This window comes from Triticum aestivum, chromosome 2B (genome assembly GCF_018294505.1).
Source record: "Triticum aestivum cultivar Chinese Spring chromosome 2B, IWGSC CS RefSeq v2.1, whole genome shotgun sequence".
Classification (NCBI taxonomy): domain Eukaryota; kingdom Viridiplantae; phylum Streptophyta; class Magnoliopsida; order Poales; family Poaceae; genus Triticum; species Triticum aestivum.
In genome coordinates, this window is record NC_057798.1 from 21,937,495 (window position 1) to 22,009,583 (window position 72,089).

The 72,089-nt window shown below is 48.0% G+C and overlaps 3 protein-coding genes and 1 pseudogene across 5 annotated transcripts; 2 read left to right on the plus strand and 2 right to left on the minus strand.

The window, feature by feature from the left end:
• The first annotated feature begins 10,171 nt into the window (after nt 1–10,171).
• On the plus strand, nt 10,172–12,236 carry LOC123043193 (disease resistance protein RGA2). The gene is made up of 2 exons (XM_044465569.1): nt 10,172–10,426; nt 10,570–12,236. The coding sequence occupies exon 2, from the start codon at nt 10,621–10,623 to the stop codon at nt 12,217–12,219; it is 1,599 nt and encodes a 532-aa protein (XP_044321504.1). The 5' UTR covers nt 10,172–10,426; nt 10,570–10,620; the 3' UTR covers nt 12,220–12,236.
• Nucleotides 12,237–37,871: 25,635 nt separating this feature from the next.
• Nucleotides 37,872–42,722, plus strand: LOC123043194 (putative disease resistance protein RGA1; annotated as a pseudogene). The gene is made up of 2 exons (XR_006419079.1): nt 37,872–41,405; nt 42,214–42,722. The product of XR_006419079.1 is annotated as a putative disease resistance protein RGA1 (transcript).
• Nucleotides 42,723–43,590: 868 nt separating this feature from the next.
• Nucleotides 43,591–47,618, minus strand: LOC123040069 (putative disease resistance RPP13-like protein 1). The gene is made up of 2 exons (XM_044463008.1): nt 45,393–47,618; nt 43,591–44,194 (listed from the first exon to the last, which is right to left on the minus strand). The coding sequence occupies exon 1, from the start codon at nt 47,616–47,618 to the stop codon at nt 45,402–45,404; it is 2,217 nt and encodes a 738-aa protein (XP_044318943.1). The 3' UTR covers nt 43,591–44,194; nt 45,393–45,401.
• A 5,238-nt stretch (nt 47,619–52,856) lies between these two features.
• On the minus strand, nt 52,857–54,246 carry LOC123040070 (disease resistance protein RGA2). Of its 2 annotated transcripts, none has more exons than XM_044463010.1 (2): nt 53,990–54,246; nt 52,857–53,889 (listed from the first exon to the last, which is right to left on the minus strand). In XM_044463010.1, exon 2 carries the CDS (start codon nt 53,873–53,875, stop codon nt 52,976–52,978), a length of 900 nt encoding a protein of 299 aa, XP_044318945.1. In that variant the 5' UTR covers nt 53,876–53,889; nt 53,990–54,246; the 3' UTR covers nt 52,857–52,975. The 2 variants fall into 2 exon arrangements, with proteins under 2 accessions (XP_044318945.1, XP_044318946.1); XM_044463011.1 differs by having other exon boundaries at nt 52,857–53,915.
• Nucleotides 54,247–72,089: the final 17,843 nt, after the last annotated feature.

The following is a 72,089-nucleotide window of genomic DNA, read 5'->3' on the forward strand; positions in this document are numbered from 1 at the left end:
AGCTCCTTCAAATAATCTGCACCAGTTCTTCTGGAGAATAATGTGTATGCATGGTCTACAATGGAGTTTACAAGTTCACTTACTCAAAGATTCAACCTAACATTTTCCATAAGGATTATGTATGTTATACAAACTCTCAATAATCTCTACTACTAATGTCTTAGTTGGTAGTCTCGCCTCACTCCACCTCATCCCACCACTCCTATCTTTCGCCCACCTTTGACATCATCACATCACAGCATTGGGCTGGCCCATTAACGTGTATGTGAACGCAATCCTCCCATCGCCTGCCCTCCTCGTGATAATCCCGACGTCCTCGCGCTGCCCTCCTCTTCTCCCTGGTCTCCTCTACCAGCGTGCCTTCCTTGCGATCCTCCCAACGTGTCCTCACGTCGCCGTCCTCTTCTCCCCAAACTCCTCTACCAGGGGGACTCCTCTATGACCCAGGCGGAGCGAACATTGTACGCAGTTTTTTTGGCTTTCACCGGTTCGTTCTCTACCCCTCCTCCATGACTCCCTCACCATCAATTTTTTTCGATGTCTAAATGCAATCCCTCCATGGGGAAGTATGATGTGAAGGAGAGAGGCCGTGATGGCAAAGGTGAGGTGGGCGTCATCCCGTTTTAAAGGAGAGGGCTCCAGCAAGAAATGTCTCACTACGGCGAAAACCGAGCGGAAGGGGAGGGTCCGACAGGAAAACATAAGAGTGTGTCATGGGGTGGAGTTTTTATGTTGCTACACTAGATCGCGGGAACCTGCCGTCGACCTTGAGGTTGGTGTATGAGAGAGAAATAAGCTTCAATATCAATAATTTGTCTGATTCATTTATATACATTATAGCCCGTAGCAACGCACGGGCGTTTTACTAGTAGAGGTGGTAACATAGACTAGTAACATATGCATGTTACTAGTCTAAGTTACTCCCCACTATGACCAGCCTGACTGTATGCATGCAAGTATTAAACAAGTTTGGTAGTACGAGAAAACATTATTAATTTTTGCCTCGATTACTGTTAGTGCCTTTTTATAGATGCAAAATGCATTTTTCATAGTGGCCTTGTATAAGGAAATGGAGGGAGTACAAATATTGCACTTATTCCCTTTTCAAATAAGTAAAAAATATATATTCTGAAAATTGTGGCACACACGATACAACACATAACTTTCTCCATCCCACTCACTCATGGACTCCTACGTCGGGTGAGCGTCCCCGGCGCCGCCGCCCGATCTCCTTCCCCTGGCCTCCCTTGATGTCGCCGGGACCAGATCTGCAATCAGCATGGCATCCTCTCTCTTCCGCCCCTCGAAGGTCTGCCCCCCGCGTCAGCTGCGTCGCTGGCTGCTCCCGTGTCTGTGACACCCCAATGCTTGTGACGGCTGCGCCATCTCCGGCTCCGGCCATTGCGCTCGCTGCGGCCTCCCTCGCCGCCCACAAGGCGGATCCGTCCGTTCAAGGACGCATTGCCTCACGCAAGCTCCCCTGCACGTCCACAGTGCCGGCAAGTCAACCCCCGCCGCCAACCATCCCCGTCCACGTTGTCGGCGGCACTTCCGGCTGGACGACGACACCTTCCGGCCTCCTATGCTCGTCGCCAAGCACCCAACTGCCTCGTGCACCTCCTGTGCTCGCCTGCATGGCGGACCCAGCAGGACATTTCTCCCCGCCGCCTCAGCCAAGCTTGGGCCCTGAGGACGTCGCTGTTGAGGTGCCGGAGACAACTCCGGGCTGCCGACAGCGTTGCCCTGCCACGACGGCGGCCGCTCACCTGCTGCTGTTACGTATTGAGCTTGCCTTGTTTTCCTCGAAGAGGAGAGGGTGATGCAGCAAAGTGTAGCATAAGTATTTCCCTCAGTTTTGAGAACCAACGTATCAATTCAGTAGGAGGCTCCTCAAAAGTCTCATGCACCTACACAAATAAACTGAGAACTTGCAACCAACACAATAAAGGGGTTGTCAATCCCTTCACGGCCACTTGCGAAAGTGAGATCTAATAAAGATAGTATGATAAGATAAATATACTTTTGGTATTTTATAATATAAATGCAAAAAGTAAAGATGCAAATAAAGGTAGATTCAAAGCAAATATGATAAGAGATAGACCCGGGGGGCATAGGTTTCACTAGAGGCTTCTCTCAAAATAGCATAAGTATTATGGTGGGTGAACAAATTACTGTCGAGCAATTGATAGAAAAGCGCATAGTTATGAGATTATCTAGGCATGATCATGTATATAGGCATCACGTCCATAACAAGTAGACCGACTCCTGCCTGCATCTACTACTATTACTCCACACATCGACCGACTCCTGCCTGCATCTAGAGTATTAAGTTCATAAGAACAGAGTAACGCATTAAGCAAGATGACATGATGTAGAGGGATAAACACATGCAATATGATATAAATCCCATCTTTTTATCCTCGATGGCAACAATACAATACGTGTCTTGCAACCCTTTCTGTCACTCGGTAAGAACATCGCAAGACTGAACCCAAAGCTAAGCACTTCTCCCATGGCAAGAAAGACCAATCTAGTAGGCCAAACCAAACTGATAATTCGAAGAGACTTGCAAAGATAACTCAATCATACATAAAAGAATTTAGAGAAGATTCAAATATTATTCATAGATAAACATGATCATAAACCCACAATTCGTCGGATCTCGACAAACACACCGCAAAAAGAGTTGACATCGAATAGATCTCCACAAGAGAGGGGGAGAACATTGTATTGAGATCCAAAAAGAGAGAAGAAGCCATCTAGCTAATAACTATGGACCCGTAGGTCTATGGTAAACTACTCACAACTCATCGGAGGGGCAAGGATGTTGATGTAGAGGCCCTCCGTGGTTGATTCCCCCTCCGGCAGAGTGCCGGCGAAGGCTCCAAGATGGGATCTCGCGGATACAGAAGGTTACGGCGGTGGAAATTGTGTTTCGTGGTGCTCCTGAATGTTTTCGGGGTACGTAGGTATATATAGGAGGAAGAAATACGTCGGTGGCCGCCCGAGGGGCCTACGAGACAGGGGGGGGCGCGCCCTATAGGGGGGGGGGCGGCCCCCTATCTCGTGGGGCCCTCGGAAGCTTCTTGACTTGCACTCCAAGCCCTCCGGATCACGTTTGTTCCAAAAATCACGCTCCCGAAGGTTTCATTCCGTTTGGACTCCGTTTGATATTCATTTTTTTTTTTGAAATACTGAAATAGGAAAAAAACAGCAATATGGGCTGGGCCTCCGGTTAGTAGGTTAGTCCCAAAAATGATATAAATGTGTAAAATAAAGCCCAATAACATCCAAAAGGGGTAATATAATAGCATGGAACAATAAAAAATTATAGATACATTGGAGACGTATCAAGCATCCCCAAGCTTAATTCCTGCTCGTCCTCGAGTAGGTAAATGATAAAAAAGAAATTATTGATGTGGAATGCTACCTAGCATATTTCTCAATGTAATTTTCTTTATTGTGGCATGAATGTTCAGATCCAAATGAATACAAAATAAAAGTTCATATTGACATAAGAAATAGTAATACTTCAAGCATACTAATCAAAGTAATCATGTCTTCTCAAAATAACATGGCTAAAGAAAGTTATCCCTACAAAATCATATAGTCTGGCTATGCTCTATCTTCATCACACAAAGTATTTAATCATGCACAACCCCGATGACAAGCCAAGCAATTTTTTCATACTTCAATAATCTCAAACATTTTCAACTTTCATGCAATACATGAGCATGAGCCAATGACATAGCACCATATGTGGAATAGAATGATGGTTGCGGAGAAGGCAAAATGAGAAGATAGTCTCACATCAACTAGGCGTATCAACGGGCTATGGAGATCAGGTCGACCACAGCTGGGACCTCAACTTCAGTCGGATCCGTGACACTTTTTGGCTGTGGGGCTTCTTCGGTGAAAGGATCCTCTTGAACTGATGGTGTGTGGATGTGTTCCAAAAACACATTGCTGGGAATGGCTTCTCTCTTGGAACCTATTTTTGCTAAATCATCAGCCGCTTGATTTTTCAGTCGGGGTATATGATGTAGCTCTAACCCCTCGAATTTCTTCTCTACCTTTCTCACTGCATTGCAGTAATCAGTCATAGCCGGACTTCTGACGTCCCACTCCTTCATCACTTGATTAACCACCAAATCTGAGTCGTCATAGACCATGAGGCGACGGACGCCGAGTGAAATGGCCATATGCAACCCATACAAAAGTGCTTCGTATTTTGCTTCATTATTGGAGGAATCAAAGTGGATCTGGAGCACATATCTGAGCTTATCTCCTCGGGGGGAAACCAACACTACCCCAGCACCGGAACCATTCAGCATCTTAGATCCATCAAAGAACATGGTCCAGTGCTCCGAGTGAACTTGAGTCGGCAGTGGCTGTTCCATCCACTCGGCGATGAAATCTGCTATTGCTTGGGACTTGATGGCTTTCTTTGCCTCAAACTTGATATCTAGGGGAAGGAGTTCAATCGCCCATTTTGCCACTCGACCAGTTGCATCTCTGTTGTGCAGAATCTCTAACAATGGGGCGTCGCTGACGACTGTAATGGAATGGTCAGAGAAGTAATGAGCAACCTTCTTCGTGGTCATATAAATCCCATATACAAGCTTCTGATAATGAGGGTATCTTTGCTTTGATGGGGTCAAAACTTCAGAAAGATAATATACTGGGTGCTGAACTTTAAAGGTTTTTCCTTCTTCTTCCCGCTCGACCGTAAGTACTGTACTGACGACTTATCCCGTGGCTGCAATGTAAAGAAGCAAAGGCTCTTTGCTGATCGGGGCAGCAAGCACCGGCTGGGTGGAAAGCAGGGCTTTTAGCTCTGCAAACGCTGCATCAGCTTCAGGAGTCCACTCGAACTTGTCTGACTTCTTCATCAGTCGGTAAAGAGGCAATGCCTTTTCACCGAGACGAGAGATGAATCGACTTAAAGCGGCCGAGCAACCAGTAAGCTTCTGGACATCGTGCACACGTACAGGACGTTTCATTCGGAGTATAGTACCAACTTTTTCTGGGTTGGCGTCGATTCCTCGTTCGGAAACGAGAAAACCAAGTAACTTTCCACCAGAAACTCCGAATGTGCACTTTGATGGGTTAAGCTTGATATCATACCTCCTGAGGTTGACAAATGTTTCAGCAAGGTCAGTCAGCAGGTCGGAACCTTTCCATGACTTGACCACAATATCATCTATGTATGCTTCCACATTCCGACTGATTTGAGTGAGCAAACACTTCTGAATCATCCTCATGAACGTGGCTCTGGCATTTTTGAGGCCGAATGGCATGGTGACATAACAGAAGCACCCAAATGGAGTGATGAAAGCTGTTTTGATCTCGTCGGGTCCATACAGACGGATCTGATGGTAACCGGAATAGGCACCTAAAAAAGACAGCCGCTCACATCCCGCAGTCGAGTCAACTATTTGGTCGATGCGGGGGAGAGGAAAATGATCTTTCGGGCAGGCTCGATTGATATGTTTGAAGTCAATGCACATGCGAAGTGACTTGTCCTTCTTGGGGACCATGACAACATTGGTGAGCCACTCGGAGTGGTAAATCTCTCGGATAAACTCTGCTGCTAAGAGCCGAGACACTTCCTCGCCAATGGCCTTTCTCTTCTGGACGGCGGACCGTTGAAGATGTTCCTTGACAGGTTTCACTTTTGAGTCGACTCGTAGACGGTGCTCAGCCAGCCCCCTGGGAACAGCCGGCATGTCAGAAGGCTTTCATGCGAAGATGTCCCAGTTCTCACGGAGGAACTGGATGAGCACTTCTTCCTATTTGGAGTCGAGTGTTGTAGAGATATGAGTCGGAGCAGCACTGGGGTCGGTCGGGTGAATGTGAATCGGCTTTGTCTCACCGGACGACTGAAATGTTGATTCCGTAGCAGGCTTCTTGGCTCGCAACAAATCACTTGGATCTGCAGTTTTTTGGTATTCCTGTAGCTCTACCACTGCCATCTGAGCATCGGCGATCTTTGAGCCTTTCTGAAAGCACTCTTCCGCCTTCTTCTGATCGCCAGTAAAAGTGATCACACCTTTGGGACCAGGCATCTTCAATTTGAGGTACACATAGCATGGTCGAGCCATGAAGCGGGCATAAGCTGGCCTGCCCAAAATAGCGTGATAAGCACTCTGGAAATCCACAACTTCAAATGTTAACTTTTCTTTGCGGTAATTCTTGGAATCACCGAAAACCACATCAAGAGCAATTTGGCCGAGTGAATCAGCCTTCTTTCCAGGAATGACTCCATGGAAACTCATGTTGCTGGTACTGAGTTTGGACATCGGAATGCCCATCCCTTTCAATGTCTCTGCATACAGAGTATTCAGGCCACTGCCACCATCCATCAAAACTTTAGTCAGTCGAGTGCCTTCAACGACTGGGTCGACCACCAAAGCTTGCCTCCCAGGGGTGTCTATGTGTGTCAGATGATCAACTGGTCGAATGTGATGGCAGTTTGAGACCATTTCAGATAACTGGGTGTCACCGGAGCAACCATATTCACCTCTCGGTTGATAACTTTCAATCGAATTTTGCTTTCAACATCAGCAAAAATCATCAGGGTGGAATTGACCTGGGGATATCCATCATCACTATCTTCTTTGCCTTCAACTTTGTCCGACTCATTTTCCTTATCTTTGGGCTGTTTCCCCTGGAATTGCTGGATCAAGAGCCGACACTGTCGAGTGGTATGTTTCGGATAAATGAATTTACCCTCCTCATCTTTCTTCGTGTGGACGTGGCACGGCAAATCCATCACGTCATTACCTTCCTCGTCCTTCACCTTCTTAGGGTTCCAAGACCCTTTGGGCTTTCCTTTAAACTTTCCTTGAGTCACGGCCAAGGCTTCTCCAGGAGCAGCTGGCTCAGCTTTCCGCTTTTGCTTCCGACTGGAGTTCCCTCCTCCGGTTTCGTGGGCGACTGACTTATGCTTGCCACTCCGGAGCCGATCCTCTTCTTCACCATTTGCATACTTGGTGGCAATCTCCATCATTCGACTCAGAGACATGTCTCCGGTTTGACCGAATTTTAGGTTTAGCTCTCTGTATTTAACGCCTTCCTTGAAGGCACAGACTGCCTGGTGATCAGATACATTCTCTACCGTGTGATGCAACGTGATCCATCTCTGGATGTAATCCCTCAGAGTTTCATTCGACTTCTGCACACAAGATTGCAGCTCTGTCAACCCTGTTGGTCGCTTGCAAGTTCCTTCAAATGTTCTGACGAACACTCGGGCAAGATCTTCCCAAGTGTAAATGCTGCTGGGTGCTAACTGATTCAACCATGCTCTGGCCGAGCCGTCCAACATAAGAGGCAGGTGTTTCATGGCCACCTCGTCGTTGCCGCCGCCAATCTGAACAGCCACTCGGTAGTCCTCAAGCCAAGTATCAGGCTTGGACTCACCAATGAACTTGCTGACTCCAGTCGCCAACCTGAAGTTGGGAGGAATCACCGCGGCCATGATGGCTCTGCTGAAACACTCTAGTCCTGAAACGTGTACTCTACTGCTGGTGGGTACATCTCTATCATGACCTTCTTGGTGAGCTCTGTTCCTGTCGACCAAACCTTGAACGATAATGGATCTCGCATCAAAGCCTGGTTCCCTGGGGTCGACTGGAATCCTTCGCCCAACACTATGATGGCGTCTGTCATCCTGCTGCCGAGGCGCGTACGATCCACCCCTTGGGGGAGGGGTGGGCACTCGACGTCGATCATCACGATCTGAGTCGGTCATCATACTGCTCACGGTTCTTGTACTGATCACGCCGGTCTCCACGTCCCTCATGCCTCGGGGGCGATCTTGGGCTATGGGCCGACTGGACTGTATTTGCAGCGACGGATCTGCTGTGAATCCTATTCCGCGACTACGATACAACTGAATTTTGATTTCCTGCTGCCTGGAGTAATGCTCTGATCTGAAACAAGCCTCTGCCAGCCTCTGACTGGGAAGGCTGAATCGACTCTGCTATACGGGCTGCAGCTGCTAGATTTTGAATCGGAGTTTGATATACCTGAGTCGGTGGTGGAAAGAGTTGACGTCGACTGGATTCTGGAACCCGTTGCCGCGCACGCTCATCGAGTGCTCGCTGGAGGTTCTCCAGTCGAGTGCGCTCAGCCAAGTTGGCCAAGCGTGCGTCCTCTAAGGCACGAGCCTCGGGGGTTTCTCCAATGATAGGAGTGTGCAGCGCATCCATGTTCCGGCGGCGAAGTTCTTCCTTCTGCAGCGAAGTGAGAGGTTCGGGGTGATACTCTTCGTGGGCATGTGCCGGATCGCCTCCGCCGTCGCCTCCGTCGGTGCGGGGAAAGCCGGGAGGACTGCATGGTCCATTGACCATCAGAACCTCCACCGCTGGATCACTGCTGTCGCTTTCGGATTTAGTCTCTACGGAGCCAGTCGAACAGGCCGTAGAGAGATTCGCCGGGCTCGATCGCCGTGACTTGGGAGGTGGCCGACTTACGAGCCACCGCGTGCCTCACCCACCGCTGAAGCCTCGACCGACCGGAGCACTTGCGCCGGCAGGAGACAGGGAGGGAGGACGACACAGGAGTCGACCGATGGGTCGACGGTTGCCGCAGGAGGACGCCGCGGATGCACGCGCGAAAGTGCGTCGCCCCGCGGACGGGGAACGCGTCGATGTCGAGCGGAGCCTCCTGAAGCCAAGCGGAGTCGTCGGCGATGAACGTGAGCGCGCCGAGACGGATCTCGCGGCCCTCAACCAAAACTCTGCCTGAAACCATGATGAAGGAGATCGGAACAATCGCAACTTCTCCAATAAGTTGCTAAGACACCTGCCCCAAGGTGGGCGCCAACTGTCGCGGTTCTAAGTCTGACAGTAATGTAGGGGGGTAGGAATGGAGAGGCAAGATCCTAGCTATGGAGTAGTTGTTACGCAAGAGATTTACGAGTTCAGGCCCTTCTCAGAGGAAGTAACAGCCCTACGTCTCGGAGCCCGGAGGCGGTCGACTGGATTATGCGTATATGGGTTACAGGGGTGCGAACCCTTTACACTGAGGAGGGGGTGGCTTATATAGAGTTCGTCAAACCCCTCTGGCCCTCAGTTATGTAGGGTTTAAAGTACATTAAGATCGGGAGTTACTGGTAACGTCCCACATAAAGTGCTATGATGACCATAAAGGCTACTTAATGACCGACCGTTTGTGTGCAGAGTGACTTTAGATCTCCTAGCAGTCGAGTGGTTGGCTTCATGGTCGAGTGTCTTCGAGTCCGTCGAGTGGAATACTTCTGAGTCGATTGACAGGTGGTTTCTTCTGGAGATGTCCTTGGGGAGGGTAGTTTGGACAGGTCCATGACCCTACCCTAGGTACATAGCTTCATCAGACATCACATCCAGCTCAAGCCCCTTGTAATCTGGATCTTCAAGGCTGAAAGGGACCTGCAGAAGCTCGCACAAAGACAATGGCGAAATCAAAACTTACCGAAATCAACCAAATCAAGAAATCCCAAATCTGAAACCCTAACCCTAAACTCATTGTACTGACCTGGTTGAGCCCGTCAGTGGAGGAGGAAGAGGAAGACTGCATGTACGGGAGGCTAGACTGCTCGTCGCTGCTTTCGTCCTCCAAAACCATGGCGGCGGCAGGGCAGGGCGGCGGCCGGCAGTCGGGACGCGGGCGGCGGCGACGGAGGGAACAAGTCGAGGAGGAGGGGAGGAGAATGGTGCAGTGGGGGACGAACCGGTGCGACCGGACCGGATTGGAGAGCGGCTCGTCCTAGTCAGCGCGCGGGCACGCGCCGATTGGCCAGCGTGGCACCTGACGGGTGGGGCCGAGCTGTCGGAGATACCGTCAATACGTATAAATCAGCCTTTTAGCCTTTTTTGCAAAAACCTGAACCAATGTTGGTACTGACACGCAAAAATTAGCAATCGTGATACCAATGTGCATGTGATGTCCCAGTTGTGATAATTATGTGCAATTAACTCACTCTTCCTGATAGTACGAAGTAGTACTAGTATTTATACTTGGCTAGTCGCCGACAGGCACCGGTGCCAGCCTGCTCCTTGAGTTTTGTCTCTTCTGGACCCACCAACCGCAGGCGCGTCTCCTACAGCCACTAATCATTTCTTTTCTACAAATATAAACCTTAAAACGAGCTGTCCAACGGTTGACTCGACGACTTTGATTAGTCCTTGTGCATGCATGGATCGCCTCCTCATTCCATCCGTTCTCACTCTTCTCTCTCTCTCTCCATTAGGTTGAACAGGATGAGATCTCGATTGCACATCACCTTCCATTGAACGTGTAGCATGCAGTATTTGAGCTTGCTGGGTTGTGGTGATCGGTCGCCGGGGGGATATGGCTGGCTTCGTCAGATCGTCATCCATTGATACGTGTTAGGAGTGGCTAGCATCGTTTCAGATCTGCATCATGTTCTTCTGAACCTCAGGTACCACTACTAGTAACTTGTATCGTTCATTCATCCTCTTCTTAGCGCTGCACAGGCAGCAGCTCCATGGCTCGGCTCCTAGATGTTGTCGTTTCCCCAATCCCCATCATTAATTAATTTTATAATTACGCAATAATTGGCAGAGGTGAGGTGCCAACTGCTAGGCTGCGGGCCGGCGTTCGTCGATCGTCGCCATGGGGCCGGAAGTGGCTGTTGCACTTGCGGTGGTGGGATGGTTCGTCTCGCCGCACATAACCAAGCTCATGGAGGTCGCACGATCCTGCGCTTCCAGCAAGTACAAGCTGCCAAGGGGCATGAGGAAGAAGCTGCTGAAACTGGCGCAAGATCTGGGGGACATCAAGGACTTCCTGGATCCAGCTACTATGGGGGGCTCCGTCAGCGACAGGACCTGGGTCAACCGTCTGTGGAGTCTCAAGGATGCCATCCATGACGCGGAGGAGATCCTGGACTTGTTCGAGTGGCATATCCTTGAGGCCGAGGCAGCTAAAAACCTTAAGAAGCGCTCCGGCGGTGGTGGTGGCAGTGCTAGCAGCAGTGGCAGGAAATCCGCATATTCTTGGTGGATTTTCACCACCAACACCAGTGGTCCGTCACTGAATCAGCTCAAGGAAGTGCTCAAGAACCTAGGGGAGCTTCGTGAGAGGATGCGAGAGCTCTGCGAGAATCCTGCCACTCGGCGTGCTGTACTTTCTCCACTCTGCAGAGCACCCTTGGGCCCGGAGCCAGTAAGGGAGAAGAAGCTCTTCTTCGGGTACGGCGTGGAGTATGAGCAGCTAGTCTCCATGCTCGGGGACGGCAACTGCAAGGACAAGAAAGTTATCTCCCTCATAGGCCATGGCGGGATGGGGAAGACCGAGCTTGCTCGCCAGGCGTACCGCCATGTCCGAGGCAAGTTTGATCGGCCCATATGGGTGCCTGCCTACGGCAAGAATGCTCAGTTTGACCTTCTGGCAGAGATTTGGAAGTCGGCCGTCGGCGAAAAATCAGTCCAGGAGATGAACATTTCTAGCCTTCAGGACAAGCTCAAGGCACAACTGGCATCCCAGAGGTGCCTGCTTGTGCTGGATGATGTATGGAGCGACGAAAAGGACATGAACGAGAGCGAGAGAAGGACTGCGCTGCGCTGCTTCACTGATTTCGTGGGCGTCGGGAGTCGCATCGTAATGACGACGCGATCCAGGATTTGTTCGACGAAACTGGGCGCAGAAGAAACCATCTTCCTGAATGGGATCAAACCTGAAGAGATGATGCTTCTGCTCAACGACACCGCAAATCCCAGCGCCGATGGTACCAGCGGCATCCAGGGGATGCTCAAAAGCGACGTGCTCAAGCTCAAGGGGTCCCCTTCGGCGGCCATAGAGATCGGCGAGAAGTTGAAGGCACGAAACGCAAGCTGCGGGCGCGAGCGACGCGGCGGCATCCTGGCAAACATGGAATGCCACATCGCCGGCGTGTTAGTAAGCCATCTCGCCAGCTATGACCATCTGCCACCGCACCTCCAGCGTTGCTTCGCGTTCTGCAGCATATTCCCAAACGGTTGGAGGTTTGAGCCTGAGAAGCTGACCAAGATGTGGATGGCTCTTGGTTTCGTCGAGGAGAAGGCCCATCATCCTCAGGTTGGAAATGGGATGAGCAGCATGGAAGACGTTGCCAGAGGCTATTTCCAAGAGCTGGTGGACCGCTCCTTGTTTGAGTTAGAACAGAGCAAGGGTGGAGGAGACAAACATAATCGGTACGTGATTCACGAGCACATTCATCGGATGGATACGTGATGCCTCTTCCAAGAATTGCATAAGCATCTCTCGTGCGAGCACCGGAGACAAGACTAGCATCCCTCCAAGGGTTCGCCACTTGTCAGTTACCAGCGGCTGCCTTGATCAGCTGAATGAGTACTCCATAGGACTCGGCAATCTGCGGACCTTGATAGTCCTAAAGGATGATGGTGTCGTTGCCATTGACAAAGATATACTCCAACAATTCAAGGGTGTGAGAGTACTGGATCTGACAGAGACAGGCATAACTCAACTTCCAGCGAGTATTGGCAAGCTGAAACATGTGAGGTACCTAGGCCTTCCTAGCACCGTCAGCAGTGATCTCGGTGATCAAGTCACCAAGCTATTGTTTCTTCAGACACTGAGTGTGGGCCAGGAGGAGGACAAAGGGGAAAAGAGAGAGTGCATCACCAACATAAGTGGCATAGGAAGGCTGGTTAAACTTCGAGAGTCGATCGAGTTCCAGGTGATGAGGGCATCGGAGAAGGAAGGGCACAGCCTGTGGGAGCTGGCCGGGATGAAGTCTCTTGGGAAGACGCTGAGCATAAAGGGCCTGGACGCCGTCGCGAGCAAAGAGGAAGCCAAGCAGGCTCGGCTTGACAACAAGTGTTCCGTCAAGGTCCTGAAGCTTCAATGGGGAGCCCCGGATGCGCGCCACGGAGAACCTGTCGCCCGAAGCTCTGCTGCTGCTGACCCCGCGCCCGCGGTGGCCGTCCTCCAAGGTCTCCAGCCCCACCACTACCTCCATGAACTTCGTATCGAGAGGTATTCCGGGGAGACGTCGCCTACCTGGCTCAGCGGACTGGAGAAGCTGACGCGCCTGTACCTCAAGAACTGCAGGAAGCTCAAGGCCCTTCCGGCCCTGGGCCAGCTCCCGTGCCTTGAGCTTCTCGAAATCAAGGAGCTTTGTGTTGTTGCGAGGATCGACGGCGGCTTCTGCGGTGGCGGCGCGTTCCCCAAGCTTAAGAAGATCGTGCTGGACGACATGAAGGAACTGGTGGCGTGGAATGACAATGACATGCCGAAAGTTGCGTTCCCTCTGCTCAGGGACGTGAGCATCGCCGACTGCCCGCTGCTGTCGTCCTTGTCGGCCCTCGGGCGCTGCACAGGTCCCATTGATCTGCGCGTCAAGGGTGAGTGCCCTCACATTACACCAGACACCCTGCCCGCAGCTTTCAGGAACGGTGTCTCAACCTGCAAATTCCACTAGAGCTGTGCGTCCCTCCCTACGTGCACGCTTCGTGGTGCAGTTTCTCTTTGTCAGTTTTCGTCACTGGGCCTGTAATAATAAGATTAAAAAAAACGTTTATTTGATCTGGATGTTGCCTTGCTGCTTACTGGCTACCTACCTTGGCTTTGCCTCGGCGTTGTGATCTCTGTTTTGGTTTCAAAAAATTGCATGGAACGGGGGAAACCCTTTGGCTCAAAAATAAATAAATTGTTTTCCTTTTTTTCGTTTTTATTTGAAATAAAAACCTTTTCGTAGACGTAGCACCACTCTATTATCTAGGACACTGATAAGTGCCATATGTATGACACGAAGCAATTTCATCCTGACGATTTTTTATGGCAAGTTTAGTTATCCGAGTATGGCAATTCTAGTTGTGAAGCATGACAACTTTCTGTTTGGATGGCAAGTTTCAGTTTATTTTATTTTTTATGGCAATTTTAGTGTAAAAAATGCCAGGTGGTGTTATTTCATGCCACATGCGTGACAGTTATTGTTTGAGATTATCTATTAGGACATCTACAATGCCAACCCTCAAACCCTCCGCATACGTCCATACCACGTAGTCTAAATATGTTGTGTCATCCAATATGGGTCTGTATCGATCCATCGGGTGGTCCGGATGTGTTTTTCCCTGCAAACCGAAGACAAACTAGGAGGCTTTGCGGGCGCTCGAACTGCTGCCATGCCCGTTCCTGACTGCCCGGCCCACGAAAAAACCCCTCCCTCATGGCGACAGCTGCCTGCATTTATGCCATTGTAGAGTGGTTGTTTCGGATTCACGCCGGTCCAGAACGGACGCGACCTCTTGCTGGTGCTGCCATTGAAGCGGCGCGCCGGCCGAGAAAGTGCCGCCCATTGCACGTTCGGTTGAACACACCTAATCATCGCATTCAACCGACTTCAGACTGCCTTGCCTACCTTCATTGAACCTGCGCGTGTGCCGAGAAACCTACTCCGACCACACATCCGCCCGTGAACTAGCTGGCATTAAACACAACACCTCTTGGCTCATCACGCCCACCTACTATTTATACAAGGCCAGACATCGTGCAAGAACCGCTCCACACCTCCGCTCTTCATCTCCTCCTTGCACCATTTTCTCCACAATCTCGATGGCGTCCGTCGAGTAGGAAGACGGGTTCTCCAGCATAAAAGTTGGTTGGGTGGCTCTACGAGCCTTCCGGATACAAGCCAGGCAACTCGCTGCTCCACCTTCCTTCCACCCCAGGCCATTAGTACCATGGGTGAGGTTGTCGCCGCTCAAAGGTCGCCCCGGGTGCAACAACTCGCCGCTCCATGCCGGCTTGCAGAGGAGTGACCAGTTGCTCGACGTTGGCACGCAGGGGAGCACGATATCTAGGCATCGTTGTTAGACGCACCATCCATCACAAACGTTGGCAGAACCGTGCCCTTCCGGCGGAGGCGGCCAGGATGTCCGTGGCCACCGACAACACCGAGAAGAAGTAGACCATGGGAGGTCATTGCCGCTTGGATCCCATGAAGGCCACCGTCGCTGTGTCGCCAGCATACACAACCGAGGAAAATGCTTAAGTTTTTTCCTCTGAAAAATTTGCAACTAACATTTTTGGCACGTATGAGCATGTGCTCCCTAGAGCCAAATTTTCATATATTTCCTCAGTACATATGATGTACAACATGAAATTCGGGGGTGCTTATGTAAGGATCAAGTTGTAGAATGATTATAGGGTTTTAGATTATTCATGTTTGTTGCTCAATGATACATATACCATCTCTGCTTTATTTGAATACCGTTGTTCTTCTGCCAGCAACAGTACCACCAAAATCAGGAAAAAATGTCCGTTGATTTTTGAGTTTAAAGACGCTACCTTAGAATTGATTCTGGAAAGTTGAGCTTATAGGATTGTCATAATATTTATATAACCAGCCAGATATTTAGATTTTTTTTGTTTTCCATTGTGAATAAATATTCACAAAATAACGGAAAAGATAAATCTTTGTTATATTCATGTTTATTTTCTTTTTTCATGGATGTTCTTACCATATGTCCAAAAATCGAAAGCAAAAGGCACCCAATAAAACAAAAACCAAACAAAAGGAAGCTCACATAGGTTAGATGGATCCGAGGTCTACAATATTTGAGCAGTAAATGTATCACCCCCATTCCTGTCTCTGTATCCATATCTACATTATATGTAAATTTCATAAATAAATAAGCCCAAAATCTAAAAAGTGGCCGCATGCTATTTGGTGTTCCCGAGCGGCCGCTCTGCCATACACATGCATCTGTATTATTTTGTCTCGTAGCGCATGTGGTTGTTGGCATTAAATGTGTTCATACTAGTCTCATCAGTTAGAGAAAACAGATCCACGTACTTTTATTTCGGGATTTCAAAATTTTTTAAAGCCATATCTTTTAAACCACGCGTCGGAATTCAGTTCCATTTTCATCGTTGGATTCATCGCGACGAGATCTTTAAAACTAGATCCCGCATGGATATGTTTCAACAAAAAAAAAATTGATGCCAATTTTGGTGCTATATGGTGCAACTAAAGTACTGCATTGTGCAACTTTAGTACTACATGGTGCAACTTTTTTAAAAATCAGTTGGTTTGTAATTGAGTCTAGTTGTACACACATTAATGTTTAGTTGGCTTATAATGTAGTCCAGTTGCACACATATTGATGTTTAGCTGCCAGAAGGACTAGTTGCACACGTATATGCTCAGTTGGCTTGTAACTTAGTCTAGTTGTACACATTGATGTTTAGTTGGCAGGACACTAGTTGCACACACATATATGCAATTGATGCGGCAATGTAATCTAGTTGCACACACATTGATATTTAGTTGACAGGACTAGTTACACACATATATGCTCAGTTGGCGCGACAATGTAGTCTAGTTGCACACACATTGATGTTTAGTTGGCAGGACTATTGGCACACACATATGCTCAGTTGGCGAGGGAATGTAGTCTAGTTGCACACACATTGATGTTTAGTTGACAGAAGGACTATTGGCACACACATATGCTCAGTTGGCGCAGCATATAGTCTAGTTGCACACATATTGATGTTTAGTTGGCAGGAAGACTAGTTCGTCGAAACATCCCCATGGGGATCTACTTTTGAAGGGCACGCCGCGAGGGTTTCAATGATGAAAACAGATCTAAATTTCGATACGCGGTTTAGAAGATATGTCTTTTATAATTTTAAAAAACAAAAAATAATACACAAGAGACGAAGGTGAGGAACATTAATGCATTGACATGCAAGCACTAGACGCATGCATGCAGCGGCTACCCAAACGGTGGGACGGGTGGTCATTTTCTTCGTTTCCTTTTTCTGAACGTGAAAGGAACAAGTACTTATCTTATTTGATCGGCCGCTGGATCGCCCTACTGGGCAGCCGGCCGCCCAGTAGACGCGCCCATAAATAAGTACAGATTTGCTATTTCATATCTAGATGTGAAATAGTTATCTCACATCTAACTTTCTAATCACATGATTTAGACATTAAGATCCGTATTCTTTTTTTGTGTGTGTGTGTTGTTCCTATACGCATCGCTCGTGCGAGAGGCCACCTCGTGGGGTTTAGGCCCTTTATTTCACAGCCTCACGTATTGCCTTAGCGTGGTTTCCGGCCACAAAAGGTTTTTTATTTTATTTCTTTTGTTTTTTTTCCTTTTTCCTTTTTCTTATTTTGTTCTTTTATTTGTTTCAAATTCATAAAAAAATTAATTTCATGTTTTTTTCTTTTTCTTTTCTGTTCTCCATTCTTTTTGTTTTTTGTTTCTTTTAGATTCATGCTTTTTTTTTCATATGTGTTAGTTGATTGTCTATCACCAAACAGGGGTTGTTTTTTTCTTGTCCCAATTGCAAGTTCATCCACAACTTTTAATTCGGTCTTGAGTTTTTTTGTCCCAGTTGCAATTCCACCCTCGATTTGTAACTGGGTCTCGACATTATTTTTGTTTCAGTTGCACGTCCATCCTTGACTCACAACTGAGGCCCGAACTATTTTTGTCCCCGTTGCAATCCCACCCTTGACACACAACTGGGCCTCAACATTTTTTTGTCTCAGTTGCAACCCCACCCTTGACTCGCAACTGGGCATCAACATTTTTTTGTCTGAGTTGCAAGTCCATCCTCGACTCGCAACTCGGGCGCAAACGTATTTTTTTCTCCCAGTTGCAAGTCCACCCTCGACTCAGAACTGAGGCCCGTCATTTTTTTCCAGTTGCAAGTTGACCCTCGACTCGCAACTAGAATTCGATCTTTTTTAGTCCCAATTGCAAGTCCACCTTCGACTTATAATTCGGTACCGAATTTGTTGTCCGAGTTGCAAGTCCACCTATTAACTAATAACTAGGCCATCCTTTCTTTGACCCAATTGCAAGTCCAACATGAACTCGCAACTCGATTTGACTCTTTTTTTATCCCAGTTGCAAATTCATCATCGACTCGCAACTAGGCTAAACATTTTTTTTGTTTCAGTTGCAAGTCCATCATTGACATGCAACAGGGCACGTTGATCTTTTTGCCGCAGTTGCACGTCAAACAACGGCTCGCAACTAGGGTCTCACCCTTTTTGTTTGTCCCAGTTGCAAGTCCATCATTGACATGCAACTAGCTTGTCGATCCATTTCTTGCCCCAATGTACTTTCTTAAAATTCATGAACATTTTTCAAATTCATATTTTTTATTCGTGGACATTTTGGAGAAGCTAAAAATTTTACCAAACCATGAATATCTGTTCTATTCTTGATTTTTTGAATACATGACCACTTTAAGTTGTCAAAGATTTTTCAAATTCATGAACATTTCTTGTATCATGAATATTCTTCAAATTCACAAATATTTTTTGAATTGATATTTCTTTTTAAAGAACATTCAAATTCTCAAACAATTTTCAAGTTCGAACATGGGGTAGCTTATCTAAAGGGCATTCACCTAGAGGCAAGCTATAGGATACTCGAGAAAAGAGCTGGAGGATGCAAGCCAGGCTGGAGCGTGCATGATGCATGCATGCACCACGTTGCTTGCAAACTTGTGTTAATCAAGTTTTAGCCCAGAAAGTGAACTCCGCTTAGCTTGGGTGTCTAGCGATGGCACTGGCCAGCCAGCCAGCCACCGTGAGTTCTTGATATCCAGCGGGGCAACTAGAGGAATAAATGGATTATTTCTTCCCTCACATGAAACAATTTTTTCAGTACTACTAGTATATGACTTCCCTCGCGTGAAAAGCCCAGCCCAAGCAAGAAACAACAACAAACAACGACGACAAAAACGACCACGAAGCCAAAAAGTGAAATGACATTTAGAAAGACATGACATCATGTTAGATGTGAGATAATATCTCACATCTAGATGTGATATAGATAGACCCTACTAGTGTGCGACCGTTTTCGCACCATTGCAAAGACAAACACGCAGAATGGTCAACAGATTATCAAAAACAAAACTGAATCAACTTTGGAACCAATCTATGAAGCGTGGCGTGTCGCCGCGCACTGCCCGCTAGTACTCCTCTATGAGCAAAGCTTGATTGCGGAATAACCATGGTCCCGAGTTCAGAGTTGTGTTCCAATCAACTAAGCACCCCCAAACTGTATTGTAAAGGGATTATCTTTGATCTTCCTCCATCTCATTTCCCTAGCCTGATTCCAAACCGATCTCATATCCGAGTACGGCGCCGATGGACTGACCCTTTCACTGTATGCACCTTCAGTATCGCGAGCCACTTTGCCTGGATATCTGGTCTCGCGGCCTCTTCTCCACAAACAAAACTGTCCTCTTCCTCATCCTCATGTAACTCCAGCCGCCCTAGAAGATCCTCAACTCCTTCATTCTAGGAAAAGTGATGACTTGATTCACCTTCCTCTGCCATGGACAACCCACACCTTCACAGACCAAATCCCTAGATTACACGACACATCAAGGCCGAGGAATTGCGTAGAGGCACCCCTTTGATCACCCGAGCTGTCATGAATCGAAGGGAGTCAATCAAACAAGGAAGACACGGGAGAAAGCACTTTCGGCGGCGTAGCCACCGGAGGAGACCTAAACACTAGGTTTTGCTTCTTGCGGTACGTCACAGAAATTGCCCCCAAAGTTGCAAAATATTACCCACCAATGCCACCTATAAATGATTAAAAACGACGTTTCACATAGGATAATCCCTCGCCTGGGCGGCCCATGCAGTGGAGGCCTCCTATACTACGCTCTCCACGCTGGAAGAAGATGCACCGCGCTCGTTTGGGCCGGCCCATGTCTGGGTGGCCTATTTTTAAGTTTTGTATTTTACTATTTAATTTTAATTTTTATTGGTTTGTTGTTTCTACTTTAAATAATTTGAGACTTCAAAAAAATTATGAAAATGAAAAATGAAAATTTTGCAATATTTTTTTAATAAATTATAAAAAGCTTGTGGATTCGAAAAATGTTCAAAATTTTATAAAAAATGTCTTCTTATCCAAAAAATGTCTGAAATTTTGAAAACAAATGTTTGGGAAATGAAAAAATGTACATAATATTTTAAAAAAATCATGTATTAAAAATGTTAATGATATTCAACAAAATTTTGTCAATTCAAAAAATGTTCATGAATGAAAAAATATCCTAAAAATTGAAAAACTGTTTGTGACTTACAAAATAGTTTATTCATTCATAAAATGTTCGCTCATTCAAAAAATAGTCATGCATTTCAAAAAATGTTCGTAAATTAAAAAAATTCATTTTAATTGGGCGGCGAGCAGGCCGGGGCGACACTGGAGGATCTCGGGGTGGTTGCGGGGACCGCGGGTCGTGGTGCTACAGCCCGAAGGGGGGTGCAGCAGCGGAGCACAGGATGGTGCAACCACGGGGACGGCCTCGGAGCGGTGGCGGAAACCGCGTATCGCGGCACTACGGCCCGAAGGGGCGATGCAGCGGCGGCGCGTGAGTCGATGCGGCCACGAGGATAACCACAGGGCGGCGGCGCTGCGGCCCGACGAGGCGGCGCTGCAGCAGCCTGTTGCTCGATCGGTGGAGGGGTGCGCTGAACTCGGGGAGATCTTCATGGGACCCGCGGAGGCGCGCGCAACCAACGGGCCAGGTCGGTCGCGTGGCGTAGATGAGGCAGATAGGGTGATCAAGCCGATCGCGCGCAAGGTCGGGGACACCGCTAGGTCGAGGCGGGGTCGCGGCGGAGTCCAAGATGAGGCCGACGATGACGGACGACGTGGGACGACGTGCGGATGAGCGCGTCAGCGCCAGCACTCGGGCAGCAAGGCCCGATCGACCAACGTAGCAGCGGCGCCCGAGCTGAGGCAGCTGACGATCCTGACGCGGCCGGGGATGAGGCCGGCGAGGCAGACCGCAGGGCCGCCGTGCAGACGCGGTGGATGCGGGTGGCATGGATCAATGGGCGGGCCGGCACGGGAACGACGGCAATGATGGGCCGCCGCACGGCGCGAGGCCGTCGGGTCGGGGCGATGCAGGAGTCCCGGTCAGAGCAAGGCGGAGATGGCCGACGCAGGGCAACGGACGGGCCGACTCGTGGACGGCGGCTGGCCCTAACGGGCCGCCTCGGCGCGCGTGGCTGCTGGGTCGGAGGAGAGGCCGGCTGGTCACGCCGGGATCGAAGTAGAGGCGCGCGAGGGTCGACGGCGGTGGCGGGCGACGTAAACCTATCAAGCATAGATCGGAAAACCAAAAAGAAAAACGTCGATCAAGGTGACCGACGGGAGAAAGAAAAACCCGGAGTAAGGGCTCGGAAAAAAGACTCTCTAGGGCAACCGGTCAACACGACCGACGGACGAACCCTAGGTACGGGCGGCGCGGCCCCCGGTGGCGGTCATGGAGGCCGACCGTCCCGGGGGCGGCGCGGGGCGGAAGCGGCGGCGGCTAGGGTTTACGATCGATTAGGCTGATATCATGTTAGAACGGATAGTGGGATTTAATGGAATCGTTGTTGTATTGCTTGAGCCTCATGAGCATATATGTAGAAGTACATGATCTACTTGGAATATAAAACAAGGCAGAATACTTTCTAGTCTATCATATGTTTCTAATGCAATCACGTTACTCAACATATATGCATAAGGAGATCAACGAAGTCCGACGTGCTGAGCATGGTAAACTCCGCCGTCCGCGACAGCAGCTTGACAAAGCCAAGACGTCATTGCCGATCTCGTCCTGGTAGCCGGAGCAGGTTGCGATGCTCCATCTAGCCCAGGGCCTCCCATGGCGGATGCGGACTTCGGCCGACAGCTGTCGTGTCCATCGGCCGCTTCACAACCACTGTCGTCGTCCATATGCTCCAGCTTCTGCTACGTTTTCGTCGCGCGTCCCTAGCATGTCTGTTGTGCTCTGGTGTTACCGGCGAATCATTTTCCAGCAGCTAGCTAGGTGCTATACATGCGTGCCCGGCATGAGAATCAATCAAGGTGCTTTTACGCCGTGTACTTGTGTCTTCGGTCTTCCGTATGTGAGCTGCATGTACGTGCCTCTTCGATGGAACCTGAGGGATGACACCGGCGAACGAAGCAGAGCACGATCACGCGAGCAGCGCGACCACCCTGGCGGCCTCGGCGATGGCCGCGCACGCTAGCTAGAGAGCCGTTTACGGTGTGGGTTGTCCACCGCTGTGCATGTAGGTGCCAAAAAAGCAAGCCAAAGCATGTACATGCTGCTCAAAATTGGTTTTTTTCTTCTTCTAATTTTCCATCCAAACAAGGTATCCTGTATGCTTACCCTTAACAGAATAACTAACCAAAACTGGCTTTTCCTAAAAATCTTCGCAAAACTCGTCTTTTAAAATCTCACATCTAATTTTCCTATATCCAAACAACACTAAGAGCATCTCTAGCAAACCCCTTATCACGCGGAACTTTAAAGTGAGTATAAGGGCGACGAAAAACGTGTTTTGATGGTTGACACGGCCTGCGGTCGAACGGTAAAACAAGATATTATGTTTTACCGTTCGGCCTTTCGGGGCCTGTTCCGCCGCAGCCCGCGCCAGCTCTTAAAACACGTGTTTTTTTTCTCAATTTATGAATAAATTAAAATCTGAATATTACAATACAACAATCATTCAAATTACAATAATTATTCAAATCTAAGAATTAAACTTATAATTCAATACAAGAATTATTCGGAATACAACAATGGTACAAATCACACATGAATTAAGCTAAATGTAAAAATGGCAGGTTTTATTATTGCCCATGTCTTTGCCAATTATGTTTAATGAGATCATGCTGAAGCTGGTGGTGGGTGTTTGGGTCTTCAATTTTCCGGTATGTCTGAAGGCGAAAATGCTAAACCTACGAAAGACTATACGTAAGGTTACAAAACTTTCCAAACTAATCTAAACAACCCCCCCCCCCTGATTTTCAAGGGGTGGGCCCCTCACTCCCCTAAACACCAATCCTATTGTTCCACGTTGGCTGATACGTAAACTTAAGTAGCTCCTTTACGTAAGTGTAGCATTGCTCGTCTGAAGGAATGCTTGTATGCGGTCAGGATCTCTAGATGGCTTCACATGGCTACCGACACTGTCGTAGAAGAACTCCAACACTACTAGGAAAAGGCCTACTAATGGCGCACTAGTTTTGCCTACTAATGGCGCACTAGCGGTACGCCATTAGTAGCATGCCACTAGTATTTTTTACTAATGGCGCACCACTGGTGCGCCATTAGTATCTGGTGTACTAATGGCGCACCAGGCAGTGCGCCATTAGTATGTAAGACCATGCGCCATTAGTATGCCTCCCGGGGGCCCATATGTAACCATGTGCTTTGTCATACTAATGGCGCACTCTGCCTTGATGCGCCATTAGTATCCTTTGGCATACTAATGGCGCACCTTGTGGTGATGCGCCATTAGTATGAATATTTGTTTTTTTTTGCTTTTCTGATTTTTGCACAGGTTACAAAATATATTATTGGACAGAATATAGACAGCAGCACACAGCAACAGCAGATTCATCGAATACAATAGAAGATTAGTCTCCGAATACAATTCATCATATTAGTCTCCGAATTCAAAAGACCGAACAAAGATAAAACATTACAAGTCTCAAGACCGCGAGTATCGAGTTTGTCTTCACATTACAAGTCGATATCGATCATCTAAACTACCATCACATAAAAGAGAGCTGCGGTCATCACGATGAGCATCATCGCGATCAAACTGGTCTTCATCCGGTTCCTCCAACGCTCCCTCCTCTCTCCCGCTAGATAGCGGGCGTATCTAGATTCGGCCTCCGCCCTAGTGGTGTACCCTTTGTAACTGTTACCGCTGAAACGGTGAACCTGTCTCCGACACTCCTCCCAGTCGTCGTAGACTCCGGGAACCTTACCCTTGTACACGACATACGACGGCATCTCTATGCACAAGCCAAACAACAGACAATACATAAGCAATATGTAAGTATGCAACAAAAGGATCGGAAGAGAAAAGCAAGACATTAATAGCACGATTCATGGTCCTACTAATAAATAGCATCGATTACATCTAAGTTGAACGACTGTCCAAACCAAAGAGACATACGAATTCATTAAAGTTTAATTACAACATGAGCCAATCAATGTTTCAGAACTACACATCACTACTTTCGACTCGACTCATCGGACAGGAGCGTGGATGAAGCCGTCGTCTGTCGTGATGGTCATGAAATCGCGGTCGTTGTCACCCTGCATTTGTAGCATTCCATCTATCTCATTGTTGGACGGTTGATATCTGAGGTAGAACTGCCCCGAGGTATGAAGGACATCTTGATGGATGATGTCCGCAAACTCCGACTGGATGCGAAAGAATTCTTGTCTGAGGTCCGCGTCCTGGGTTGCCGACAACCTCGCGGCCCAATCTTTGAGACTATCTGGTAGCAGAAGGTGATGATGGTCCCTTACGATCGCCCGCATGTGATGGAGGGCGTAGTAGGCATCCTTCTGACCGCCAGGCGGCTGCTTGACGCAGCAGAAATTCGTATTGTGTGAGAAGGTGTGCTTGCCGTACTTACGAACTGCCCTGGTGAAGGTGCCTCCAGATTTGGCGTAGCCGGGGAGAACATCATCAAGAACTTTCTTGACATTTGTGTAGTCTATCTTGGAGTTACGGTTCGGGTCGAAATACGTGGCCATGGAATATTTCGGGCTTAAGAGGATGAGTGTGCAATGTGTGTCACTGCACAGAACACGGAATGTTAGAAAAAAAAGAACGATCGAAATCTAAGAAATCATATGTTACGGGGCGGTTAAGGGATGACTTACTCGGGAAAGTAAGCCACAAGGAAGTTATCCTTATCTGGGTTTGCCAGAATGACGCCTTCGAGGTGTGAACTCGCAACTTGGCGGTCCCCAGCGCTGCTCAAGTGCTTGGCACGCATGTAGAAGGGGTCGACTATCACGATGTCCGGGGTCTTGTCTCTAATGATCCGCATCTCCATACTCAGCGAAAACAGCCGAACGAAGGTGTAGTGCAGCGGATGAAGGTTAAACATAGCAAAGATGTCATCAAACCGCAGGACGATCGTACCCCCGATGTCGCCATCCACAAAGCCCTTGCCCTCTGGCACCTTGGCCACGAAAACCGGGTATGCCACATCATTCTCTCTGAGACGCCGCTTCTCCAAAGAAAGAACACTGTCGTGCAGACTCCGCATAGCGCCGGTTGCAGCATTGAGCATATTTGGCGGTAGCATCGCCCTACCCGCCACATGCACCCTCCTCGAGATATCCTTAGGTGAAGGTGGCCCGTCCTGAGCATGGATCGAACTCGGTGCCGGCTGGCTCGCACCGGCGCCCTTGTTAGTCTTTCGTTTCCGTCCCTTCTTCTTGATCTCCTGTAATGGGACCGAGTTCTACTCACAGACCGCCTTCTTGAGCGTGTTGGGGCTGATAATATTTCGCACCTCAGCTATCTTAGGCTCGGTGAAGGCGGGAGATGGAGGCGTCTCCTGAGAACTGAATGCCAGATGACGCCTGTTGCAATTGGATTTCTTCGCCGTATCAGCTAGATTGCAGTCGTCTTGGTTGGGTTCTTGAGAAAGAGGCCCGCAGAACTCGTCAGCGTACCCATGTTCGGCAAAGTACTTATCGATTTTGGTAAATGTACCGTCGTCGTCGTCCGGATCCTCTGCCATAGGGATGTCCGTATCCTATGCCATAGGGATGTCCGACAGGTTCGGTAGCGTTGCCGCGTTCTTGCCATGGCTTGGCGCCGGCACGACTGGCGGTCTTGTCTGTGGGGTGGTGCCCCCCGCCCCCAAACGAATCTGGCTTTTCGGGCAAAGCAGGGGCCAGTTTACGCAGGTGCTGAGGATCATCTCATCTTCTTCGTCGGCCCCAGCGGGTCGAATCGGAGGTAACAGCTCGTCGCAGCCTGGCAGCACCCGAACCACTTCAACCCTATACACTGTGGGTGCCACCGGATTACCGTGGAACATGCGGTTGCCCGGTTGAACGATTCTGCCCTTGGCGACATCGACCAACTCGCCACCCACGAAGTGCAGAAGAGTGCAAGGAACATCGGCGGTGCCCTGCGAAAACATGTAGGGCGTCAGGGATGCCCAGTCAAAGGCAAGGAGATGAAGTCATCGGCCGAGAGGCTTAGTTACCGTGATGCCGTCGAGCTCGGCTAATGTCGAGGCACCGCCAACGGCGGGCGTGCAACTGACGGAGGGGGCGCTTGCTGGCGAGGTGCCGGCCGGCGTACACCCGGGTGCATTAAGCTCCAATGCCCGTGCCGGCGCCGGAGACACGAATACCGCCTCCGCCGGAGACACCAATGGCGCCGCCGGAGACACCAATGGCGCCGCCGGAGACACCAATGGCGCCGCCTGCGCGCTGTGCGAGTTGCTGGCCGTGAAGCTGGGAACCGGGGGAGGCCCCTGTTGGCCGCCCGCAATCCACGTCGTCAGCCCATGAATCAACGTAGGCACCATGGCGTTGAGCTTCGTTCCCAGTTGTTGTTCCACTTGCTCTTGGACAAGCTCCGGAATCCGCGCCACTTGTGCCTTGAGTGCTTCAACCTCGCGCATCTGGCTTTCCGAGCTGGTCTTTTTCTCCTTCCGCACACCAGCGGTATAGTATGACCCCCATTTTATGGACAAGCCTTTGCCGGCCACACGACCAGCTGACGTCGGCTTAGTGAGCTTATCCTTCTTTTTCATTACGTTCAACGCCCTATTTAAAAGGGTGTCGAAAGGGGAGCTCTGAGACGACCCCGCGCTACTGCTTTCAGTTTCCTGCGGAAGGAACATGAACCATTTAGAAATATTGGGGATTAATTAGAGTGCAACCATATGGAGCTAATTACGTGGGGGTGTATTCCTTACCAGAACAAGCTCAAGCGCCCTGGTCTTCGGATCCGTGGTAAGCTCCTTTGTTATCGGGTCCTCCTTGTACCGGGCCCTGACAAAGTTCCTGGTCTGCTTATCACCGCTGTATTTCTCGAAGCGGGGCGGTAGGCCTTGCTCGGCACGCTCCGCGTCCTCCTTGTCCCATATAGGCTCCGCCACTCTGTAACCGCCGGGACCGAGTTTGTGTTCCCCTAAGTTCAACTCCCGCATTTCTTTCCCCCACTGACTTGATTCGGAGGTTGCGCTGCTCTCGCACTTGATCTTGAACTCCTTGTAGTCATCTTCGCTGATCGAAGGATTTTTCGCCTTGATCTTCTCATAACTATCACCTTTATCAATCATTCTCTTCACCGCGCTTCTCCAAGTAGACAGGGCCGTGCTCATCCTCGTGAGGGCGGCACTGTTCACTTTATTCCCTGAGAGGCGTGTGTTTTCAAATTCGGCGGGGAACTTGTATCGTTCGTGCAGCTTCGTGAAGAGGAGGTTGCGCAAATTCCCGTGGTCCTTATGCCTAAGGTTCTCGGTGTTGATCGAGACGATGCTCTGGAGAATGCACCCGAGCTGAAGCGAGTACCCCTTGACTATATGTTTGGGCTCCGTTGGATGCCCGTCGGAGTCCACTTGAGTAAATTCCTCCTTGAGGGTGCAGAGCGCATTCGGGCGCCGGTCCTTCCTTTGCTTCTTCGATTGGCTGCCATCTGTGTGTGCGCCGCCATCATCAGTGGTGGCATCCTCGGCGGCACCATGAGTGGTGTCATCCCCGACGCCACTAGGGGTTGTGTAGTCAGGATCGGTGTCTTCCGCGGCGTCCTCATAGCGGTGAGGTTGTTCCTCCATCTCCTGGGACAGCTCCCAGAATTGCTTGCCGCCCGAACCACCGGCCTCATTGTTGTGGGCCATGTTTCGCTCTAAATAGGAAAAAAGTTTGGTCAAAAAGTTGGTTATTGTCAAGGAACAAGATCATGGTCTCATCATTTAGGGTTTGTCAACGCCGAGGCACCCTAAAAGCCTAAGCTTTCATCATTTAGGGTTTGTCGACGCCGAGGCACCCTAAAAGCCTAAGCGTACATCATTTAGGTTCTCATCGACACCGAGGCATCCGGGGCAGCCAAGTTAAGTTTTCATCATTTAGGGTTTATCGATGCCGAGGCACCCTAGGTTGGGCCTAATCACTTGGCACTAATCACTTGGCTCTATTGCCACCTATGTTGGGTTTATCATCTAGGGTTTACCGATGCTAAGAAGAATTCTAAGTTGGGCCTAATCACTTGGCTCTATTGCCACCTATGGTTTAATGCAGCAAGAATAAAGGGGCAGTTGATCCTACTTAATTAAGTACTAAGATACCCCGGCCCATACATTAGTCGCAAGTACCCCATATGTCCTATTTTTAGCAAAGTCATGCTAAAATTCACGGAAAATTTCAGCATGACCTTTGCTGAAAATAGAACATATGGAGTAACCAAATTTGCCGGAACGGAAGTTAATCAACATTCCGGCAAACTCAAGGGCCTCTCGGGGTACCTGCAAAATCAATTATCCCAAGTACAACATCATCACAAGTACAGCAGCAGCAGCAGTGAAGTCGCCAATGGGTCATTTCAGAAGATCACAAGTAGCATCATCACAAGTACATCAGCAGTAGTGAATACAGGCATAACAGCAGCAGCAGCAGGTTTATTCTTCTTCTTCATAAACACTAATTGTCTAGTTGAGCAATACAGCGACAGTGTGAACAAATAAAAACACAAACTAGAAATTATATTGTCATGCTTTTAGTGGCAGTGACAGTGTTTTTAGGAAACACTGTCAAGTTTCAGCTGGTATGACAGGCAAATATTGCGACACTATTACCTACAAAACAGTGTATTGCGACACTAGTATGCTTAGTTGAGCAATACAGCTACAAATAAAAACACAAATAAATGAGATGCACATCTTAGGAAAGTAACAAGCAACCTCGCTTCGTAATGGCATTTTTGAACCTCCCAGGTTTCTGCCATTTTATTTTTCCCACCGTATATGTTTTTTGATTCATGTCATGGTATTTGCTGTCAAACCAAGTATTTTCTTTCTACATAATCTGGGAAGTTTCCTTCTTACTGTCTCACTATCTTACTGTCTCACTATAAAAAACTAGTATGCTTAGTTGAGACTAGTATGCTTAGTTGCATTATGACAGGCAAAAACTACAAATATTTGTGTTTTTAGTTGAGCAATACAGCTGACAGTGTGATAGGCAAGTTTCAGCTGGCAAAGTGTCACGATTCAGACAACAGAGCAGCTAAGCATAGCAAGTGGATAGTTTAGTCAGTATACTAGTACTCTTTAGAAAGCATGAGACATATATTACCTGGAGGAGACTTCGTCGGAGAGTTGCCTGTGAATTGAAAATACAACGAGATCAGCAAAGGACAGTAAGATATATACTGAAATTATCATAACAAAATGCCAGCTACTGCCATGGTCAAAGAATAGATTATGATAGCTGGACAAGTACAGGTCAAACTAGATAATTTTCAGAACCGGTTTAACCACCGCAGGATAAAACAATGCATCCAAGACTGGGCTTAGACTAATATCCTCATAGCATAATCTGACATCAAGCAAATATTATAAGAACAGTGAAAATGTATGTTCACTGCAAATGAATATGGACCAAGTGTTCTCATTAACTACTTAAAGAATTAGTTCCATATTGTTGCATGAGAATTGTAGAGAGAAAAGATACATGGTTCTACTTCTGGGATTGGTTACATCTCTTATTGTTCACATTCTTGTCAAAGGACTTTAACCATTAATTATCAGAAGAACTAATGCACATTTAAACACCCTGAATCCGGAAGAAGTAATACAACACTACATAGTACCTCTGTAGTTTCCATGCCAAACTTTGGGTGATATCAAACCATTAGAAAGCATGATCATGAGAACAACATCAGTTTGAAAGATATTGTAACCCCTCCTGGTAACAAATATTCATCTACTCATTTGTAGATACCTAGGAGTAACAAGACTGCACTTGCCAATAATGTTTTATTTATGCTTCCCAAGGACCAACTCCTAAACTGAACACAAAAAACTGTGTGCACATCTGCAAGTTGTAGAAGGAAAAGGTGCAACACTAAAAAAACTATCAAACTAACAGATCCATTAATCAATTATGGACTTCTTACATGTTACATCTATCATGGGTAATCTCAGAGTTTTGGGTAGATTTCGCAACCTGGTAACCAAAGAAAGAGACGATCCCTTCTTTCTACTTCATTAGTGGTCAGAAAGAATAGTAATTAATGTTTCATATTGTTGCATGAATCCAAACTCACTGGAAAATTCACTAATTGAGCCTAGCTACTTAAAGAAAGAATCTCTAGGCAGATGCTTAGTTGAGACCAGTATCCTCTAAAATGCATCTAAATATCATCTTGGTTGCACTGCAGCAAGCTCAGAGATTTGAACATTTGGAAAACCATAGCTACTTAATTCTCCAACCCCCTTTCCTTGTCCAAATTTCTCCAACCCCCAACCCTAGAACACATCAGAAGGAAATAAAGAGGGGGAAGAGGGGGAAGCGGCTCGGGTGCTCACTTGGGAGGTCGAGGGCGACTCGGGGCAGCCGGAGCTAATCGAGGCGGCGCGAATTCGGCGTCGAGCGGTGGCGGTCCTCCTGGGAAGGCTGCACGGTCGAGGGCGTCGAGCGGTGGCAGTCCTCCTGGGCGTCCGAGCTCGTCCGGGTCCTCGTAGTCGAAAAGGAAGACGACGGCGGTCCTCCTGAGCAGGCCGCGCGGTGTTGGACGGCGAGCACGTCGAGGGCGTAGGCGGGGCCGCGGGGGGAGGGGGCACTTGGGCGGGAGGACGTCGAGGGCACTCGGCTCGGGGACGGCGAGGGAGGCGGGCTTGGCTCGGGGACGGCGAGGGAGGCGGCGCTCGGCTCGGGGACGGCGAAGGAGGCGACGGGGCGGCGAGGGGGACGGCGAACACGGGGGGCAGCGGGTGAGATCGATGAGGCAGGGGAGAGATTAGAGAGATTGGGGATTTTAGTGTGGGGGGAGGCTTAGCAATGGCGCACCATCCAGGGGTGCGCCATAAGTACATCCATAGCAATGGCGCACCACCGAGGGGTGCGCCATAAGTAAATTTTTTTATTGATAACAATGGCGCACCCTCTCCTGGTGCGCCATTAGTAACTTTTATTTATTTATTTTTTATTGATAAAAATTATTACACTATATACAGGAGATGAGTAGAGGAGGGAGGGAGGGAGGGAGCATTTACATTCGTTGACGGGTGCGGGGGGTCGTGAAAAAATATTTAGTTTCATCTAATATTTTTTTAGAAAATGACAAATCAAATCTGAAAACATTTATGAATGTGAAAATATATCACCAAATTTCTTATTTGAAATTATTTATGAATATTAAAAAATATCATCAAATTTGTTATTTGAAAATATTTGAAAAAATATCATAAAAATTTAAAAATATTAATGAGTTCACAAAATATTAACAAATTCAATACTTTTTGTGAGTTAGAAATTCAATACCATAATAAACATAATTCAATATTCATGAGGACTAGAACAGAAGAAATATCATTTCAAAATGTCGAAATACAATCGAGAAATGAAGACTACGATTTAAATACAATCGATCTTAGCTAGCTATCTGTTCACAATCTTCTTGCCCTTCTTTTTCGCAAATGGAGTTCTTCTGTGGAACGGACGTCCTTTAGGTAGGGTGGTCCTGCTTCTTCTTGTGGTGTGTGCTGCTACTTCATCGTCGTCGTCATGTTCGATCTTCGGGTCGCCGTACTTGTCGAAGTCTTGCTCATTGGCTACTCCATCCATTCCGATGATCTTCCTTTTGCCTCTCCTCACGACAACACGACTGGGCTTTGGCGGGTCGGTAATGAAGAAGCATTGGTCCACTTGGGAAGCCAGTACCCATGGCTCATTTTTCGCGGTGACGTTTGCGCCCGCGGTCTTGGATTTGGCTTCGGGTATAACCATGGTGGTGAAATACCGGTCTTCTTTTAGGACGCTCTTGGCCCATCTGACACGGAACATCGGGACCTTCTCTCCAGCGTAGCTCAGCTCCCAGATCTCCTCGATCCTTCCGTAGTATCTGTCCTTGTCGTTGCCGGTGTAGGATTCCATCGTTACCCCGGAGTTCTGATAACCATCGCTCTTCATGTCCTTGTTCTCGGTGTAGAATGTGTAGCCGTTGATATCGTACGCCTCATAGGTCATCAGGTTGTGCTCGGCGCCCTGTGACAAGGCGAATATGAGTTGTTCTTCCGCGGAAGAATCCTCATGTAAAGGGTACGACAGAAGCTTCTGCTTGAACCAACGCGTGAAACATGAGTTGTGCTCTTTGATTATATCTCCTCCGTCCGCTGTTGGCCTCGGTCATTGTACGTCTTCTCAATAAAGGTTTTGTGCTCTACCACCCAAGGATCGACCACGTCTATGTGTTGTAGCGCGACTAGGTTTGCTCTTTCAAAGTCGGCGAGTCGACCCTCGAAGTCGACATGCATTTCGCGGCGACCCTCACGGTGACCCCATCCAGCGAGCCTGCCGAGGTGCCTGTTGACGGGCAGACCAACGGGGTTCTCGATGCCTAGATAATTCGTGTAGTAGGAGATGCACTCTTCGGTCAGAAAGCCCCTGGCTATACTTCCCTCTGGACGTGACATGTTTCGAACGTATCCTTTGATGACACCATTCATCCTTTCGAACGGCATCATGCTGTGCAGGAACGTCGACCCGAGTTGGATGATATCCTCCATGATATGGACCAGCAGATGCACCATAACGTCGAAGAATGCGGGCGGGAAGTACATCTCAAGCTCGCATAGTATCACCACGATCTCTTCCTGTAGTCTTCTGAGTTGCCTCACGCCAATGGACTTCCGAGAGATGACGTCAAAAAAGTTGCATAGGCCAAATAGCGTTTCATGGACGTGCGCGTCCATGATCCCACGGATTGCAACTGAAAGTATCTGCGTCATCAGCACGTGACAGTCGTGAGACTTCATCCCGCTAAACTTCTGTTTCGCTGGGTCTAGGTATCTGCTTATCTTCCCCGCGTAACCGTAAGGAAGTTTTACTCCTAGGAGGCAGGTGAAAAACTGCTCGATCTCCTCCTGACTTAGAGTGAAGCACGCGGGAGGGTAGTCATTTCCGGTCTTCTTGGCCTTTTTGCCTTTGCGACGACTTTCTGTGTCCTGCTTCGCCTCATCATCATCATCATCATCATCATCATCATTAGCGTGAAGCTCCTGCCTGATGCCCATTGATTTCAAGTCCGCCCTTGCTTTCGGCCCATCTTTGGTCCTCTCTGGCATGTTGAGCAGGGTACCAAGCAGACTCTCGCACACGTTCTTCGTGATATGCATGACATCAAGGCTGTGAGGCACACGGTGGATCTTCCAGTACGGCAAGTCCCAGAAAACAGACCTCGTTTTCCATACCTTCAGCAGCGGCTCTGGCGCCTTTCGCTTCTTTCCCGGCTCTGGCGCCTTTTGCTTCTTTCCCGGCAGTGGGCAGTCTTTCCAATTTTTCAACAGCTCGTCTATTTCCTCGCCGCTCCTCGTACACGGGCGTTTTCGGGGTTCGGTTTCACCATCGAACAGATCCTTGCGTTTCCTCCACGGGTCATCGTCGCGAAGCCACCTTCGATGTCCCATGAACACGGTTTTCGAAGACCCGGGATCTCTATCTAGCTGGCGATACGTTGTGTCATCCATGCACCTTACGCATCCAGAAAATCCGTGGACTACCTGCCCCGCGAGATATCCGTAACCGAGATAGTCGTGCACCGTCGTGAGCAGTGCGGCTCTCATAGGGAAATATTCTTTCTCTGCGGCGTCCCACGTATTGGCTGGCGTTTTCCACAGCGTGTCTAGCTCCTCCTTCAGCAGCCCCAGATACAGATTGATGTCGTTCCCTGGTTGTTTCGGCCCTTCAATTAGCATACTCATGTGAATGTACTTCCTCTTCGTGCACAACCAGGGGGAAGGTTGTACATCCACACAAACACAGGCCAGGTGCTATGTGTGCTTCTCTGGCTGCCAAACGGATTGACTCCATCGGTGCTCGTGCCCAGCACGATGTTCCTTGGATCCTTCCCAAATTCTGGGTATTCGAAGTTCAACGCTTGCCACTGGCTCGCATCCTTAGGGTGACTCAGCATCTTGTCTTTTTTATTTATCTCCGGATCATTTCCGTCATCTTCCCGCTTCTTCTCCTCCCTATCCGCGTGCCAACGCAGGAGCTTTGCTACCTTAGGGTCCACGAAATACCGCTGCAGACGAGGAGTGATCGGAAAGTACCACACCGATTTTCGAGGAGCTTTCTTCCTCTTCTTGTATCGAGTGACGCCGCACACCGGACATATGGTAGACTCCGCATGCTCGTCCCGATAAATGATGCAATTGTTCATGCACACATGGTATTTCACGTGCGGTAAATCCAGAGGACACACGATTTTCTTCGCCTCCTCGAAACTGGTCGGGCACTTGTTCCCCTTGGGAAGACGTTCGTGCCAGAATGACATGTTCTCGTCGAAGCATGCGTCGGTCATTTTGTGTTTTACCTTCATCTCCAGAGCCATGAGCGTTACTTTCAGGCGGGTATCCTCGGGCCTGCATCCTTCATACAATGGAGTAACCGCGTCTATCTCCAGTTGATCCAGCTTGGCTTTCTCTCGGGCGGCAGCTCTTGCGTTATCCGTCTGCTTGAGAAGCAGCTCTTGAATATGAGGGTCCTGCACCCAGCCTCCATCGTCGTCTGCTCCGGCATCTTCATCTTCATGATCATGCCCTTCGTCTTGATCTTCCTCATCATCATGTACGACATCTTCTACATGATGACTGTGTACAGCATCACCGCCGTGATCATGTCCTGGAGATTCTTCGTCTTCTCGCCCGCCCTCGCCGCGGTGGTACTTGTCTTGTTGCCCTTCCTCATTTCTTGCCCGGCCCCCATGGACGACTTCATAGTCATCTTCATCACCTTGCCACCGATAGCCATCCATGAAACCACGCAAGAGCAGGTGGTCCCGCACCTGCCCGGAATCCGGGTCCGCAATAAGGCTCTTCAGCTTGCATCTTCGACACGGACATCTTATCTCCGTCTCGTTCTTTTGAAGCATCTCGGCCTTCGCGGAGCTCAAAAACCTATTCACGATGCCTTCGGTCATCGTGCGGACCATGGTGGCCTGCGGGGTAGAGCAAAACGATATTTTAGAACCAAGAAAAAATTTGGCATGACCTTCCCTAAAAATAGGACCAAAAAGAATGCATAGTGCCAAAATTCTCGCCGAAACGGAAATGAATCAACATTCCGGCAAAATATTGGCAACTATCGCATTTCAAATACCGGTACCTGCAAACACAAACATATATGCAACACCACAAACACATGCAACACCACAAACATACATAGATCTAGCTAGGCCACAAAAAGTGCATGTGCACGTTGTTGGAGCGAGCTAGGGAGAAAAAAAGTAGATCTACATCATGAAGATAGCTTTCCCCTTACTTACCTATCAAAAAAAGGTAATTTCATCACTTAATTTTGATGAATCTATGGTGCAAATGAGGTGAAGAGGAGGAGGCAGCCGAGACAAGCTTGGAGGAGGAGGTGGAGAGAATGAAGTGGGGAAAGTGAGTGGGTAGGTGGGCTGTCCAAAATATCTTGTTGGTCCCAGGTTACTAATGGCGCACCACCAGCAAATGCGCCATTAGTAACCCTGGTTACTAATGGCGCACCTGCAGGCGGTGCGCCATTAGTAGTTTTGCAGAAAAGTAAAATATATATATATATATACTAATGGCGCACTGTGGAAAAGTGCGCCATTAGTAGTTTAAACTAGTAATGGCGCACTTTGACACGGTGCGCCATTAGTAGTTTTGCAAAAAAGTAAAAAAAATAATATATACTAATGGCGCACTGTCTGCACGGTGCGCCATTACTAGTTAGAACTAGTAATGACGCACTTCGACCTCATGCGCCATTAGTATGTATGGAAAAATGGTAAAAAAATTTAATACTAGTGGCGCACCGTGTGTCCGGTGCGCCATTAGTGTCTTCCACACTAATGGCGCATCATCGACCGGTGCGCCATTAGTATATAGTAGTGGCGCACTACTTACTTGGTGCGCCATTAGTAGCAATCCTATCTATAGCCCTTTTCCTAGTAGTGCAAGTTCATGTCCCTCTAATCTTTGATGATCATCTTGTGAAGAATCACAAGACATGTCATGATGTTCTTTAGCATTCACTTGTCCCAAAAACGAGCAGGACCACAAACAATGACAAGCCTAACTTGCAAAACCCCCCAAAGGCTCTTTCAATATCTTTTCGAGCAGCCTCTTGTGCCTTTGCAAATTCAGCTTGCTTCCTTTTTTCGGGTTTTTTGATGGTCTTGACAAATATAGACCAAGAAGGGTAAATACCATCAGCAAGATAGTATTCCTTTGTGTATTGATGCCCATTCACCGTGTAGTTGCAGGCAGCTGGGACATTACCACTAGCAAGTCTAGCAAACAAATGAGATCGATGCAACACATTGATGTCATTGAGAGTACCCGACAAACCAAAGAAGCAATGCCAAATCCATAAATCCTCGGATGCAATGGCCTCTAGCACAATTGTTGCATCACTAGACTTGCCACAATACTACCCGTGCCATGCCTTCGAGCAGTTTTTCCAAGTCCAATGCATGCAATCATCGCTTCCTAGCATGCCCGACCAACCTTGCTTCTCATTTGTTGCCATCAACATTTTCGTTTCTTTCTCATTGGGTGCCCCAAGATAGCCAGGACCAAAGACACAGATGATCACTTTGGCGAATCTATACACCAACTCAATTAATTGTAGTATCTTCGCCAATGCGAAGATATTCGTCGGCATAGTCAACCAGAATGGCATATGCAATCACCTGCATAGCTGCCGAGTTTTTTTGTGTGTGTGCTAAAACCCTTGAATTCCGCGGCGTTTTTTCTTTTGTAAAAAAATCGAGAATTGGCCTCGCAAGCTTCTACTATTTTTACGAAGAGGGATCGGCACATTCGATACCTTCTTCGAAAGAGGTGTGGCGGATACGTAGGTGACACCGCGAAATAGTCTTGCATCAGCATCATGTTTCCGAGATGGCGGTTACGAGAGATGCAAAGGCAGCCGATAGTCGATCGTCGCCGTCTCTTTCTGTTCCTATCCTCGAACTCCTTCGCGACAAGGACCACCACCACCATCTCCCGCCGATTGTTCTCGAGCAGCGTCTCTATGTCTGAGACGTCGGACGAGGACGAATCCTCGAGCAAAAATTCCTCGCAAGTGCTCGAATCCATCTACAAATTGCAACTGAGCTCGCATCAGCGAAAATCGTTCGCTAAATCTAACTTGAAGGGCTAGAAAAGGACTCACCGGCGGATTCGGGGCAGGCGGCGACCAAAGGGTGGCTGGGCGCGGCAGATCCGCGGTGCTGGCGAAGTGGCGCGGTGGACCCGGGTTTGCAGCGGCCCGACAGTGTGTTTCAGTGGGCGGATATGGCTGGAATCGAAGGCGGCCGGTGGTTGTGGATTGAGGGAGAGAAATGCAAGCAGGCTGAAATGTCCCCCCGCCAACTGCCTTTTCATTTTGTAGGGCACCAACGGGGCGGGGGAAAACCTGCGTTTTTGCGGGTCGGGCGGCAATTCACACTCAAAATTTTTTAAGGGCCGGGGATGTTTAAGATGTCCGTTCAAATCGTTTGTTTTTTTCATGCAAAACTGTAAAACTGATGTGCAGTTTGACGCGATATAAAAAGTTGTACGGGAGAGATGCTCTAGCTTAGGTGAGCATTCACACGTACCTGAGCATTCACACGGTCGATGCGAGCTTGTCGTAACTCGTGTTTTTCTTGTTATTATTATTATAAAAAAGAAGGAGGAAGGTGACAGGGACGGGGGCATCGGAGTGAACCTTCCGCGAAGTTTCGCGAGATGTTGACACGACGCTGCGAACTGGGCCAGGTCTTGCTTGGAATCCACTGGTACTGCATCTGATTGGAAAGGAGTGCCTTGGCTTGGATTATATCCAATGTGGGGCTCTTGGCTGGTGTAGATGTGAAGCACTGCAGTGGTGGACTGCTTTTGGCTCGTCAAGAGCAGCAGCAACCATCATCAGAGCTCGGAGGAGGCACCACCCAACACACTCCGGAATCAAACTTAGCCAGTGGATGCAAGCCCTCCATCTCCATGGAGGAAGATGGCGGCTTGGATGCTGCAAGCCTGGCGGAGGCGCTGCAGCTGGTCCTCTCGGCGTTTCGGGCCATGGAGGGACTGGCCGCCCAGATCCACTCCTGCCACAGGACCCGTCGGAAATGGGAGCTTAGGAGGTGCCGGTCCAAGGTCGCCGACCCGGATCTGGACCTTCTCATCGCCCATCTGCTCCAGATCTGGAGCATATGTGCCGGCGCCTACCCACAGCGTGCCGGCGACAAGGCTCTGGCTCTGCAGGCCAGGGACGCCGTCCACTTCATGGAGGCCCTGCAGGACAAGCTCCAGTACGGTAAACTTCAACCCAGCCATGGATCCAAGCTCCTTTCCGCTCTGAGGTGGTGTGGTTGCAGCCGTCTTCTTGTTGCACTGTTTGCGTCCAAGCCAACCCACAGGGTCATGAGGGGCATCAAGGTGGTGAATCAAGAAACTCGCAAGATTGGCATCCTGCTGTATGGGCGCAGGCTCAGCTTCCAATTCGCCCATGCCTGATTCAGGCAGGCAAGTTATTCAGACTGGGGTGTTTGTTGGGCGCCACAAGGAGAGGGATGACGTCGTGCACATGCTCATCAAGCCATGCGCCAAGGTTACTGCACCTGACATGATGGTTTCCATTGTTGGTACTGCAGGAATTGGGAAGACCACGCTCACTCAGATGGTATTCAATGATACAAGAGTTGCCAAGCATTTTGAAGTCAGATGTTGGGTGTCAGTTTCCACTGGTTCCAACACAATGGAGCTCACAGCCGAGATCTTAAGGTCAGCCCAGCCACCTTGGGATATATCTGTTGACAAGATGGTGGATTTTCAAATGATTCAGTCCGAGCTCCGTCGACTTGTTACATCCAAGAGGTATCTCATTGTTATTGATGATGTATGTAATGGCATGGACGAGATCTGGCTGGACATGATGCCTCCTCTACAGTCAGCAGATATTGGTAGCAGAATTCTGGCAACTTCTCGCATCAACACTGTCCCTCACTTCCTCGGTGCGTCGCAGCTATACCCTGTAAATCCGCTCAGTAGCGACGATTGCTGGGCCATGCTCAAGGAACATGCTTTTCCAAGTGGGCGCGAGAATGCCTATCCAGATCTTCACCCAATCGGGAAGCAGATTGCTGTAAAAATCAATGGGTCACCTCTGGCTGCCAAGCTGGTGGGAGTTTTGCTGGGAGATACAAGGACCAAAAATCACTGGATGAAGATCATGAAAACAGGATTACAAGACAATGCTGTTCTACCTGCCCTGCGCTTGAGCTATAAGTACCTACCGGTACACCTCAAGCGGTGCTTCGCATATTGCAGTTTGTTTCCACAGAACTATAAGTTTGATCCAGCACACTTGTCCCGCCTTTGGATTGCCGAGGGTTTTGTTCAACCACAAGGCACGGCTGACAAAAGGATGGAAGACATAGCTAGAGAATATTTTGGTCTGCTCCTTTCACGCTCATTTTTCCAAGAAATCAAGCTTGGATCCAGGACTTACTACTTAATGCATGACTTACTCCATGATCTTGCAAAGTCTGTTGCAGCAGAGGACTGCTTCCATATTGAGGATGGCATGAATTGTGACATCCCATCAACAGTGCGCCATCTGTCGGTCACTGTGAAGAGTCTAATTGGTCTCACAAGCTTCCCTGGGCTAGAAGAGCTGCGCACCTTGTTAATCCGACCATCACTTCTGTCCTCCTCCAGTTGCCTCCAAGAAGATTTTTCTTTGAATTTAGAAAATATCTTGTTGAAGTGCAAACATTTGCGTGTTCTTGATCTCAGCGGCTATAACTCCAAAGAGTTGCCTCATTGCATTTATGACTTACTGCACCTCCGTTACCTATCTATCAATGCCACCATCCAAAAACTTCCGGAGTTGATTGGAAAGCTTCTGCATCTGCAAACATTGTGCATCACTGGGAAATGTTCCCTTGAGAAGCTTCCTGCGAGCGTTAATATGTTGGTCAATAGCGGCATCTTATGGTTGAAATAAAGTATACTGCAGGAATGGTAGGCATTGGCCGGCTAGCAAACCTCCAGGGATCACTTGAGCTCCACGTTGAGAAGAGGGAAGGGCGCAAACCAGAAGAGTTGAGGAACATCAATGGTCTTCATGGGTTACTAAATATAAAATGTCTAGAAAATGTTTCAGGCTATGAAGAAGCCCGCAAAGCTGAGTTGAATAAGAAACTTTATCTTAATTCTCTGAATTTGGAACGGAGCTCAGCTAGTAGAAATAGCTCCCCTCCTGCTGATGAAGAGGTGCTTGAAGGTCTGCGGCCTCACCATGTCATAAAGGTACTTCATATTAGAAGGTATTGTGGCGCAGAAGCTCCCAGTTGGCTGCAGTCACTGCAGCAACTGCGTTCCTTGCACCTTATCAATTGCAGGAGTTTGTGTATCCTTCCTCCATTGGGAAATTTAGGATCACTCAGATATTTACACATGAAGGAGATGTGTGCAGTTGATCAAATTGGACATGAGTTTTATGGCACCGGTGATGTGGCATTTCCATCTCTAATTGTCCTTGAATTTGATGATTTCCCGAAGTTGTGTGAGTGGGCTGGCATAGAGGACAAGAACTCATTTCCATGCCTTGAAAGGGTAAGTCTGATGGATTGTCCAGAATTGATCAAAATTCCTTCAACCAAGCTACTCGTGAAGTTACCATCAAACGTACACGGTTGATACCATATATGAGGCTTGCACCCTGTTCTTCAAGTTCAGAAATGCTCCAGCTGGATGTTTGCACAAGTTCTGTCATCCTCAATAGATTACTCTACAAACATCATATACAGTCCATTGCAGTGTTAAATATAAGTAGGGCTGAGCAGCTTGCTGCTGCTGAACAACTGGGGTCTCTGGTATCTCTGCAAAAACTTCAGCTCTCTTGGTTTGATCTTACTGACCAGACTCTAAGAAGCTTTCTCCAGGATCTGCCTTGTTTTTCTTCTTTGGAGATTACAGACCTTCCTAACATAACATCACTTCCAGTAGCAGGAACTGTCAAGTTCTGCACAATGCTCACTGAGTTGTGCATTCGCAACTGTCAATCGCAACTGTCAATCGCTTTGTTCTCTATCCTCATTGCAGTATCTTGCTTCACTAAAATATCTGGTGATCGAGAGGTGCCCTGAAGTAACTGCAATATCATTTCCTGTGAACTTTATGAGCCTTTCATATCTGAAGGTGCTGAGAATGTCGTACTGCACGGAGCTTCAATCTTTACCGGATCTGCCGTCCTCCCTGGAAACACTTCATATCTTTCGGTGCCACCCTGAATTGTCCAGGCAATCAAGAAACATGAAAGGGCATTATGTTGAGAAGCTTGCAGTTGTGCCTAGTGTATCGATTGAGGAACAGAATATTGTGAAGGTATATATAAATTTCAAGCCTCTGTTTTTGCTTATAATTTTGTATGTGTTTGTGCATGTTCATGAGAAGCTTACAAACATCTAAATATCAAAAAGAAAAGGCGAAAGGGAGGAAAAACCCTGCCTTTTTTTTGAAGAAAAAATGTAAGGGAAGTTTTGCACTCGAAGTAGGTGGGAGACTCGAACCCAGGTGGCTTTGGTGGAACCATCACACTAGCTGTTACATTAGGAGGGTCTCCCTCATCTGGGAATTTCTTAGATTTTTAGTGACTGGGAGAGATTAACATAACTAATTATTGTAGGAACACATCTCAAATGGTTGGATTAACCCAGTGGTTTGAGTTGTTCAGCCTTGTTTTGCTGGTCCATTGTTCTTGACCTTATGGAATCCTGGTCCTAGTCAAAATATGAGTTATTTTACAGCTCATGTGAAGTGTTCATTCCAGTCAGTTGTTGTCACTTGACCTTGCGAAATTGGCATTTCAAGAGAAGTGTTTGGTTTTGTAGCGCATGATTAAGAAAACCATCAAATGATGGAAATGTTTTGAGGAGGTAAACTCATAAAGATGCAGTGGCATATTCAAAAGCTTTTATAGAAAATTATGAAAATCTGAGTGCAGAAAGAGAGCTGCGATCACAGGTAAAAACGGAAGTATTAACAGTTTCCATATATTTTATCAGCAACTTCACTATTGATCTTTACTCTCTGCTATAGCGGAGGCCTTCAGCGCCCTCTGCAGTTAGTTCCCTGTGATATCTTGTCACGTTCAATCTTGAGAGACATGTCTGATTGTAATCTATGTTTACAGGATGCTGAAACGCTGGAGGCAACAAGTTTGAAGTATCAACTCGCCTTGTGATAGTCAAAGGGATATCTTCACCATTGTACTGAAGTCCCGAAATCCAAATCAGCCGCGCAGTCTGGCGAAAATTTGTGAATAAATGGGGGGAAAACCAGGCCGATAGAGCTGTGCAGAGCAGCAGTTCTCTTCCGCCTTTGTCGCACCCTTTCCCCCTGGTTCTTGCAGTTGTAATCGCCTAGCATGTTCAACTAGCGGACTGTTTCTTTAAAAAAAAAATACAAAAACTAGTGGACTGTTGAGATCTTGCTTTTTATCAGAACAATTTGCTGTACTTTTGCTTTTGTTGTGTTCTATGTAATTCGTGGATTGTATTTGGATATTTGGAATCGTATAAACCTGTGTGGTTGTGCGGTGCTGTGTGCGCTAGTTTAGGAGCTTGTATTCAACCAATGTAATGTTTTGGACAAGTGATTTGCTGTTATTTGCATTTGCACGGCTAGACATCCTATTTTTTATATCTCGGATTTTTTCTGCACATATCTTCTTTCCGCTAACTTTATAACATATATTTCTGTAATTTGTATATGCATACTGCTTCCCACTTTACACGAATTTCATCGACGAGTGATGGGAAATTTCTAAAATATTATCTCACTGGGCTTGCCATAGATTTTCAGTTTTGTTATTGTCCACTAATTTTGCATGTAGTTTTATTTTCTATGCAAGTAAAATGATTTATTACATAATGGACATGCATTGGTGCAGTTTTGACAAAACATTCTCTATCATTCACTCAAAGTAGTTATATTGGGTATTCTTTGCTGCACCAGTCTTTCCCCACCTGGTCAAATATTATCGTTATTGTCGCATTTTAGCATTGATATGCCATTCAAGTTTTAGCGCCCCCCCCTCCCCCCCCAGCCTCCGCCGTGCCAATCGCTAACACCGCACTGGGGGAGTCATTGGAGTCGCCGAAGGGTAGCATGTGCCATTGCGTAGCTCGTCGTGCGGTGGATTTGATGGAAAGGCGAAAATGGGGATGGAAGACGACGGGGGAGGGAGAGACAAGAGAGGTAATGGATAAGAGGAAGAGGAAACATATCGGTCGCCGTACGGTGGGTCGACGCGTCCGCCCGAACGTGGTGCCGCTTCGGTGGATCGATGTGTTCGCCCGCACGAAAATTCTGACATGTCATATTATATGCGTCAAGATTCGTGCGCCCAAAATCTATTGGTATCCAACACGTGTGGTCCAAGTTGATAAATGCCACACGTGTGGCACTTATCATTTAGGAAATATAATTTATCCTCCGTTATAACCGGACATGGGATCGGTTATAGTTGGCCTTATACGAGATAGAAGAGCGAGAGGGAACATGGATTCAGGGGGTACATTTAAACATCATGGATGTAAACTGGAGTCACGTCTATAGAACTAATAATATGTTGCATAGAGTGACAACAATTTAAACTTTTACGAACATGCTTGCTTTTTTCCTGACAAAGAGGGCACCCCTCCGATTTCATCATCAGAAATCACAGTTTTACAACTACTAAAGAAAGAGAAAACAAATTCAGTCCTATCAAGAGCTAGATAACCTGAGCACCTAACCAGCATCAACCCACCCTACAGCCAACAAAGGCAATTGGGCAGCTAACACCAGGTGCACAGGAAGCAAAAGCAGCGCAACTCAACGGCGCAGCTGTGCACATCATACATAGTTCCAGGTTTCACAATCGACAACGGAGTCTGAAAGAAACAAGTTCAGATAGCGATAAAATCGACATCCAGCAGACCAAGGACATTCTGGACAGCAGAAGCTTCATCGTCGTGTAGAAGAAGCATCATCCACCGCAGCAGATCTCCTCAACCTTGGATACAAGGCACACCAGAAGTCCACCCTTGCACTGCCTTGAACACTTCATCTGCTGTTTGTTCTAGAACCTTTGCCACCCACTTCAGCTTTTCTTGGTTTTCCTGTGATTTCTGCAAAATAGTACAATCACTCAGCAACCTTGCTATCATATTAATGGGTCGATAATTTTCTTATTATAAAAAATGCTTCCATTCCTAATCCTCCAAATAGCCCAGAGAACAACAGAAACACGAGCAAACATTAATTAGGTGTTTATCAGTAGAGTGAAACTTTATGTATCCAGTTTCCAAGCAAAGCATAAATATTGTCAGGTATGTCTAGCAGATTAAAAGCACATTTAACTAACAGGCTTGCTAGATTAAGTGTCCTTATTATCAGAAAATTCTACATCCTAAACAATCCAAGCTCATGGCAAAGAGGCATGCATAATCAATCAACTCACCTTGTGGGATTTTTTTTTTTACTAATCTGAACATGCATGAACATGTGATCCTGGAAAATGAATTAATGAAAACCTCACCAAGAAATTTTGGATAATGCTAAAGAAAATTAGAGATGCAGTATATGAAGTGAAGTTTATACCTATAAATTTGGATAATTAAGAAATATGACTGTCTATCAGATGTGCTGCTCCATCAGTATAATGTAGCAAAAAGAAGTTCTAAAAATAAAGGGCCTAAGGAAAAGGTCCCCTCTTTCATTGCAATCTCATAAAAATCCTAAAATTGCAGTGCCGTATTATAATTAGGATTGCCGAAACAAAATGCAATTACTCCCTGCATCCCAAAATGTAAGTCCTATTTGTTTTGTCTCGAAGTCTGACCAAGTTTATAGAAACAAATATCAATATCTATAATACTCCCTCCATCCGGAAATACTTGTCATCAAAATGAATAAAAGAAGATGTATCTAGATGTATTTTAGTTTTAGATACATCCTTTTTTTGGTCCATTTTGATGACAAGTATTTTCGGACGGAGGGAGTAGTAGATAAATACACTATGAAAATATATTTCATGATGTATCTATTTGTATTGGTTTTGTTTTATAGATGTTAAAATACTTTCTTCTACTCCCTCCGTTCGGAATTACTTGTCTCGGAAATGGATGTATATAGAACTAAAATACATCTAGATACATCCATTTCTACAACAAGTAATTCCGAACCGAGGGAGTATAAACTTAGTTGAACTTAAAAGCCTTGGCTTAAGGAAACTAAACAAGACTTACATTTTACTCTGGGCGTATAAATCTAACCAAATTGAAGACAGAGGATGGGAAAAGGAGGGAGCTCAACATTAGTCGATACCTTGAAAAATCAGTCAATAATGTTGACTCTGGGGATTGAGTTAATCCTTGCCCACGTAGGGCTTGTCCTATCATGTAGCTCCTCCATAAGCGTGGGGTGGCATCCTTTCAACCTAAGAGATTTCAGCGTCGCTGGTACGGCGTCGTCCGGGAACGCGCGGAACTCGGTGCAATCAGAGATCTCCAGCATCTCGAGGGACTGCAGTTTCTGGAAGAACATCTCAAGCTGCCGATCCGTCACGACGCATCGGCTCAACGAAAGGCTTCTGGCAGAAGAGAGAAGGTTGATGCTTACTTCACCGGGCCCTGCGTAGCTCTTAATGCTCAGGGCGTGGTTATCCCTGGCGGGATCCTGGAGGAGGAAATCTTGCTGCAGCCGCTCCACCGCCTCCCCGTGGATTTCCAAAACAAAAGAGGCCGACGTCGACCTCGAGCAGGGGTACATGTGCAGGTAAGAGTTTTCGTGCTCTATCTTCAAGTTGATGACGGTGGATGGGATCCGTGGCAGGTGCTTCAGTTTGGGGCAGTTAAGGATGTGTACCTCTTGGAGGCGAGGGAACGCGTCGCCGGTGGAATCGACGCTCCACTCGGCCAGATTGGGCATATCATCCAGCTCAAGTTTCTGCAGCGACCGGAGAACCCCGCCTCTGCCGCCCAAGAGCATGCGGTCAATCCGACCGACGGAGCGCATCTCTTTGATGTGCAGAACCCTGAGGTCAGGCAGCTGGTTAAGACATGGAAGCACCTTGCAATTGGGGCAGTTTATGAGATGCAGCTGACTCAAGTTTTTTAGGTGGTTGCCCTCCAGCCAGCTAGGCGATGATGTGCCCTGGTACCTGCGGATGTGCAGCTCTTGTATGTTACGGGGTGGCCGGAGCCCCTCAAAAACTTCCTCCTGTGAGCGGATGGAGCAAGCTCGTTCCCCCGACCATTCAAACTTTAGGACCTTAGCATGCTCTTTCTTTTCAAGGCGGGCTTTCTGAGCTTCTTCCTTTCTGGCGACCGCGTGAAGCCCCTTCACGGTGATGGTGCCGTGGAGGGAGTTCATTCCGGCAAGCTCTTGGAGGATGACATGCCTCTGTCCCTTGTCAGCGCACAACTCGATTGACCCCTGGAGTTGCTTCAGCCTTCCAAGGTGACTTGTCATGCCAATGTACTTGACGGGCATGTCGAGGTGCCTCAGATTGATCAAGCTGCACATGCCATGAGCTGGGAAGCCCTGATCAAGCGTGCATTTCTTGCCCAGGGACAGAGTCTGCAGATGCAACAGCTTTGTAACGGCGGCAGGAAGGCTCCTGATGGTATCCGGGAGGCCTAGGTACCGCAGATGTTTACACTTGCCGATGCCTTTTGGCAGATCGACGATCTGTGTGCCAGCCAAGTCCAGCATAGTGACGGCCTTGAGTTGCTCGGTTACTTCCTTGTCAATTGCGGAGCCCTCGAAGACTAATAACGTCTTCAACTTGTTAAGCACAGGGTTTTCCATCTCCTTAAGCTTAGCCAGGGCATGGCATCCTCCACCGATCAGGGATAGGTGCCGAACACTTTCCGGGACTATTGTAGGGCTGCTGGTAAGATCCTCATGGCTAAACCTGTGGAAATACTTCGTGGGCAGTGACAGGAGCATCGAATGGACCAGCTCAGGAAGGACAAAGTAGGTTCGTCCGTCTTCCTTGATGGATTTGAACAAGGACCTCGCCTGTAGATCTCTAATGTACTTTTTCCCTATCTCCACATTCCCGTTGTCGTCGCCGCGGATGATGCCATTTGCTATCCACATCTTGACGAGCGTTTCAGGCTCGAACTCCCACTTGTCCGGGAACATGCTGCAGAATCCCAAGCAAGATCTCAGCTGCGGCGACAGATTCCAGTAGCTCCATGCATCGCCGGCGCCGGAGTGTCCTGATCCCGGCTTTAAGAGGCCCTTCCAGCCGCTCTTGCTCCTCTTGTCTGTCAGCTTGCCGACGGCAGCTTTCGCTGCCGACGGTGAGCCCCTGAGACACACCGCGACGCTTTGGATAACATCGTCGAGGAGCGGGGTCTCTGCATGCTCGTCCCCGAACGCCGTTTGCTTCAGCACCAGCGCGAGGTCGGCGGCGCCGATCCCGTCCAGCACGATCCTTGTCCCGGCGCCGAGCGCCCTGACGCACATGTTTGCTTGGCTCGTCATCAGGATCCTGCTCCCTGGCTTTCCGCCTTCGAATGAGGCTAGCACGTCCTCCCACATCGTCTTTGTAAGACAATAAGTTTTGGGGAATCAGCACAACCCTCTAGGGGTGGCTTATCTCATTATATATAATGGATGTGTTACAATACGTACAATATACGTACATAAGTACAGAAGCTATACATAGTCTAACATCCTCCCTCAATCTTAGCCACTTTCTAAAGAACTGAGAAGGGTAAGATTGCGCCTACAAGTCTCAAACTGTGGTAGAGGTAAAAGCTTAGTGAAGATGTCTGCAAGTTGATCCTTAGATGAGATAAACTTGATCTGGAGTTGCTTCTGTGATACACGTTCCCGTACAAAGTGATAGTCAACTTCAATGTGTTTCGTTCGGGCATGAAATACTGGATTTGCAGAAAGGTATGTAGCACCGATGTTATCACACCAAAGAATAGGAGGCTGTGGTTGAGACAAACCCAACTCCTAAAGCAAAGACTGCACCCAAATAATCTCTGCAGTAGCATTAGCCACAGCCTTGTACTCAGCTTCAGTACTGCTACGTGACACAGTAGCCTGTTTCCGAGCACTCCAGGCGATCAAATTAGGGCCAAAGAATACTGCATAACCCCCCGTGGATCGCCTGTCATCTGGGCTACCAGCCCAATCTGCATCAGAGAAGGCCGAAAGGACCCGAGAGGAAGTCGGCCGAATATGCATACCAAATGTCAGGGTGAACTGAACATAACGAAGAATGCGTTTAACAGCAGCCCAATGAGTATCTCTGGGAGCCTGAAGATACTGACAAACCCTGTTAACAGCATAAGAGATATCTGGTCTCGTGATCGTCAAGTACTGAAGTCCACCAACAATGCTCCTGTACTCTGTGGCATCCGCAGGAGACAAAAGCTCACCATCAACAGCTGTTATCTTGTCGGTAGACGACATGGGTGTGGTGGTCGGTTTGCACTTCAGCATGCCCGCTCTTTGTAACAACTCCAAGGAGTACTTCTTCTGCGTAAGGACAAGACCAGTAGCACGAGAAGTGACCTCAACTCCAAGAAAGTAGTGAAGCTTCCCAAGATCTTTGACCGCAAAATCAGCACCAAGAGAGCAGACAAGAGCATCAGCAGCATACTGAGAAGAGCTGACAAGGATAATATCATCGACATATACCAAAAGATACATAGTGACTTCTGGCTTCTGTAGAAGAAATAATGAAGTGTCAGCAGTGGACGGCACAAACCCATGAGCACGAAGGGCAGAGGCAAGGCGGGCATGCCAGGCACGAGGAGCTTGCTTCAAACCATATAGTGCTTTGGAGAGACGACAGATATAGTCAGGACGATCAGGATCAGAGAAACCAGGCGGCTGTTTCATATAAACCTCTTCCTCCAAAAATCCATGTAGAAAAGCATTCTGCACATCAAGTTGACGAAGTGACCAACCACGAGAAACAGCAATGGAGAGAAGAAGCCGAATAGTGGTAGGCTTGACGACAGGACTGAAGGTGTCCTCATAGTCAAGACCATGGCGCTGCCGAAAACCGCGAGCAACAAGTCGCGCTTTGTAACGCTCAATAGATCCATCCGAATGCTTCTTCACTTTGAATACCCATTTTGAGTCAATAACATTTACCCGTGGTGGTGGAGGAACGAGAGTCCATGTCTTGTTACGAAGGAGAGCATGAAACTCCTGCTCCATAGCCTCTCGCCAATGTGGAATGCGCAGGGCAGCCTGATATGAGCGAGGCTCAGAAGATGGATCCGCAACAGCAGCAGCCAAACAAGCAGCCAACCAAGCAACCGTACCATCCTTACGTTCCTTAGGTTTGAAAATGCCACTGCGACTGCGTGTATGTGGTCGGGACACAGGAACCACCGAGGTCGACGGAGCAGCCTGCAACGGGCTGGAGGACGGCGACGTTGACGAGTCAGCCGGTGACGAGGAGCCAGACACAGTAGCCTCGGGCTCGGTCGGCGAAGAAGGCCGGCCCACCGGCGAAACCGGCAGAGCAGACGAAGCAGCTGGCGACGCCGGCGTCACAGACCGGGCCGATGGCGAGCCCGGCATAGTGGGCCGTGGCGCGGCCGGTGTCGCGGGCCGATCCGCGGATGAAGGCGACGTGAGGACGGCGTCGCGGACCCGAGCTGCAGGCGAAGACGGCGTGACGGGCCGAGCCGCGGGCGAAGACGGCGTGACAGGCCGAGCCGCTGAAGACTCGGCGGCCGCTGGCGAAGAGGGCCGAGCCGCTGGAGACTCGGCGGTCGCTGGCGTAGCGGACCGAGCAGTGGAGATGCTCGGCGCGACGGGCTCTTCGGGTGACCATGCATGGGCACGCGAATCGATGCCATGCAACATAGGGCGATCGACGTGCCCATCAGAAGGCGGCGATGATGATGGTGAATCCTCCAACAGCTCCAAACGAGCCCCACGTCCGGTTCCTGCACCATGGTTAGGTAACAGCAAAGGAGAGTATGCAACATCATCAAATTGGTCAGAAGCAACAGAGGATGAATGCAGAGATGGTGGTTCGACAGTGGACACAGGAAGTTTGGCAAAGGGAAAAACATGCTCATCAAACACGACGTCCCGAGATATATAGACACGATTAGTGGGAACATGAAGACATTTGTAACCTTTATGAAGAGAGCTATAGCCAAGAAAAACACACTTCTTAGAACGAAACTCAAGCTTGCGCTTATTATATGGACGAAGATGCGGCCAGCAAGCACACCCAAATACCTTGAAAAAGGTATAATCAGGTTGTTCATTAAGGAGAACCTCAATGGGAGTCTTCATGTTTAAAACACGAGTGGGAGTACGGTTGATGAGAAAGCATGCAGTGGTGAAAGCATCACTCCAAAACCGAAACGGAACAGATGCATGGGCCAAAAGAGTAAGACCAGCTTCAACAATATGACGATGCTTACGTTCGACTGAACCATTCTGCTGATGTGTATGTGGACATGCTAAACGATGAGCTATCCCAAGCGACTGAAAGAAGGAGTTGAGGTTGCGATACTCGCCCCCCCCAGTCCGACTGGACATGAACAATTTTGTGCTTGAGAAGACGTTCAACATGTTTTTGAAACTGAACAAAAATATCAAACACATCAGATTTGCGTTTAATAAGGTAAAGCCAGGTAAAGCGACTATAAGCATCAACGAAACTGATATAGTAATTATGACCACTGACAGAAGTCTGAGCAGGACCCCATACATCTGAAAACACAAGTTCTAAAGGATGTTTCACCTCACGACTGGACTCCGAAAAAGGAAGTTGATGACTCTTCCCCTGCTGACAAGCATCACACACTGCTACATCTTTATTACTAGACAAACTAGGAAGCTCATGACGACGCAAAATATGACGGACAATAGGTGTGGCCGGGTGACCAAGACGAGCATGCCACTGTGACGGAGAGACCCGAACTCCACTGAAAACACGGGCGACGCCAGGATGCTCCAGACGGTAGAGGCCCTGGCACAACCGCCCACTAAGAAGAATGTCCCTCGTGCCCCGATCCTTAATAAAAAGATCAAAAGGGTGAAATTCACAAAGCACATTATTATCACGTGTGAGTTTAGGAACTGAAAGAAGATTACGGGTCACAGATGGAACTCGAAGAACATTGCGAAGCTGAAGACTCCTATTGGCATGTCTAGTGAGAAGAGATGCTTGACCAATATGAGAGATGTGCATACCTGCTCCATTGGCGGTGTGGATCTTGTCGGAGCCATGATAGGGTTCACGAGTGTGAAGCTTCCCCATCTCGCTGGTCAGATGCTCTGTCGCCCCAGAGTCCATGTACCAGTGTGGATCGATGGAGTAGGACTGAGTGTGTCCCTGTTGCTTCTGCGGCGCGGGACGATCAGCCATGGCGACCTGACGGGCATTGTTGCGTGTATCTTTGCCGTCATTGCCAAGACCAAGGAAGCTTCGCTGGAAGCGCTTATGACACTTGGAGGCCCAGTGCCCATCGCGGCCACAAAGCTGGCACACACGTGGACCGCCAGCCCCCGGTAAGGTCGCAGTAGGTGGGGGGGCCGAGGCGGGCGACGGTGGCAGCCCCAAGGGAGACCGGGGTGATGAAGAAGAGCGGCCACCCTTGGTGGCGGCGTTGGCCGAGAGGGAGCCAGTGCCCCTGGAGCGGCGTGTCTCGACCCGTTGCTCAGTGAGAAGGAGCCGAGAGAAAACCTCGTGTGCCAGCATGGGTGTCGAGTTGCCCCGCTCGTTGATGATCTCGACTAAGGCATCATACTCCTCATCAAGACCATTGACAATAAACGAGTTGAACTCGGAGTCGGTGAGGGGCTGTCCAATGGAGGCCAATGTGTCGGCGAGGCCCTTGACCTTGTTGTAGAACTCAGTGGCAGTGGAGTCAAGCTTCTGACACTCTCCAAGCTGACGACGGAGTGCAGAGACACGAGCCTGGGACTGCGCTGCAAAGGTTCGCTCAAGGATGGTCCAGGCCTCATGAGACGTCTTCGCGAAGACAACAAGTCCGGCAACTGCCGGCGAGAGCGACCCCTGGATGGAGGAGAGGTTCGCCTGGTCCTGCCCCGTCCAGACGCGATGGGCCGGATTGTAGACCGGACCGTGCACGCTGTCTACCAGTGCGGGTGGGCAGGGAAGCGATCCGTCGACGTAGCCTAGCAGGTAGTGACTCCCCAAGAGCGGGAGAACCTGCGCACGCCAGAAGATGTAGTTGTCGGCGGAGAGCTTGATGGTGATGAGATGACCGAAGTGAAACGGCGGCGGCGAAGACGATCCCATCGAGGGGGCTGCCTGGGGTGCAAACACCATGGAGGCAGCCGGAGGCACCGAAGCCGATGCGGGAGGAGGCGGGACCGCAGCCAGGGCGGACGCCGCAAAGCTCGCGGCCGGGTCGGACGCCGCAAGGCCCGCGGCCGGGGCGGACGCCGCCAACCCCGCCAGCGGGGCGGTGTGATCCGCTTGCGGCAGGAGCGGCGGGACGACGCCCGCGGAGTCCGCAGCGGACGGCGGCGCCGCGGTGTGGACCACGAGGTCGCGCCCAAGCGAGGGCGCCGGCGGCGTGGAGTAGACGGAGCCGATGCTTCTGGTCCCGATCGGAGCCGGAACGGCGACGGCATCGAGCGGGAGGTTGAGCAGAGCCGCAAGAGAGGCCGGGAGGAACCCCGCAGCAGTGGAACCGGTGGTGGCGGCGCTCGACATGGCGGCGGTGAAGGGGGCGGCGGCTGCGGCGGCGGTGCGGGTATTAGGGTTTGGAAGCGGAAGCGATCGTAACCTAGCGTGATACCATGTAAGACAATAAGTTTTGGGGGAACCAGCACAACCCTCTAGGGGTGGCTTATCTCATTATATATAATGGATGTGTTACAATACGTACAATATACGTACATAAGTACAGAAGCTATACATAGTCTAACAGTCTTCATCTTGTCCCCATGTCATTGTCTGATTCATTGTTGCACACGTCATCAAGCACAAGCAGGAACTTCTTGGAGCTGAACCTTTCACGAACGATCTGCTGGAGATTGCTGAACAGCATCCCGGCTTCTGCTTGGCATGTGGTTCCTTCCATGGACTTGCAGATCTTTGCTAACAGGTGGGTGTTGAGGAACGTGTTTGAAACATGCACCCATACCTTCAAATCGAATTGTTCCGCCACTCTGTGGTCGTTAATTGCCCGCCGAGCCATCGTGGTCGTCCCGGAGCCGCCGGGGCCGACCACGGCTACCACATCCATGTTGCGGCGGTTGTTGCTGCTGCTGGGCTGGTCGTTGAGCAAGGCTGACATCAGCTGATCATACTCCTTGGTGTACCCAACGAAGAGCTTATCCCCCGGCAACGGCAGCGGGCCCGTCGCCTTCTTCTCCATTGGCTCGCAGGCGGCTTCTCCAGCAAAAAGCTGCAATTTCTGATCAATTGTGGGCAGCTTCTTCCACACCTTCTCGAGCCGTCTGAACGGCTCGTCCTTGTAGACCAGCTGCCGGCCGGCTCTCCTCGCGGAGTAGGCGAATTGTGTGAGCTTGTTGTGCTTCGCTGCCAAGTTGGCCAGGAGGATGTCCTGGTAGAGAAAGGCATCCAGGACGCCCTTCACCTCGTCGATGGCATCTATGAGCTCACGCGTCGTCTCGTCGTCGTGGACGCCGCGCCGTCTCTCCATGATGGGCTCGGCTTTCTTCACGATCTCCTCCAGCTGAGCACGCTCATCGACGAAACGCTTGAAGCTTCTATACCGGCCATACAGGAAGGATTTCGTCACCTCTGCGAGCTCCTTGATGACCGGCGACAGCCCCCACCCGGTAACAGTTAAGGCGGTGGCCGGCATGGCGCTGCGCCGATCTGTGGTAACAAAAAAAGAGAAGGAACTAATGATTTGTCAAAACTACGTCTAAGCTGCTGGCTAGCAAGTAGGTAGGCGATCAGGTCGCATGGCACTCACGGATCGATCAGCAAGGACAGGAAGAAGAGGATCGATCGAACATTAGCTTTGCTTCACAGCTCCAGAGGAAGGAGAAACCAGATCTAGCAGCTGCAGAGAGTAAAGCTTCTGCTCCAAAAACAAAAACAAAAACAAATGTGCAGAGCGAGCTCCATCAAATTATTGGTGCAAGGCGAGTAGAACGAAATAACCGAGCATGTGCGAGACGCAGGGTGTGCCCCATTGCACCACATAAGAGACACTCACTAGAAGCCATTTGGCATGTGCGAGCGAAACACGGCGCGGCGCTTGAGTCAGAAAAGCTATGCTGCCTTTTCACACCTGTTGGAGCTATCGTGGCCATCCCTTCGGCATCTGACGGCTATCACCATGGGAGAGCCCTCAGGCGTCCACCCCGGTTATTCGGGAAAAAATGAACAAGTGGGGGAAAGATCATATACCATGGTGCCCTCGTTTGTTCATAATTTCATTTTTTGTCAAATATTTTATATCTCCGATATATATGAGAGGCCTAGGATACAAGTGTCCTACTTGGACACGAATCCATATCTTACCTAACTACAATACAACTCAGAGTCTAACTGTAGCCTACCTTGTACAATAATATTCGATACAACTCTAACAAACTTCACCTTGGCGAATATTCTTCACCACCTTGAATTCCTCAATGCGTCGAATCTCCATATACATTGGACTTGAGATACGCCATGAGCACCCCTGCTACTCCCAGACTGCATGTGACTCCACATGCAACTGTAGTTCCTTCTCATCTTCTTCACAGTTAACACTCGAGCAAAATTAAGTTCCTCATTACTCTACTTTATGCTCCTAACTTCCGGAGAATCTGTTCAACGCCATCACACACCGACAATTGTCTGCGTGAAAGTGAACAACTCATATATTGGACGCCACATATAAGAGTTACCTGAACTCAACGCCACCGCTCTTTCTTGACTGCTTGTGTGAAACTTGAAGGAATTTCACCGTCGCCCTGTGTCACCCTAAGTCAAATTCACAGTTGTCTCACTCTTTTTCCCGGATAGTCTCTTGCATGTCCCACAACTATAGCACTCCGCCTCCTTCTGTACTTGTCATCTGCACTCTGCCATGTGCACCGAACATCACATAATATACGGCCATGTACTCTCTCAGCTTTTGACATTAAGACTTTCCGCCACTTTCTCAGATTCTCCATGGTCAACTCCCGTCCATCTTCCAGTACCGATAGACCCAGTCACCAACTTGAATCTGGTACTCGTCAACGCTGCTTCGTGCCTCTGCTGTCCTAGTCGAGTCTCCTGGGTAGCTAGCCCCCACTGCCTCAACCCCCACTACAGAGAACCACCGATCATCATCGACCGATGCTGAGTATCACGTCTCCATCAGGCCACTGGTACCCCAGTCCGATCCACGTGTCTCTCGCTATCCCGTTGAAATAGGCTTTGACTCTCTGTTAACTTACGCTGTAGCCCCTCCATCAACTCGGAGTGAAGTCGTCCATCAGACTCCAGCTCCACCTTTAACATGACTATATGTAGCTGGCCGTGCTTAAGTGAGCTATTTCCAAACTCCGGTTTGGGTGTCAGCGTGGTTGTGTTAGTGACAACACAGCTGCGGAGATTTTGGTGCCATCCTATTCGCTCCCTATGGGATCCACATACTTTATGTATCACGAAATTGCTACATAGCCCTGTGCACTTGCAGGACATCAAACTTTTTCTGGTGCTAGCGCTTGGCTATTACTTTCTTGTTCACATTTAGTTTACTTTTGTTTGTTGCAATAATCTGCTTATCATCTCTTCTGAGATGTCTACTCAGGAACATAAATTTTTGCAATGGAGGAGAAGAGCGACAAAATTCCACCTATGGCTATCGACAATGAGAAGTTAAAAGAATAGATAGCACTACCGGATGAATGGACACCAATTACATGCGATGAGTACTTTGTAACGCGCAAAGATCGTAAAATGAAAGGGCACTACGCTTATCAATGTAAGTACAATGTTGATCCTGCACCAGCAAATTATAATAGGAGTAATAAATGCAATGCTAGTATTGAAGTTCTTCAAGTAGTACTTTATTATAGTGTCGATGAAGTTTTACATTATATGGGAGACGCATGGAAAAATGATATGGTGCTTGGTAGTGGTTATAGAAAATTGCATCCTATTCACCGTGCATGCAGAGTTAATTTCCATGATAATGCGGTTGTGACTATTCCAAAGAGGTTAACCACCTCGAAAGAAATGAGCCTTTTGCAGGATCTATGGAAGAATAAAGGAAAGGATGCACAAAAAGAGCCAATAGCATGGATATTGTCTTTGGAGGCCGAGCTCCATGGAGCTCGGTTTTGAAAATTCCAAATTTTGTCAAATTTCATATTTTCTACAGTTCAAAAAATTCTGAAAAAAAACACACATATACATGAAGGCATAACACACATGTGTGTAAATTTTCAGGGCAAAATAAGTTGAAATGAGGGCTGTGCAAAAAAGACAAATCTGGGGCTTTTTAGCGCATGATACTATTCATCCTCCCCGGCCATGAATTTGTCTTTTTTGTACAGGTCACATTTCAAAGTTTTTCATTCTAAAATTTTACACACATAGACATTACATACTTGTTTACTCGCACAATTTTTTTCAGAACTTTTTAAACCAAAAAGTTTGAATTTTGATTTGTTTTCAAAAAAGGCCTCCATGGCTCCCGGGAGCCAAACGTCCGCTCTCGCCAATAGCACCCCTAGATACATGGTTGCAAGAAATGGTAATTAAGAGAACATTTTATTATTATTTTATATACATCAACCTAACTTGCAGCCAACAAAAGGGGATCACGGAGAACAAATTATCACGGCTGAACAAGTGTGCCCAGAAAAAGAAAGCCTCGTGGGAAGTGGATGAAATCCTGTAAGATTGGGGAAACCACACGTTGTGGTGCCTTGTGTTGATCAATATATAGAGGTTACAAGGCAGAGTTCGTATCGTACAATATGCGGACACCTATACAAAGACTACACATATACAACCGTATATCTATACACATAATACGGTTATATATTCTAACACCCTCCCTCAGTCGTAAACGGGCGTCGACGAATGTTAAGACTGTCCCGAAAATCCAAGAAGAGAGGGGATGGCAATCCTTTGGTGAAAATGTCCGCAAATTGAGAAGAACTCGGAACGTGAAAAACCCGGACCTCGCCTGTGGTGACATGGTCGCGCACAAAGTGCAAATCGATCTCCACATGCTTGGTGCGCTGATGATGAACGGGATTCTGTGTCATGTAAACAGAGCTCACATTATCACAAAACACCATAGTGGCACCAGTCACTGGTCGATGAAGCTCCTGAAGAAGTTGCCGTAACCAACATGTTTCAGCCACGACATTTGCAACTGCCCTGTATTCGGCCTCGGCGCTAGACCGAGAGACCGTGTGCTGCCGCTTAGCAGACCACGACACCAGGTTATTGCCAAGGAAGACACAATAACCTGAGGTAGACCGGCGAGTGTCAGGGCAACCTGCCCAATCAGCGTCAGAGTAGGCCAACAATTTGTTGGAGCTGCGTCGAAACAAAGTGAGGCCATGGCCGGTGGTGCCGCGGATATAGCAAAGCACACGCTTCACAAGTAGCAAATGATTAGCCCGAGGATCATGCATATGAAGACAAATCTACTGCACTGCATAAGAGATGTCCGGCCGAGTGAACGTGAGGTACTGAAGACCGCCTGCAATACTACGATACTCGGTGGGATCTGCAACGGGATCACTGGACTTGGCTGAAAGTTTGGAGGTAGTATCAACTGGAGTAGAGATGGGTTTGCACTGCAACATGCCAGCTCTGTCAAGAAGATCCAATGCATACTTCTCCTGTGAGAGGAACAGACTGTCCTTGCTGCGTGTGACAGAGATGCCCAGAAAATAATGAAGATTGCCCATATCCGTCATACTGAATTCGGTACGAAGAGTGGCAATCAAACTGTGCAACAATGTCGAGGAAGATGCAGTCAGGATAATGTCATCCACATAGAGCAGGAGATAGGCCATGTCAGCACCACGCCGATAAACGAACAACGAGCTGTCGGACTTGGAGCCAATGAAACCAGCCGATGCAATGAACGAAGCAAACCACTGAAACCATGCACGAGGCGCCTGTTTCAAACCGTAGAGTGATTTGTTGAGACGACAGACCTTGTCAGGGAAGCGAGGATCAGTGAACCCAGAAGGCTGACGAGCATAAACAGTCTCGATGAGAGTTCCATTGAGGAATGCATTCTTGACATCAAGTTGGTGGATGGACCAGTCACTGGAGAGAGCAAGAGAGAGCACCGTACGAATAGTGGCTGGCTTGACGACCGGGCTGAAAGTTTCATCAAAATCGATACCTTCGCGCTGAGTGAATCCACGAAGCACCCAACGAGCCTTGTAGCGATCCAAAGAACCATCAGACTTCATCTTGTGACGGTAGATCCACTTACCAGTAACAATGTTAGCATTGCGAGGTGGATCAACGAGGTCCCAAGTGTTGTTGGAGAGAAGAGCACCATACTCCTCAACCATAGCGGAATGCCAATTTGGATCCTTGAGAGCACCACGATAAGTCTTCGGTATGGGAGATAAACCCTCAACATGAAGATCAAATATCTTTTAGGCTGCACAATGCCCTGTTTAGCACGAGTGGCCATGGCATGAGATGGAGGCGGTGGAGGGGCCCGCGTCCGGCGGGTCCGGGGTGGATCCACAGCGACAGGAGCTGGCGACGGCGTTGCCGGTGGTGACGCGGCTATAGTAGGAGGACTCCCAGCAGGGTCGCCATCGGAGCTCCCAGCAGGGCTCTCGGCAGTGGCCCAGGACCCAGGCGACCGAGGCGAGGTCGGTGGCGGCGACCGAGGCGAAGTCGGTGGCGGCGACCGTGGAGAGGACCGTGGCGGCGGCGATGGCGACCGTGGCGGCGACGATGTAGTCGCATCCGGGGTCACCGTGCCTGGCACGGTGAATGGCATTGACGAAACCGGCTGCTCAGCTCCCAGCAAAAAATCATAAGTGTGCAAGGAAGGAGTAGGAGTTGACGAAGATGTAGAGGAGGCGAAGGGAAAGGTGGACTCATCGAACACTACATGACGAGAGATGATGATCTTTTGGGTGGAACGATCAAGGCAACGATAGCCATGATGCCGTGATGGGTACCTTAGAAACACGCATGGCACAGAGCGAGGCACAAGTTTGTGCGGAGCGACGGCTGTGGTTTTGGGGTAACATAGACATCCGAAAACCCGAAGACCAGCATATGCAGGATCTACGCCAAGTAAGGCACGAAAGGGAATACGATCCGAGATTGGCTTTGAAGGCAGCCGATTATGCAACATAACGGCGGTGTGAAGAGCTTCAACCCAAAAGCGAGGTGGCATACTAGCTTGGATAAGGAGTGTACGAGTAATGTCATTAAGAGTACGAATAATGCGTTCGGCTTTACCATTCTATTGCGAAGTGTATGGACATGAAAAGCGGAGTGCAATTCCATGGTGCTGGGCAAAGGAATGGAGGAGAGAATTATCGAACTCACGACCATTATCACACTGAATAGCCTGCAAGCATGCACTAAACTGGGTGAGCGCTAAAGCATGAAGGGACGACAAGTGCGAGAAAGCTTCTGACTTAGACCGTAGAGGATAAACCCATGCATACTGAGTAAAATCATCAAGACAAACGAGATAATACTTAAAGCCAGAAATACTCTCAACAGGAGATGTCCACAAATCACAGTGAATTATCTGAAAAGGAGTAGTGGTTACACGATTGGTAGAAGAAAAAGGAAGACGAATATGACGACCTAACTGACAAGCATGGCACAAACTACTTTTATTCTTTTCTCTAGGGATGATCGAAGAACGAGCTAATGACTCCATAACGGGCCGCCCAGGGTGCCCAAGCCGATGGTGCCAGAGTGCTGCATCGGCGACGAGGAAGGCGTGTGGCTGACTGGTAGTGGAAGGATAGATGGAGTAAAGAGCTCCGAAGCTATTGCATCCGAGAATCTCGGTCCTGGTTAGAAAATCCTTCACAGAAAAACCGAGTGGGTCAAATTCGACGGATACACGATTATCAATGGTGAATTGACGAACAGACAAAAGGTTTTTAACAATGTTAGGAACTACTAAGACATTACGAAGGTAAAGAGGACGAGAGGTGGTGGCTTCGGTGGCAGCGGAAAGAGGAGGAGGGCGGCACAGGCTAGGGTTAGGGTTTTAGGCTCTATACCATGTAAGATTGGGGAAACCACACGTTGTGGTGCCTTGTATTGATCAATATATAAAGGTTACAAGGCAGAGTTCGTATCGTACAATATACGGACACCTATACAAAGACTACACATATACAACTGTATATCTATACACATAATACGGTTATATATTCTAACAAATCCCACCTCTCACTCCCAAGAGTAATCTTTTGCACACGCTTAGTAAGTTCTTCGATGATGCAACTCTGAAGAAGAGCATAAAATCCATGAATACATTAGAACTGCTAGAATTTTTAAATACATGCGCATATATGCCATGTTCTACTCCCTCCGATCCTAAATACTCCCTCCGTCCGGAAATACTTGTCGGAGAAATGCATACAAACGGATGCATCTAAAACTAAAATATAAGTCTTTGTAGAGATTCCACTACGGACCACATACGGAGTAAAATGAGTGAATCTATACTCTAAAATGCATCTAGATACATCCGTTTGTGGTCCATAATGGAATCTCTACAAAAACTTATACTCCCTCTGTCCCGAAATACTTGTCGGAGGAATGAATGTATCTAGACGTATTTTAGTTTTGGCGAGGCCGCTCCATGAAGGTCGTGACGGAGGTCGTGCCGTGAGGGTCGTGGCGGAGCCAGACCGTGAGGGTGTTGGTGGGGCCGCGCCATGAGGGTCGTGACGGAGGTCGCGCCGTGAGGGTCGTGGCGGAGACCGCGCCATGCGAGCCATGGCGGCCGCTGTCGTGCTGGGGCTGAGGTGGAGGACGAGCCGTGAGGGCCGCCGCGACTGCTGTCAGGCTGGGACTAAAGTGGAGGACGTGACATGAGGGCCTTGTCCGCTGCCGTGCTGGGGCTGAGGCCGAGCCGTAGAGGACGTGCCATGAGGGCCTTGGCGCTGCTGCTGGGCCGAGGCGGTGGTCGCGCCAGGCACCGATTTTGTACCGCTCCACATTTTTCCTTTCTCCCTCATGCCATGCAATTGAGAGGGTGTTTGTTTCCAGCGACTTATTGGTTTAGGGACTTAAAAAGTCTCTATAAGTTCCATCTAAACCAAACAGAAGGAATTTATAGGGACTTAAAGTGGGCATTTGAGACTTATGAAATAAGACTCTCAAGGAGAGTCTTATATGGACTTATAGTTGTAATATGGTCTTATAGGAACTTATAAGTCACAGGAACCAAACGGGTAGAAACTTTTTAGGGACTTGTGACTTATAAGTTGGGACTAAAAAAAATCATAGGACTTATGAACCAAACATGGCCTGAACTATGCTATGCTGTCGGGCCGAGGCGGTAGTACGAGATGAGAATGAAGAAACAACTTCATGTTTTTTAGAAGGAAGCAGAAGTGAATGCGTCGCATACTATTAGATCATCAAAGAGGGGCAGTGCTATATATCTAGGTAAAAGAAGGTTCATACCTTTTTTACGTAGGTATAACACATGGTTTACGTACCTTTTTTACGTAGGTATAACACTGCCCGTATTATCGCATCAAAGAGTACAGGAACACATATAAATTTGACAATATGGTGATCTTTCAAACATAAAACAAATATGCAAAACAATGAGTTGGAGCAACATAGCATAGTTCAATTGCATGGCATAGGTCAAAATCACCCAACCAAGTTCATGACAAATAAAAGCTCACACAAACAAATGAAATATCAACAATCATGCCACATCATCTTCGTCGTCTTCTTCCTCCTCTTTCGAAGACGATTGCTCCTCCTCCTCCTCTCCATTTTCAAGCCTCTCATCGTCATCGGGATCTCGGATGGTTTTCGCACTATCTCCAACGGCATCATGCGAAGACATGTGAGGCACACCGGAAGCCATGCGTCCACATATGTCACCCAGAGGTGCTTCCATGCCTTCCATGAGAGACCCAAAACGCATGCCTCCCATGCCTTCCATGGTAGCTTCGAAGCCACCCATGCCTCCCGTAGGTGCTTCCATGCCTCCCATGCTTGTTCCCAAGACTCCCATGGTAGCTCTCCTGCCTCCAAAGCCTCCCATGGTAGCTCCCATTCCTCCCATGGCCATCAATCTTTTTTGGAACAAGACTTCATCATGGCAAAGATTGATGAACTCCTTTTGCCTATCATCGAAGGTAGATGTGTCCATGAAGATCAAGTACTTCTCCCATTTCAATAATCTACCTCGCTCCTCCATGGCCAATTTCTTCTCCTCCAATGCCACCTTCCTCTCCTCGGCCGCCACCCTCTTCTCCTTGGCCGCCAACCTCCTCTCCTCGGCCGCCACCATCCTCTCCTTGGCCGCCACCCTCCTCTCCTCGGCCGCCAACCTCCTCTCCTCGGCCACTGACTCTTGGCTCCTTGCCATCCTCCTCTCCTTGTTTGCTTCTTCTTCTTCTTCTTCTTCTTCTTCTTCTTCTTCTTCTTCTTCTTCTTCTTCCGAAGAAGCTATGTACTCCGCTTCACACGTAGATCCCGCCATGACGCTCTGCTTGGAACTGCACCAACTGACAGCTCCACCATTCAATAAAAGTACGTATCCGGATTGCGACTTAGAGTCATTCGGATCAGTGTCAAATCTTGCATCAACGTAACCATTTTCGACGAGCTCTTTTTCACCCCCATAAACGAGAAACATATCCTTAGTCCTTTTCAGGTATTTCAGGATGTTCTTGACCGCTGTCCAGTGCTCCACTCCTGGATTACTTTGATACCTCCCTGCTATACTTATAGCAAGGCACACATCAGGTGTGGTACACATCACTGCATACATGATAGAACCTATGGCTAAAGCATAGAGAATGACTTTCATTTTCTCTTTATCTTCTGCAGTGGTCGGACATTCAATCTGACTCAACTTCACACCTTGTAACACAGGCAAGAACCCTTTCTTTGACTGATTCATTTTGAACTTCTTCAAAACTTTATCGAGGTATGTGCATTGGGAAAGTCCAATTAAGCGTTTTGATGTATCTCTATAGATCTTGATGCCCAATATGTAAGCAGCTTCACCGAGGTCTTTCATTGAAAAACTCTTATTCAAGTATCGTTTTATGCTATCCAGAAATTCTATAACATTTCCAATCAACAATATGTCATCCACATATAATATTAGAAATGCTATAGAGCTCCCACTCACTTTCTTGTAAATACAGGCTTCTCCAAAAGTCTGTATAAAACCATATGCTTTGATCATACTATCAAAGCATTTATTCCAACTCTAAGAGGCTTGCACCAGTCCATAAATGGATCGCTGGAGCTTGCACGCTTTGTTAGCACCCTTTGGATCGACAAAACCTTCTGGTTGCATCATATACAACTCTTCTTCCAGAAATCCATTCAGAAATGCAGTTTTGACATCCATCTCCCAACTTTCATAATCATAAAGTGCGGCAATCGCTAACATGATTCAGACAGACTTAAGCATCTCTACGCGTGAGAAAGTCTCATCGTAGTCAACGCCTTGAACTTGTCGAAAAACTGTCGCAACAAATCGAGCTTTGTAGACAGTAACATTACCGTCAGCGTCAGTCTTCTTCTTGAAGATCCATTTATTTTTTATGGCCTGCTGATCATCGGACAAATCCACCAAAGTACACACTTTGTTCTCATACATGGATCCCACCTCAGATTTTATGGCCTCAAGCCATTTCGCAGAATCTGGTCTCATCATCACTTCCTGATAGTTCGTAGGTTCATCATGGTCTAGTAACATGACTTCCAGAACAGGATTACCGTACCACTCTGGTGCGGACCATACTCTGTAAGACCTATAGGTTCTGTAGTAACTTGATCTAAAGTTTCATGATCATCATCATTAGCTTCCTCACTAATTGTTGTAGGAATCACTGGAACTGATATCTGTGATGAACTACTTTCCAATTCGGGAGAAGTTACAACTACCTCATCAAGTTCTACTTTCCTCCCAGTCACTTCTTTCGAGAGAAACTCCTTCTCTAAAAAGGATCCATTCTTAGCAATGAATATCTTGCCTTCGGATCTGTGATAGAAGGTGTACCCAACAGTTCCCTTTGGGTACCCTATGAAGACGCACTTCTCCGATTTGGGTTCGAGGTTATCAGGTTGAAGCTTTTTCACATAAGCATCGCAGCCCCAAACTTTAAGAAATGACAAATATGGTTTCTTGCCAAACCACAGTTCATAAGGCGTCATCTCAATGGATTTTGATGGTGCCCTATTTAACGTGAATACAACTGTCTCTAAAGTATAATCCCAAAACAATAGCGGTAAATCAGTAAGAGACATCATAGATCGCACCATATCCAATAAAGTACGGTTACGACGTTCGGACACACCATTACGCTGTGGTGTCCAGGTGGCGTAAGTTGCGAAACTATTCCACATTGTTTTAAATGAAGACCAAACTCGTAATTCAAATATTCGCCTCCACGATCAGATTGTAGAAACTTTATTTTCCTGTTACGATGATTTTCCACTTCACTCCGAAATTCTTTGAACTTTTCAAATGTTTCAGACTTATGTTTCATTAAGTAGATATACACTACTAGAGAAAAGCTTACCAGTAGCGCTGTTTTTTTGCTACCAGTAGCGCGGGCACCAGCGCTACTGCTACGACGCTATAGCTATTTTGTAGCAGTAGTGCGTTTTTAGACCAGCGCTACTGGTAAGTTCAAGTACTAGTAGCACATTTTTAGGCCAGCGCTACTGCTAACATTTATGTTTTTTAATATTTTGGCGCTGTACATGTTTAAACAGATATATCTTTTATATAATAACAACTCATCATGAACTAGTCTGTTTAAATAGCATATTCATTACCACTAGTCATCACCACCAAACAATGTTCGTCAATGAGACATCATATATATAACAAGTTGGTCACTAGTTATAATCACAACTCCTCATCCTCCTTATCAACTGTAACACATTGTAACACATAATAACACATTCTACCTAGGACCTACTCTACCCTCTCTTAGGTAAAATATCATAAAACAAGATAGACATTGACTCTTCATTAAAGAAACTGGACTCTCCATAATGAAGAACAGAGATCATCCTGTCTCCATGTCTTGGCCTACGCACAATGTTGCTTCCAAGTAGCTCTCTATGATGGTTGAAACATTTTTTCCAATCATTTATTATCATGGCTTCCTCGCTTTTAGAAATCCGGTATGTACAGGAGTGATGTGGATACTGCGGCTGACCTGGCCGTGGTGGCCGTAAGCTCATAACATCAACGCGACCTCTTGGCAACATTAGATGAGGCACACAATCCATTGGGATTTTCTGTTCAAAAACATAGTAATAACTTTGTAGTTAGCAATGTAGTTTAGTTTTAGAAAAATTTATGCAAAAGATGCACAGATGTCGTAATAGTAGAAAATCTTACCATGCTATCTCCATTGATGTTACCGTAGCACACCGCGTGCACTAGTGGCACATATTGACCATAATTTTGAGGAATTAGATAATAGCTATTGTAATTCTCAAGATCGGTAAAAAATGCGATAATACCATCTTTCTCCTTATAAGTTAATTGTGCTTCATCATTGTAGTAGTAGTAGGTTCTATCTACCACCTTCCGTACATTTTTTGAAGAATGAAAATAAGCTGTCAATGGAAATAAGCTGTCAAATATTTTGAAATAAACAATATAAATTACTTAGTAAATATGTTTAAGAAACACACACATCGGTAGAACTGGAAGCGTGTCAACAAGGACCCAAATGGTCATATCATTTTCGTCGATGTCAGGATCACCATGATCGAAGGTGAGAAGCATACCCTCATGAAAATCATACGCCTTGGAAAGGGCTTCCCAATTCGGGCAACCAAAATTGGATGAGTTCACAGAATTGTATAGTTTTACAGCAAAATCATAACCATGATGGGTCCTTAGTTGAATTATCTTTGTCTCCATGCTTTCATGATCTTCAAAACCCATCTTCTCCAAGACATAGTGTCTTGCATGGAATGGGATAAGCTAGTCGAATTGTAAAAGACGGAAATTACAAGTTGAAGAAGCTGAGAAGTCATGCAAAAATAACAAAAAACACTAGTCATCATTGCGTACCATATCAACATCGAAGGTCTCTTGGAGCTTGATGCTGAAGCGCCGACCTTCTACCAGGTGAGGCCTGTCGTACAGATCGCGCTCATCTTCGCAGTAATCGCACATAGCGAATTCCCTTTCGTCGTCAGACATTTCCTAATAGGTAATTAATAATCCATCATCGAATACATATATTGTAGTTTGTAGCAAAGATCATCATATAACAACTAAAACACCTAAAATATGTAGTTTGTAGTAGTTTGTAGCAAAGATCATCATATAATCCATCATGAATACATATATAGTAGTTTGTAGCACAAACCACGCTCATCTTTTGCATTCAATAAGCAAATAACTAATAGGTAATTAATAATCCATCATCGAATACATATATAGTAGTTTGTAGCAAAGATCATCATATAATATCACTAATACATCTTGAATAATAGCTCCTCTAGGTTCAGTGTGCCGCGGTGGACACCCAAAGAGAAGGAACCATCACTGGGTCATAGCTCCGGTGAGATCCCCAAAGAATGTGCCAGGTATTGGAGAACCGACCGTTCGCCAACGCAACCAAGTAGCGCTGGACATGCACGTTCTCCTCCGTGACACGGTGTTGTACCACCTGCGCGGGGGACTCAAGCCTCTCCACCGATGCAGGCCCACGTGACCGCCACCAAAGAAGCTCTGGGTCGACGACGGGCTGGCTCCTCACTAAGCTGCGCTCACCAGAAGGTAGCACAACCCAGTACCAGCCCTGCAGAGCCCAGTCCCAGACATGGCCCCTCGGCTCAACCAGGAGTCCTCCGCCGAGTCGACGACGAGGATGCGGGATAGGCATCGTCGACGTCGAGAACAAAATGCTTAATTATGAAAACATAATTAATAAACACTTAGCAAAATTTGGCATGACCTTTGCTAAAAACAGGACCAATCGAGCGCCTGAAATTTGCCAGAATGTAAACGAATTGACATTTCTGGCAAAACATAGGCCACTCGAAAAAATATGACATGTCCACAATGTGACATGTTCAAAATATGACATGTCCACTGCAAATTTGCATATAACAGGAAAAATTGCTTTAACTAAAAAAATAACAACAATTGCTTTAACTAAAAAAATACCTAGAATTCTGTTAACTACACCTAAAACAACTAAAACACCTAGAATTAACCATACCTAAAACAACTAAACCACACCTAAAATTCTGTTAACTACACCTAAGACAACTAAAACACCTAAAACTCTTTTAAATACACTTAAAAAAAATTCAACATTATTCTAAGAACACCTACATTATTCTAAGAACCGACATTTTTAACTAAAACACCTATAAATTTAACTAAAACACCTAAAAATTCAACTAAAACACCTACATTATTCTAAGAACCTACATTTTTTCAACTAGGATTCAAAATAATTAACTACTCTCTAATAACTATATCTAGGGAGGGAGGCAGGAGGAGGAAGGAGGGAGGAGTACCTCTCGGTGGAGGAGGGCCGGCGCAGGGGGGCGATCGGCGGGGGAGGATGGCCGGTGCGGGGGGTGGGGTGGGGGTAGGGGGGCGGCCGGCAGGGGAGGAGGGCCGGTGCAGGGGGGGGGCAGGGGAGGAGGGCCGGTGCGGGGGGCGGCCGGCAGGGGAGGAGGGCCGGCGCGGGGGGGGGGGGGGGGGGGCGGCCGGAGTAGGACGCGGGGGCGGGGGCCGGATCGGGGGACGATTGAGGGATTTGATCTGGTGGTGTGAGCGTGTGAGTGTGATTGAGGGGAGAGGGGTGGTGCGCGGGCCGGCGTGGGAGGAAGAGGTGGGCTTAGTGGCAGCGCGGGGGAGGAGGCCCAGCGCTATATATAAAGCTGCAAGGGGGGGCCGAGAGCGTGGCCCATTAGTAGTAGCGCTGGCCGTGAAATACAGCGCTACTGCTAACGTGCGCTTGTAGCGCTGGTGGTGGTCGGCGCTACTACTAAATAGCAGTAGCGAGGGGTATCTAACCAACGCTACTGCTAAATGTCTACCTATAAACATTTTCCTAGTAGTGATACCCATATCTTCTCAAATCATCTGTGAAGGTAAGAAAATAATGATACCCTCCATGAGCCTCAACACTCATTGGACCGCATACATTGATAACCCACAAGTATAGGGGGTCAATTATAGCCTCTTTCGATAAGAGTGTCGAACCCAACGAGGAGCTAAAGGTAGAACAAATATTTCCTCAAGTTCTATCGACCACCGATACAACTCTACGCACGCTTAACGTTCGCTTTACCTAAAACAAGTATGAAACTAGAAGGACTTTGTAGGTGTTGTTGGATAGGTTTGCAAGAATATAAAGAGCACGTAAATATAAACTAGGGGCTGTTTAGATAAAGAAGCAATAACGTTAGTATAGCGAGTGTGGAAAAGTGGTTGTAGGAGTTGCAAAATTGTCCCTAAGCAATTGACTACTTTACTAGACCGATAGCAAGTTTTATGTGGGAGAGGCCATTGCTAGCATGTCATCCCTGACTTGGAATTCTATGCACTTATGATTGGAACTATTAGCAAGCATCCGCAACTACTAATGTTCATTAAGGTAAAACCCAACCATAGCATTAAGATATATTGGCCCCCCTTCAATTCCGTATGCATCAATTTCTATGCTAGGTTGAAGCTTCTGTCAATCTTGCCCTCCAATACATAGTCCTATCAACATACAACTAACCCTATGGTGTGATCCACGCGTGTGCTCATATTATGGGCACCAAAGGACAACAACATAACCACAAGATAATTAAACCAATCATAGCAATTCACCAATTACCGATAGGACAACAAAAATCTACTCAGACATCATAGGATGGCAACTCATCATTGGATACTAATATGAAGCATAAAGCACCATGTTCAGGTAGAGGGTACATCGGGTTGCGGGAGAGTGGACCACTGTAGATAGATGGGGGAAGATGATTGTGGCACCCCGGCTTAGAGCGACCGGTTTACCTTGCATTGCCAGCCCAGAGACCTAGTCTTCTGGCAGCACACAACAACATGGTACAGAAAACAACCGCTTTATTCATGCTAGCGGAACATAGTTCATATTACAACAGTTAGCGAGGCCAAGTGGCACACATGGTGCAGCTGAACAATATGTACATTATTTAGTGAACATAAAGGGGGCCTCGATCATGACAACTACTCGACAGCGGAACAACGTCGTAGCGGGACTCCATAGCACAAGGACACTGACGTGGACACGGTCTAGACTCGGACAACTCTCCTTTCCAACGGGACTTTCCTGAAATCTGGCATGACACGCCAGGTCAGTACATTGAATGTACTTGCAAGCTCACAATAAACATAAACACGATGACAGAAAATATTATGATATTTATCCAATTAAGCAACAATGCAACTATATATCCAACATGCTGTAACGATGCTCAATAGCTACTCATTCTCCCGACTTGCTTACCATATGTGACCACTAAACATGATATTACCAAAAACATACTCGTGATCCTTACGGCGATCACAACCCGACCATCTCATGGCCCGTGATCCTTACGGTGATCACAACCCGACCAACTCATGGCTCATGATCCTTACGGCGATCACAACCCGACCAACTCATGTCCAACTCAACCCGATGACCTCACTGCCATCCTTAGTGCAATTTAGTGCGCATATTTATTAAGTGTTGACCCATGGTGTACCTTACTTTCGAGCGTGTCCATAACCGTGGACTTGGCTATCGATGGATTAAAAACACTTTGCAGAGGTTAGTACACTGTACCCACACTACGGAACCCATGGCCTCGCACTCTCATTCGGGTGGACCAACAACGTTCCGACGAAACCATTTCACTGTCATGACACTCTCTCGGCCCTTCCGACTCAGACCCCACTGGGCAAGTCCTGGGTGGCCCCATGTCTACCTCCAGACACCTCGACCACCATCGTGGCCACGATCCACTCTGGGATCCGGTACCAAAATTAACTTAACAACGGGGTCACAAGGTTATGCTTGCCTACTGGGCCAGGGTACATCACACCCATAACCTTCCCTAATTTGAGGTACCGACCAGAGCCACGACAATGAAATGCATTAAGGCTGTCCCATACTGGCAAATGTGGTTGCACTGGGAAAGACTCATTTCAGTGGCACCACGACCTGGTCAACAACATGTTCAAGTTGAATTATTAATCAGGTTCAACTTAATGTGAAAAGAAAATAACCGGTGTCATACTGCCATACTATGCATCACTTAACATATGCATCACATTACCGTGCAAAGACTGCACCAACCACGCTCCTACGGAGCCATCATAAACTCATGCTACCATTCTGGTTAAAATCCCACTTTACTTATACCAGAACCATTTCTAGCATTAATCATCATTATTCATCATGCAAAATAATATTTAAACTACTCATCAAACTCTATCTCCATATAATTTATTTCTCACTAGCAACTAAGTTCTCCTTATCTTGCTAACAATATTTACTTCAAACATTCTGAAGTTCAAGTATTTTAACAAAACAAGCATATAACAGAACATATTTGTTATGTAAATAATTTAAATGCATAAGTTCAAGTATGAAAACCATAAATATTGAAGTGGCACCATAAAAATGCTACTGTGGCTTGCCTTAGCACCGATGAGGTTCACAAAGCTCCTGGTGATCCTCAAGACAAGCTGGCTCTTCTGAAAATATTCAAAACCACAAAAGAAAAATATCAAGAAGTCTTCTGAAAATTGCCAGAAAATCTGGACAGCAAGGAAAAATCCCATCTTTTGGGTGCTGTTAGATTTTTGGACACAGAACACGATGCAAAAAAGAATCACTGCATTTGGACTTGTAGAATAAAAGTTATGGCCATTTGAAGTATCCTAGAATTTAAATGAATTTGAAAATAAAAATAGAGGGGGGGGGGTGACGTCGAAGGCGTAATCTCCCGGGGCGCCACCACTCATACCGCTTCGCGCGCGTAGTGAGTGGATGACTAGCGGGCCCCGCTAGTCAGGCCGGAGGGAGGGGAGAGGGAAACAGAGGGGAACGGCGATTCGCCGGAGCTCACGCCAGCGACGAGACTTCTTGGAGGCAAACAAGAGGGAGGGATCGACGGAGAAGGAGATTGAGCATCTGCCCTTACCCGTAGCGTGGCTAACGGTGGCCGGACGGCGTCGGATTTGACCTCTCCAGCGGCGACAGAAGGCGGAGGTCGCCGGAGTTGAAGAAGACGGCGGCTTGGGGCGGCTCCAGGGGCTCTAGCTAGGCGCGTTGGCTTCACGCAGGAGAGGCGGAGGCCCTGACGGGGTCGCCTTGGCTTGGGGGTGGCCGGAGCTGTGGGAACGATCCAGAGGGGATCGCCGACGAGCTCGGCTTGGGGACGGCAGTCCGTGGCCTGCCCGGCCGGGCTGCGGCTTCTAGTGGCTCTAGGAAGGAGTGGGAGTGAGTTGCGATGCTCCAGGAGGCTGCGGAGGGGGGCTTTTATAGGCGGGTGGCGAGGAGGGCTCGGGCTCCGCTGGAGGACACCTGTCCCCGGCGCCCGGTGACGAACGGTGCCAGAGAGCGATGGAGAAGGCGACGAAGGTCACGCAGCAACTGTAAGCAGGCGCGGACGAGCATAGGAACAAGAGGGAAAGAGACGAACATAGTGCACGCGCACTGTGTCGTTGGCTGGACCGTGCCCATGCTCGCTGCGGCAAGCTCCGGCATCGGCGAGCGGTAGGGAGGAGTTATGGGGGTGGAGACCAGGATGGTGGCAAGGGGAGACACGCTCTGGCCGGCCGAGCAGCGAGCACGTGCTCAACAGAGGCGCTGGCGACGCGCAGAGCGCGCGTTTGG

Excerpts from the sequence above, each read along its gene's own strand:
- LOC123043193 (XM_044465569.1), top strand. The coding sequence starts at position 10,621 with ATGGGGCCGGAAGTGGCTGTTGCACTTGCGGTGGTGGGATGGTTCGTC.
- LOC123040069 (XM_044463008.1), bottom strand. The coding sequence starts at position 47,618 with ATGTGGGAGGACGTGCTAGCCTCATTCGAAGGCGGAAAGCCAGGGAGC.
- LOC123040070 (XM_044463010.1), bottom strand. The coding sequence starts at position 53,875 with ATGCCGGCCACCGCCTTAACTGTTACCGGGTGGGGGCTGTCGCCGGTC.